The 60831-nt window shown below is 40.6% G+C and overlaps 1 pseudogene; it reads left to right on the forward strand.

The window, feature by feature from the left end:
* Window positions 1-9501: 9501 nt before the first annotated feature.
* Window positions 9502-31164, forward strand: LOC116868260 (annotated as a pseudogene).
* Window positions 31165-60831: the final 29667 nt, after the last annotated feature.

Below are 60831 nucleotides of genomic sequence, written 5' to 3' on the forward strand. Positions count from 1 at the left end.
AGGGTCAATAGAAACAAGCACGAGACTTCCCAGACTCCTTTGTAAGAATGTCCTTGGACTTCTAGCCATCATGTTCTCTTTGGTCTGGACTCAGACTTATTCCTTAAGCTTGAGGAAAGATTTGGCACTTCTGCTTCTGACCCCCAGCATTTCCAGTCACAGCTTACTCTCGGAATCTGGCTTTCCCTTTCCTGGGTACCCCGGGAAACCATTCGCTTGGTGACTCTCCGTTCCAGGGACATGCTGGCTGATGTGATATCACGCCTGCCTGACCTGCCTGCCTCTGCACAGGAGGAATTAGGGCAAGTCCCACCGTTATCTCTGGAGGTGAGCTCAGCTATCTGGGGAGGAGGTGACTGTCCACGGGTTGTCATGAATCCATGAGTAGATGGATGATTCTTTATACAATCAGTCTTTCTCAAACGTTAGCATGCATCTGCGTCTCCTGGAGAGCCTATTAAAATCTAGATTCCTGGTTCCATTCCTGAACTTCTGCTTAAGTAGTTCAAGGATAGGACCTGAGCATTTCTTATCAACATTTCTTATAAACTTCCAGATGATGCTGATGCTGTTGGTCTGTGGCCCACACCTGGAGCAGCACTGACCTAGCTCAATGGTGCTACTGTGGGAGGTAGGGAACAAAGAAAGATCAGAGTCACCTAGACAGAACTTTAAAAATGTACATACTAGCTTTGTCCTCCTATATATTTTGCGTATAGGTCTATTCCTAAAATCGGGCTCAGGTTTGGGAAAGAGACTGGGACTTTGGACAAAAACAATTGACTTGTTCTTCAATTGTATAATGTATACTACATACAACATATATGTTATATGTATGTTTCTCTGTCTTATATTGTCGTAACTGGAGCTTGGCTTGGCAGGTGGGAAATTGTTGGGAAAGGGAATATCTGTGCTCACTACATTCAGCTGGCCCTGGGGTCAGAGATGATGCAGAGCATGTGATTAGGTCAGTGGTTTGTAGGACCCAGACCAGCGTGAGCAGAAGGCAACACTTCAAGGAGCACCCAAAACCTCAGTAATTAATAGAATCAATGTTTTCATGGACTATTTTTAAAATTAGTGTAAATGCCAACAAGTCAATGGTGAATAACATATCAAAATTTTAAATAAAGACACTGTCAGTATTACAAATGTTTCCCTTCCATCTCAGGCTCTGAGTACTGAGCCTTTTTTTAAATTTTAAAATTTTGATACTTTGCATATTATGGATTACTTTGCATTTCCTTTTTAAAAAGATTTTATTTATTTGTTTATTTATTTGAGAGCAAGAGAGAGAGTGCAAGCAGGGGGAAGAGCAGAGGGAGGACAGGAAGACTCTGTGGAGGTTGGAGCAGATGGGGGCTCCGTCTCACGACCCCGTGATCATGACCTGAGCCAAAATCAAGAGTCGGATGCTTAAGCAACTGAGCCACCACCCACGCACTCCTCCTTTTTTTTTTTTTTAAAGATTTTATTCATTTATTTGAAACAGAGAGAGAGAGAGATCACAAGTATGCAGAGAGGCAGGCATAGAGAGAGAGAGGAGAAAGCAGGCTCCCCGCTGAGCAGAGAGCCCGATGCGGGCCTCGATCCCAGGACCCTGAGATTATGACCCGAGCCGAAGACAGAGGCTTTAACCCACTGAGCCACCCAGGCACCCCTCCTTTTGGTTTTTAAGATTAAGTTAATTTAATACATTAAATAATTAAATATAATTATTTATAAATAAATTATTTCTAAATAAAAAATAAGTAATTAATTTGGTTTAATAGATTAATCTTAAATTAATCGATTCCTGTTTTCTTGGAGCTCCTTAAGTTTGGCATTCTCCCTTGCCTCAGCCCATTCTCAGCCTTCTCTTCTCTGTCTGAATTTCAGAATCCTCTAGGGTTTTTAAAAATGAGAGACTTAGGTCTCTTTCCCAGATATTCTCATTTAATTGGTCAGGGAGCAAAGCCTAAGCTTGGTTGGTGCAACAATGGTCAAGAATCACTGAGCTAGACCAATGGACGTTGGTCTCTAGGGATGAAGGATTGGTGGTCCTTGGTGGTCCAGGTGGTGGGAGGATGAGATAAACTGGAGGAAAAGAATGTGCAATGATTCAGAAAGGTGATGGCATCAGCATTTTGGCGACAGGACACTGGCTCAGGACTTGGGTTCCTGAGTGAAACTGTACAATTCTGCAGGTTTCTAGGTTTAGAGTTGCTGAACCTGGTAGAGTCTATCAAGTTAAGATTCAGACACAAAACCAAGGCAAAGGCTTAGTCACTGGAACTGAGATATAAGGTCTGAGTTCTGGGAGCAGGAAACAAAGTCAAAACAGGATTTGGTGCTGAGTTAACATAAGTACTGCAGTAAGGATTCCCTGGGTTCCTGTGCACAGGTATGAGGCCCAGCCTGGAGCCTCGAGTAGGAGAAGGCATTTGGCAAACTCCAGAAAATGTCAAATTCATTTTTGCTGTAATTTAAATACTAGCTACAGAAAATTGTTGGCTGTTGATCAACAAAAGGAAATACTTTACGTAATGGGTTTATGAAGTTGTGTTTGTGCTAATTGGAAAAGACATGAAATCTTTGTGCCCTTTATGGTAAAGCAGGTTGGGATGGTAATGGGTCTTTTGGGCATAAACTGCCCTTCCTTTTTGTTTCTCTATCATATAAACTTTTATATCACCTAATGTCCAAATTTGGGGAGAAAATAGGACCTTAGATTTAAAAACAAAGCACAGTAGAACTCAACCTGAAAATATCTAAAAATGAAAAGTATAAACACAAACACATAGCTCCTTCTCCATAGTCTGTACCATTTGTAATCTGGTCAGGTGAAGTATGTCTAAGAAGAATTAACACCCTTTATAAGGTTCCCCAAAATGTCACTTGGAAGCATGACCTAAACGAAAGGCTTAAGAATAAGAATTGTGATCAAAACATCTAACATCTGAGCCTGTGTTTAATTTTGATTTATTGCAAGTTTTATGAAACACTAAGCTTATTTTTAAACATTTGCATAATTCAAAAATGTACTTCAATTAAGTTATTATAAAATTCCAACTGTAGTGGGTCATGTTTTATTCTTTCTTTCTGGCTGCTAGGGGATCTCAATTCCAAATACATATCCTTACATGAATAGTTGTATAGGAACATCCCAATAAAATTTTCTTTTGCCTACTAAATCTATCAACTTACTGTTTGACCTTCCGTTCCTCTTGTTCTTCTCTCCTTACGATGGCATACACGCAAATGCAGACACAAAACAATGCATCCCAGATGTGTATATATCATTTAAAAAAATCAGTTTTATTGAGGTACAATTTATATAAGCTGGAGATCACTTTAAGTATACAGTTTTATGAATTTAAACAAATACCACTACAATTAAGATACAGGAAACTTCCATCATCTTAAAATGTTCCCTGTTTTCTCCCAGCCAAATCTGTATCCCCTGAACAATTCTGTGCTTAGGTCAATGTCCTTTAGCTTTCTATGTCAAGATTATATTTATCGTTCGAAGAATTTCATGTAAGTGGGATTATACACTATGTACTCTTTTGTGTCTAGCTTCTTTAATCAGCATAATTTTTTTATAAATATCCATTTGTTGCATGAATCAGTAGTTTGTTCCCTTTTATTGATGCATCCTGTTTCATTGTAAGGATAAATGGAGATATATTTTGTTTATACATTCACCTATTTGTGGATAATTTGATTGTCTTTGGGCTTTGGTTATTATGAATAAAACTTTTACTAATATCTATGCAAATACAACTTTTGTGGACATATTTTGTCATTTCTCTTGGATAAGCATAAACAAATTCCCCAAGAGTGAAATTGTTGAGACATAAATTTAGTATATGTTTCTATTTTTTAAGAAACTGCTAAAATGTTTTCCAAAAATGATTGCACCATTTTCATACAAAGCTACATAATACTTTGTTTTCATACAAATCGACGTAATGGCTGGATGCAAAAACTTCAAAGCAGAGGGTAACCATACACGTTAAGGGTGAACTCTGTTTTAGGCACTCGTGTGCAGCAGACGGAACATATAGAACTCCGGGAGAAGGCAGTTTGTGTGGAACACAAATGGGTGTATACGTGAGTGAGTTAATTTTCTCAAATTATTTTTCTTTAAAGATTTTATTTATTTATTTGACAGACAGCGATCACAAGTAGGCAGAGAAGCAGGCAGACAGAGAGGAGGAAACAGGCTCCCCGCTGAGCAGAGAGCCCAATGTGGGGCTTAATCCCAGGACCCTGGGATCATGACCTGAGCCGAAGGCAGAGGTTTTAACCCACTGAGTCACCAGGTGCCCCAATTTCCTCAAATTATTGACTTAAAATGTAATTCATAGAATAGAGGTGATTGAGGAAATGACATAATACATCAAACATTCAGTCCAGTCCTTGGCACAGAGTAAAAGATTAGTGTATTTATTACTCTGTAAGCACAACGTTTTTGTGGAATATAAAACTAGTATTATTAAACTTGACAAAAACACCACATAGCGCCTTTAAAATATCTAAGTGATAAAGGGTATCTTGCCGCTTCCAATGGAGATGTTTAGGGGTTTGACTAAGTTATGTCTCTGTGGAGATCCTAGTGCTATATCATTTTTATTCTTTAAAACTGAGTTAATGTAAAATATAACATTGAATGTTTTTATGCCTCAGTAATTGTATTAACTTACCAACAAAAATGCAAACATTTGTTCATTCATCATAATTATGTTCATCATAGCAAGTTAGGGAATTTGGGGAGTTGAAATTCTTACTGATGCCTTTGAAATTAGGATTGTGATATAGAAAACTTTGGAAAAGTAATTTGTTTTCATTGTTGGGAATTGTTGGCTTAAAGAGTATTCTAAGACAGAAAGAAGAGTACAGATTATTGAAGTTGTATATAATAATTATTATTTAATGATTGGGTCACTTAATTATCAGGTTGTTAGTTGCAGTGGGATATTTGGTGTCACTGACAAGATCATCCTGGCACTGAGGTGCAGAAGGGGTCACATCTCCATGAGAAAAAGTTTTGTGACAGTCCCATGGTGACTCCAAGCCATGGTGGAGTTAGAATAGATATGAATAGAATAGAATAGGATAGGATAGAATAGGAACGGAGGTTTGTTTGAAGGAGTTAAGAGAGATCTGCCAAAATCAGAAGTATAGCATCTTTGAGAATGAAAGGTCACACTACTATTAGAAATGATTAAAAAACAAAACAAAAAAAATAAAAAAGAGGCACTAATGTGGAATGAATTTTTAGTTTGTGAAATCATCATCGTAGTCTCTCCTAAGGCAAGATGTTTCTGAAATATTTTATTATATTTTTTTCTTGAACTTTCCTGTCTGTTCTCCATTCACGCTTGTTAAGTGCGTATTTAGTATGTGCCGCCTGTTGGGCAGGCTCTGTGCCAGACACTATAGATAGGAATGTAAATAGGAAAGGCACAGAGTAGCTCCCAGCCTGGCAGGGTGACTTCCATAAACTGCTAATTATATTGCACTCTGTTAGCTGCTATAATTGAGGTGTATACACATTTTTAAGACGTACAGTGTTAGGAGAGACTAATTCCATGTGAAAAGGTGTGGAGCAATTTCAAAGGCCAAGAAGATGAACAGAGGACTCAGGGCCAGGAGAAGGGGAGAAAAAAAAAAAAAAAAAAAGCCCCTGGCCCAAAGCCTGGGGAATACAGAAGGTCGGGAATCTAAAATATTCTCAGTTGGAGACCAGCAGGTACCGGGTCTCTCTCTGAGGATGTCCCACAGTGAATGCTACTCTGTAACACGCAGGGCCTGACTGCCTCGCCCTTGAATGTGGAGCCCTATAGCAAAGGCATCTGCTAAGCCCAGGGTTCTCTCCTCAGTCCGACTCGTCTTCGGTCTGAGCTCACTTGTTCTCTGTGTGACTTTGGCAAATCCTTGAATTTTTCTGCATCTCAATATTTTCCTTTGCCAAGTAGGGATAACAATAGTAGCGCTCTCATAGGGTCCTGTGTTCTTTGTAAGGATTACATGAAATAATATGAGTTAAAATTATTAGAACTATGCCCATACAAAGAGTGTACTGAATAAACATTAACAGATCCATCCTTAAAGTATAAGAAAAATATTGTCTTCTAATTCCACTTGTTTTTGAGGCATGGGCTTCCGAAGTTGTACCTTGCTAACACTTATTGGTTTCAAGAAGAAGCAGGGCCAGCTATGAAGCTGAATGCTTAATCTATACTGCAGAGTAATGCCAGAGAAAACACAGGACTCAAGTCTATTTAATGATGAAAGGAATGGATAGTGTAGGTTTTTTGTGCTGAACAAATAATTTTGAAATAAGTCATGGAAGCTAGAGTGTCCATTCTCATGACTCCTTCTGACAGAAGCCTTATGGTTCTTCTGCCTGTTCTCAAGGGATTTTTATTATTTTTTATTTATTTTATTTATTTATATTTTAAATATTTTATTTATTTATTTGATAGAAAGAGAGCATACTTACACAAGCAGGGGGATTAGCAGGCAGAGGGAGAGGGAGAAGCAGGCTCCCCACTGAGCAGGGAGCCAGATGCGGGGCTCGATCTCAGGACCCTGGGATCATGACCTGAGCGGAAGGCAGAGGTTTTAACCCACTGAGCCACCCAGGCACCCTCAAGGGATTTTCTTTAAAGCAATTGGAGTTTACCAAACTCCAGCAAATGAATTTCTAAAAGGAAAAGGAAATTGCTAAGCATTTTTATTTTCAAACTGCAGTTGAGACCAATATTTGGTTGTGAAATCAATTTAAAGTTTCATGAAAAAAATTTTTTAGGTTGCAGATAATATGGGTATTATTTCATAAACTTCTTATTCATATAGGTAATAACATCATGGCTGACACTAACAGAGAACACTATATATATGATAGTGAGAATTTGATGTCTACTCAGTTAATTTGCATACATCCTATCAGATCTTATTATCAACTCCATTTTGCAGATGAGGTAACCAAGGGGCTAACCAACTTTATAAGGACAGAGTTGATATATTTCAGAGCCTGGAGTGCGGACCTGGAAGTCCGTCTCTTAGAAGCTATGAGGTACACGAGTATAATAGAAAATGTACATCTTACTGTGGTTTTGAAGCCATTAAGACAAAGACATGTGTAGCTGCCCCCTCCCAGGATCCCTAGGGAAGTGTCTTGCCTTTGCAGAACTTCTACCGGCTTGAAAGTCACTCTAATGCTCCTGTGTCTTCTGAGTTTTAGCTGGATGGCTTAATCAACTTAAGAATGAAAGAGGAACGAAAGTGTATGCAAACAAATAAGACAGCCAAGTCTTCAAGGGCGTGCTTTCAGAGAGAGAAAATGGTGAACTAGTAGAATGAGCAAGTCCTAAAAAATTCAGTTAGTATCATTTGTGAAACAGTATTTCAGAAAATGAATGTTTACTGTGCACCAACCTATTCCAAGCACCGTGGGGGGCAAAGATAAGTAAAACAAGGTCCCTTGTTCTCAAGCAGCGTACAGTCCAATGGGAGAGACAAACAAACATAAGATATGAGCTACAATACTACCTTGTAAGTTCAACGAGAGAATGTGAAGAAATGCAGTGAGCTCTTCAGTTGTACGTGAGAGTGGCCACCAACCTGACCTAGGGGATTCAAAAGGCTCCAGGAGGAACTAATCTCTGTCCTGATTCTTGAGAGTAGAAAGAGGAGGGGGTTTCAGGCTGCGGGGTGAAGGTGTGTAATAAAGCAGAGGCATGAAGGCTGCAGCATGTCTATAGAACGAGGTGTGGTTTCATCTGCCTCACCATCATGAGAATGTCTTTGGGAATAAACATTTTATATTTTTCTATAACATCCTAATCATTGACGAAATGCCAGACCTTGCCAAGATAGCAGCATTCTCCCGGCTCTGTTGGGTATGTGTAACGGAGTACTAGTGCAGCTTCTACAATATTATACCTGTCCCTGATAAATCCTGGTTGAATTGGCTTACCGAAGGGCTGAGCGTACTTCAGAGATCAAAACACTTTCTGCTGATTGATTGTCCTCCTTTCAAGGGAGATGCTGCCTGCAGCAACTTTAAAGTCTTCTTGTTTATGTCGGTTAGATGATGGCAAGTGTTCACCACCTCTCCGGGGCACAACAAGCCATGAGAATATTTTTTCCTCATTCTAGACACATGTTTTTTACAACATGTTTCAACAAGGAACATGAGCTTTTGGCAACCCAGAGCTCAGTGTACAGTGTAGTCATCCAGCGCCATTTTTAAAAAGAATCAGTCTGTGCTTGGAAGAACAAGGAGGCAGGGTGGTTTGTGCTGTGGAAATGAAAGCCTTGAGTGTCCTTAAAGGATTTGAGTATCCCATAAATCAGCTGGATGACCTTCAGCAATTTGCTTCAGCTCTCTGAGCCTCAATTTCCTGGTCAATAAAATAAGGGTTTTGGGGGGACACCTGGGCGGCTCAGTCAGTTAAGCCTCTGACTCCCAGTTTTGGCTCAGATCATGATCTCGAGGTGGTGGGATCAAGCCCTGAGTTGGGCTCCACGCTCAGTGGGGAGTCTGCTTCGGATTCTCTCTCCCTCTCCCTCCTGCTCTCTCTCTCAAATAAATAAAAAAATAATAAATGAAATTAAGAAAAATTAAAGGTGTGGAAATAACTGACATGTTCTAGTTTTAAAAGTCTGATTTTGAGAGTATACTAGGCTAAGTATTCTAGGCTACGTGAGAACCGAGAGATGTTTCAAGTTCAGGAGGCTCAGAGTCCTGCTATTGCATCTCCCTTACCCCCGTCACCTCAAAGGCGCCAAAATGGACGAAGTTCAGCTTCCTCCCTGAAGTTGAACAAAGCTGCCTTCTGAACCCAGCCGGGGAAGTGGAACCCTCTGGTTGTGCCTCTGGGATTTCAGCCCATCTCTAACACTGCATTGCCTGCTTCTGGCAGCAGACACGCTGCTCTGTTTGGCTCTCCTGTGTTGGTTTCCCTCCAGGGTGGAAAAGGCCCAAAGCTCTTCTGCATCATAGACTTAATGCCATTGGCTTATAGCGTCTGCGGAAGCGGAGAGCTGCATAAGGGAGCAGAGCAGAAAAACCCACATGATGTCACAGAATCGGGCTCTCGGGGACCTTTAAACCCACTATACATACGCAGATAAGTCCCCTGGAGAAGAGAGAGGGTGAGATGGCCTTCTTGGAGATAATAATGTTATCTACCTTCCTGTTTTTTGTTCTTAAGGAATGCATATTAATGCCAGAGAAAGTCGACCAGAGCTCTGCTGGTCTAATGATGCATATTTTATGATTCTGTTGTACGTTCCTCTCCTTTATCGGTGACTCCCGTAACTGTGGTGAGGGAAATGCCAAACCCCTCTCCTGGCTGTTGCCATAGCGATTCCTGAGAGAGAAAAGCCAAGCATGAAGTATTCAGGTGAAATTTTTATCCAACTCATGTTTAGATTAAACGTGGGTTTTATTTATTAAAATATTTGAAATCCAGCGATCAGGGAGGCTGAAGCACTACTTTCCCGATGACCTTTGCTACTTCCTCTCCGGCTGCTGCTTTCTGCACGGAGCTATCTTCGGCCGGAGCCAGCGCCGGCGGCGTTCTCCTGGGCTCAGGTGACAACCGCGGAGCCCCAGTGAAGGCGGCTGAGCGATGGACAACCGTTTAACCTATTCTTTGATGGGAACATTCTAGTTTAAAAAAGGCTTTATTTTATTTTATGATTTTATTTTTTTTATTTGTGTACAGTCGACACACAATGCCACTTGCGTTTCAGGCATACAACACAGTAATTCGGCAATTCTGCAGGTTATGCTGGGCTCAGCACAAGCAAATCTGTCCCCTGTCACCGTGCAGCTATGACAGTACCATCGACTCTATTCCCCGTGCGGGACCTTCCATCCCTGGAACTTGCTCACCCCAGAACCAGAAGCCTGTACCTCCCACTCCGCTTCACCCATTTCACCCATCTCCCCACACCCCTGCTCTCTGGCAACCACCAGTCTTTTCTTTATATTTCTAGGTCTGATTCTGCTTAAAAAGAGATCATAAATGTTTCTTTCCCCACTCATCTGAACACTGGCCCCAGTATTTTTTTTTTAAAGATTTTATTTATTTATTTGACAGACAGAGATCACAAGTAGGCAGAGAAACAGGCAGAGAGAGAGGAGGAAGCAGGCTCCCTGCTGAGCAGAGAGCCCGATGCAATGAGGGGCTCGATCCCAGGACCTTGGGATCATGACCTGAGCCGAAGGCAGAGGCTTTAACCCACTGAGCCATCCAGCCCCCCCTCCCCCAGTATTTTTTAAAGTCACAATAACTGTACTCTGGACACTTGATTTTGTGTCTAGTTCCATTTAGTAGAAAGCCCTCAACCCATGTTGCTGGTGGGCTAGGGTTGTATTTCCATCCGCCCATTGTGAGATACAATAAGCTAGCCTGTTGGCGGTAGGTCAGAAACTTGGCACTGTGTCGTCAAGTTCATACACATGGCAACGATCTGAGCATGAACAGTTGGCGGGTAGGTGGACCGGAAGGCCAACCAGGACAGCCGTGGGGCCGATCATCCCTTGGGAATAACAAAGCTGGAGAATCCTTCTCAGCCCGTGCTCAGCATTGCATAGACCGGGCACCGGGAACCTTCTTCAAAGGTTTGTTGTTGTTTGTTCTGTTTTTGAGTGGGAGACTTTTTCCTTTTCTGTACTGGGCCAGAGAAGAAATATTTTTGGCTTTGCAGTCCACACCATGCCTGCTGTAACTGCTCAGCTCTGCCATTTTAACAGAGGCGGGTATAGATGTTGGAGAAATGAACACTGAGCCTGTGTTCCAACTAACTTCGGTGACAAACAATGACATTTGAGTCGCTTGTGATTTTCAACAGTACTATTCTTCTTTAGATTTTTTTTTTTTAATCCAGCCATTTAAAAATGCAAGAACTCTTCTTAGCTCATGGGCCACTGAAGTAACAGGCAGGGGAGCCTGTCTGGCCAGCAGGCTGCTTGCTGTTGGCTGAACTCCGGCATTGCATGTTAAGAAGACAGAATCTCAGGAGAGACAGTCTCACTTTGAATTCTAGTCTCTTACTTTTGACCTGTTTTACCTTGGACAATTAATTTCTCCATGATCTGGTTTACTTATGTGTACAGCAAAGTTGGTGATGGTACCTACTCACGGAGCTCTTTAAGGTTTCCATAAAGGAAAAAAACAAACCAGAAGAAACCAACCCGCCAACACCTTGCCGCCAACACCTTGATTTCATCCTTGCGGCCACCAGAACCATGAGACAATAAAGATTGGTTAAGCCAAATAAATAAATAAATAAATAACAACAAAAATCAGTAAGAGGACAGATAAAGTATGTTCAGAAATGCAGAAGAAATGCTCACAAACAAGAATCATTATCACCTCGCAGGAGGGCTCAGGACACTGTGGGAGCAGCTCTGTCATCATTGGGACTGGACCGAAGTAGCCAGATCTGATGTCACCTAAGAACCAGGTGATGTAGAAAGAGAATGTGACCGTCCTGCTTTCTTCAGCAGTTGCCAAAGTAGTAGAGGACTCCTTTCATCCACCTGCCCTGGGCACCTGCCCCTGGTCACCACCTCCTGTCCCCCTCCAGCCCACTGACGATGACTGTTTCCCGCTGGAAAAGGCTGTTTGTGCACAGCGAGCTGGCACCTTCTGTCACCCATAATTTTATCATTTTTACTTCCCTCCTGCTGCACTTTCTAAATGTTGACACGGTGATTTCAGGACTGGTCTCATCATTTTCACATCTTATGATGCCTGTTTTGTTATACTTCATAAACCCAGAGAGGCAAATTTTTGCTGAACATTACACAGCTGTCAGGCAGCCTGCAACTGCCCTCCCACAGTTGTATATGAAAATACAAAGTTTTTCTTATGATGCTTGTTGTTTTCTCTCCTCATTTAACTGGTTCCTGCTCCTTTAGGGCAGCTTAGAGCTGAGGAATATTTATTTTAGAGGGGGAGCATAAAGTATATAGAATAGTACAGGCATGTTTATGCAGATGAATTTTGGAAATATCTAGAGGCTATCCTCCTGACGATTTGCTTTCTTTTTCAATAATCGGTTTCAAAGATTTCAAATCCTTCTCCCAAGAGAGTCCCAATCAGAATCTTAATTAATTTTGTTGTAAACACACAAGCTACAAGAAGGAATGCTGGGCTAAAACACTCTCTCGCTTGGGGAAAGCCAGGCGTCATTTTGGAGAATTTCATAATGGAGGCCACTGACAACACTTTTTATTGCTTCTTAAAAATGAAAAATTTTAGGTGTGTGATTCTCTATTGACTTATGTTGTAATTAGTGCGGTGTTTAAAAACTTAATTATTCATTCATAAAACCTTGGCTCTGGAGTCAGTTCTAATTCCTGTCTTATCACTTACTAGGCTTTGTGGCTTTGAATAAGTTATTTAAGCTCTCTCTGCTCAATTTCCTTCTCTGTAAAAAAAAAAAAAAATAGGGGTCTATGAATTACCCACCTTCTCAAAGAAACACAGAATTGTAAGGAATAAAAGCCATAATTCATATAAAGTCTTTAGAATGGTGCCTAGCCCAGAAAAAGAATTCAAAAGATGCTATAGTTTGTTTTTTATTCATTTACTATTCATCAGGGAGTTCGTCTGTCCCTCCTGTGCTCAGACCTGCGCCCCTTCCATTTATCAGCTGTGTTGCCTTGGACACATTGCTTCCCCTCTCTGAGCCTCAGGCTTCTCATCTATAACACAAAGATCCTAACAGTGCTTGAGAAAATGAGTTAATATATTTAAAGCCTCTAAATCAAGTCCTGACACAAAGTAACTGCCTACTCAGTGTTAACTATTATTATATTTGTTATTATATTATTATATTTGTAATTTGCCAAGGTCCTGTGGTAAATTCTGGGTGTTTTGAGATGAGAGACCCTGTCACTAAGAGGCAACATGGCAGACTCCACAGACTGGTAAAGAAGGGAATGAATCCACCAGTGGTGTGACCATGGTGACGACAGAGGTGTGCTCAGGCGGCGGTGTTTAGTTTAAGGGAGCAGCTCACAGGCAGGCAGGTAAGCTCACAGTGGAGGGAGGCTGAGTGCTCTGGAGGGGACAGATGAAGCCGAAAGGACCTGGCTTTGGGCTTTCTCCTTGCTCTTCCTAGTGAAGTTCCTCAGCATCTGACACCCTCCATTTTCTTCTTCATGGACCGGGGCTGATCTTACCTACCTGTCTGCTTCCTGGGAAATATTATTTCACTCCCCAAGGGGCACATGGGAGGCATGTGGAAACTACTGTAATTATTAGCTGGGAGTAGAGGAGGCCACGACCATTGCCAAACTGTACGCAGGTTTGAAAAGAAATTATCTCTTGATTTAAATAAGGCCTTACTTCCTGGCTTCTGCAGAAAAAACTTCAATACTCCAGTGTTCTAAATGTACAGAGATTCAAACAACACAAATGACTGTTGTAGAGATAAAATATTTAGCTCACAGGAAAAATATTTCCAGGAGAATTGTTTAAAATGAAAATGAGTTTAATTGCTTAATGAATTGTTTAAATGAAAATGAATTTAAAAATGAATACCTTGGCTAATCATTAATACGGGCCTTAACTGGTGATTATTAAGAGAATGGTTCCCAAAGTGTTTTCCGAAAACTCAAGTCCTTCTAATACCAAATGAGAAGGATTCTGTGATTCAAACATGTAGACAAATTCTAGGTTAAACAGACTTCTTCTCTACAGAGCATTTCATACCGTTTAAGATAATAAGTGTATTGGATGTCTCTATGAAGAGATAGAGTATATAGCATTTCCCCAATGTATTTGACCATGGAATTCCCTCTTCTCCCTGATCCCTGCCCCGTGTGTATGTGTGTGTGTGTGTGTGTGTGTGTGTGTGTGTGTGTGTGTATTTCATGCCCAAGTCCAGCAAAACTAATTTTGGAAAACTATGTTTATCTTTTTATACACCCATATAACACTCATATATGTCTGCTACCTCCTACTGACATTCCTGCTGGTGTTCTGATGGTCAAAATATAATATCGTGCCAGACATAATGGTGTTCTTCACATCTCCTGAAACTTACAGGAGTCCTAGAGATTTCCCTTTGAACTGCTTACAGTGAGTTACTAAAAGCATCTTAAAATGTTTTTAAAGGAAACTTTCTCGAAGCATCAGATTAACATTTTGAAATGGGGTGGGGGAGAAGCAAATAATAGGAAAAGAGGAAGAGTGATAGTTGAAATCCATTACAAATGTGTACTCTGAAAATAGTCTTTCATCTCAATTTGAAAGAATTCTGTTTTGTGCATTAATAAAGGTTTCCTCTCCATCTGATTCAAGCTCATTGTACCAATTACTTTCAGGTACTGCTTGTACAGGCTCACAACCAGAGAATGCATGTTGCATAAATAGGGATACACTGCCTGAAAACAAATGTATCCTTTTGAAGATGAATGAAGGAAACAGCCATGGCCAAGAAATAGAATATTCTACCGGTGGCTATGAGTTGCAAAGCACTCAAACACACAATCAAGGACCCCTGTGACTTCTTCAAATCTGGGTCTATCGGAGTAAAAAGAAACACACTTTTGGCTAAAACTATTGTTTCCATAGTCATCCACACGTCTGAACTTAAATATTCATGCAAACCCCAAATGCACATGAAGATTTCTAGAGCATATGAACAGTTTCACGGCAAGACCCACTCAGTGCTGGCTGGCATGCTGGATTGGTCTGCTGTCCTGTTCTCTGAGTCATGGAGCCCAGTGGATCCATCTGTGCTAGGGCCTTCTAACTACACAGATGGCGGTCCTGTTTCTGTGTGTGGTGATAACCACTCAGTTCTTAATGAGGAATAAAAATAGATTCGATAAATTCAGTAAAGACTGTAATTAAGCAATTGAAGGTCTTTAAAACTAACCAGTAACTGGTTCTACTTTTATAATTTGTTCCCTCAAACTAAATTTGACTTGTCAGGCTGACCCCAACTCCAGGTACCTAGATAACTGAGGGGAGGCCGTAAAACCATTCCAGAGCCTAGAGCTCAGACTCCACACTCCTAGAGGCAAGCTAAATGAGGAACTAGAGACTGCCCTTTTGTTTCTCAACAATTTTCAATTTGTCTTCCAATCAGGAATGCTAATTTAGAAACACCTTGTTTTGCTCTTTCTTTATATTATTGAGAATCTGTTATTTTTAAATGCTTTAAGACATTAATTACAAGAAGTTCTCCATTTTTGTTTTATTTTTTTTTTAAGCAGGTACTTGGTTGTTGATATTTAACTTAATTGATTAAGAATATTTGGTTGAGGAAAAAATAGAAGTTTAATGTTCATACTTCTTTGTTCAGCAGAACCACACTCCTCTTCTGGTTGTTCCCAGGAACTTTATCCTCACAGGTAAAATAACTTGAACCTGACCTGCAGCCTCAGGTCTGCCCCAGACCCTTTGGTGTAGAACTATTTTTAGTATCCCCACTTTTAAGAAACTCACCTGGCGTGGCCCAGCTCATGTGGAGCAAGGCTAGGATTTGAACTTGGGCACTCTGTCCTTGGAGCCCGTGCTCTTAACCATATGTTCTGGGCCTCTGTACCACCTCCCATTTGAACAGACCCATTCCTTGGGTCTCCTTGACCCAAGCAGGATGGAAAACAAGAAGCATACCTGAGAGTGCCCCCTCACCCCCGAAATGCCACACTGTCTGTTGAATTCTAGAACGGGGGCTCCCAAAGTGTGGTCAACTATAGCAGCATCCATAACTGTGCTTTCTCCCTCCATGACTCTTTGAAGTAATTGGCATTCACTGGGACGCATAAATGCCACTGTATTTGTAAGATATTAATCTCATTAGAGCGTGGTCATATTTCTTAGATAAAATCAACATGGCTAATGACAAGCAAATTTTGACAAACCAACTTCTTTTTTTTAATGCTAAGGGGGAAGGCAGTACAAACAAAGATAGTTTGTTTGCCTGGAATAACACTCTTAATGATGAAGACAGGAAAGTGTTTGGACAATAGTACAATCAGGTGAATGAAGAACTACTTTAAAGTGATACCTGCAAGGGATTGTGGGTAGCTCCGGCTCACGTGCTATGATATAAAACAGACATTAATTCTGTGTCCAGAGTAAATTCTGCATTGCTTCCTCCACTTCTGCAGGACCTCTGGATCCTTATCAAGTTTTTCTTCTCAGGGCCCCCTCCACCCCGCAACTGAGAAAAGGCCCTCCAGTAAAGAAATGAACCCCTCTGATTGACCCTTGCAGTCTCCACCAGCTGGTTTAAACCATGTTGGTTTCATGGAGATGTCAAAGTGCAGCCTGGGCCCCACCCACACTCCTGTCTGCATCAGCCTCCCGCTCCTCTGATGATCACGGCCCTCTGACGTGTACCCAGTGTCCCACGAGGTCTCCTAACACTCTGCACACCTTTTACAGTAATTCACATTTCATGTCTTTGATGGCAAAATTGGGGTTTCTGTATTATCTCCACTGCTTCAGCTTAAGAGTTTGCAGAACTTTCTCTGTAAGACCCATATTGTAAGTGCAGAGCTTCAAAAGCGTTTGTGGACAAAGCTGAATAAAGTCTCCTGCCACAAAATTAACTGTTTTAAAGCCCACCTCATATTCAATACTCTTCTCATTCCTAGGGAAGGAAGCAATATCTCATCTAGGTAAGTATGACTTGTGGGGGGAGCATTTCTTAGAAATTGTGGCAGATGTTGCTATTTCCTTCCAAATATTAATTTCTCCCTGAGCAATGTACACAGCTCTGGGCTATAATTTTCAGTTCCTCTTGAAGCTCTGAGATGCAAGTGTAAGTTATCCTTCAGGATTTCCAGGAAACCTTTAAGAATTTGGGAAGGGAGGGCTCCTGGTTGGCTCCGTGGGTTAAGCCTGTGCCTTTGGCTCAGGTCATGATCTCAGGGTCCTGGGATCAAGGTGTGCATCGGGCTCTCTGCTCAGTGGGGAGCCTGCTTCCCCCTCTCTCTGCCTGCCTCTCTGCCTGCTTGTGATCTCTCTCTGTCAAATAAATAAACAAAATCTTAAAAAAAGATAAAAAAAAAAGATTAAAAAAAAAAGATGCTACACCTTATCTTATTGATAGAGAAAGACTGAGTTTCCAATGTTCATACACAAACCAGTTCTAGAATTCCTATGTCTTTTATGTGAAAAAGAAATACTTTTTTATTTTGTTTAAGGCATTATTTTTTATTTGTTTGTTTTGGTTTAATGTTATTTGTAGACAAATGCAATTCTAACCAGTAGATAAGTTAATTTAATGAGTGTCCAATTAAATTTTAAGTGGCATAGAAGAGGCAAGACATAGGAATTCAGGAATGCCTTATGATCTTTATAAAAGAACAAGAAAAGGGGCGCCTGGGTGGCTCAGTGGGTTAAAGCCTCTGCCTTCAGCTCAGGTCATGACCTCAGGTCATGATCCCAGGGTCCTGGGATCTAGCCCAGCATTGGGCACTCTGCTCAGCAGGGAGCCTGCTTCCCACTCTCTCTGCCTGCCTCTCTGCCTACTTGTGATCTCTGTCTGTCAAAGAAATAAATAAAATCTTTAAAAAAAAAAGAACAAGAAAAGCTTCTAGTCTTTATTAGGGTGGGTTGTTAACCACTGGCAAAATAGGAAATGCCATTCAAAACTATCATGAGCAATTAATTGGAAGAGATGAGAAGCAGCTTTGTAATATATCAGTGTTGCTAGACTGAACTACATTTCTTAGAATTCCCTTTTCTGTATGTTTCTAGATGGGGTGGGCCATAAGGGACAGCCTTGTCGGCAACACGGAGGGCCACTTTGTAACTTACATGACTGAATCATTCACGTGAGGGAGCTGTCAGGCCTGCACGCACTCCAGCTTCCTCTGGATCCTTCTTCAGTATCTCTGAATCCTGGGCCACGTGTGTGTATTTAACTCCATGAAGAAAGGCCCTGTTTTCTGCAGATACCTACACCATCAAGGTCAAATGCAATAGGAAATGACACAGGTTTCAGTCTTTCCTTGTGGATTCTAGATCATATTCATGGGTTCCAACTTTTTCTTGCTTTCCCCTACTTTATTCCCATCTTCCCTCCCTGGGAATGGCTGCCTAATGACTGGACTTTAAGCTCTAACATAAGATGCAAAGACAAAAACCCTGCAGAGACCACTTAACCAGCTGCCACTATTGCAGAAGCTCTAATACATAGACCTTGAGGTGCATGGGTGGCTTAGTTGTGTAAGCATCCAAACCTTGATTTTGGCTCAGGTCATGATCTCAGGGTTGTGAGATCAAGCCCCGAATCAGGCTCTACACTGTGCGTGGAGCCTACTTAAGATTCTCTCTCTCTCCCTTCCCTCTGCACCTCCCTATTTTCTCTCTCTTTCGATAAGTAAGTAAGTAAGTAAATGCAGAAGGGGCCAATTTATACTGAAAAGTCAAAAATAGAATATAAGCAGACAGAACTAGAAAAGGAGTCTTGTATGTCATTCTTGATTTGTTAATTAATTCAACAAATATTTATTGGGTGATACATAAATGTCAGACACTGTGCAATGTTCTAAATTAAAATGATGGCTTCTTGTCTCCCTGGTACCAGTTCTAGGTACTGGCGATGTAGCAATGAACAAAGCAAATATCCCTGTCATCATAGAGCTTATATTCCAGTTGGTTGAGGCAACCAATAGACATATAAATAAAGCAAATATGTTTATATCAGATCATAATGAGTGAAATAGAGAAGAGACACATAGAGACAGTAACTCCCTTCACTACATGGTAATGGCAAGGATTTAGAGAAAATGTAGGCCAAGTGCCTGACCCAGAATAGTCCTTCTGTAAACTGGGGTTTTTATTGTTTTTGTTAGGACTGTGCCAGAGGGATTAAAAAAGGAAGAGAGAAGATGTGATAAAAACCCATGAAGACGAATCAGAACTCGGTAACTGATTACGCTTGTTACTTAAGAGAGGGTGCATTAATGGGATAGGAATTCTAACCTCCAGAATGCAAAGAACTTAAAGAAAATAAAGAAATGGTTCTCCATGTTAGTAAGAGAGTAAAAGAAAAACTTCATTAAGTAGGAGAATCAAACAAGATAAAACAGTCTGGAATGTGGCAGAGAACTGTGGAAATGAACGTGAGGAAGAACATGAACCGTCCATAAGACAAAACCCAGGGTACACTGCTGAACTTGAATCCCTGAAGCGCACCAATGGGAAATTTAAACAGGTGAAAATTGACAGCCTGAGTCACTTTTGTTTGGAGGACCCAACTCTAGGCCTGTATAACTCCATGATCTTCTGATTCTGGGATGATGCTTCTGCAGGTATGGGAACTGGACCATGAAGATCAGGAAGATAGCCTGGGTCGTGGTGGGACTCAGCTGAATCATGGGTCACTGTGGCTAATGGTACATCTCAGTGGCTCTGGGAATGGGCTCCAAGCTTGGCAAATGCCATGCACGCTTCCCTGAAGCCATTGCTCACTCCTTAGATGCCATCCCCATCTGCTCTTAATGATTAAGTACACAAGGTAGGAGAAAGTGAAAAGATCTCATTACCTTCTTTAAGACACTTTTGTTTCTCCAATGAAGAACACTGAGTAGTAGGTACCATGTTGTTGAGAGTGTTAAAGGAGAAGTTTGGCAACTAATAAAGCCAAGTGAGATATGATGGGCTTCGTTTCAGCACGTGTAGTGCAAATAAAAATTGCACTTTTAATGATTGTACCCAGCAGTACATTACTAATCATCTCCCCTGTGGGTGAAAGGTGACTCACACTGCAGAATTTGGGAGGGACTAAAGACAGGGTGGGAGAGCAGGGACAGGGGGACAGGACTTGAAGGTGTGTGTGTGGAGGGTGTTGTGTTAAATGGTCACCATGATCTCACCTGACCACAGTGTAGCTGGTTGAGATATCCTCAATTATACCCCCATTTGGGCATCTGGGTGGCTCAGTTGCTTAAGCGACTGCCTTCAGCTCAGGTCATAATCCTGGAGTGCCAGGATCAAGTCCCACATCAGGCTTCCCCCTCAGTGGGGAGTCTCCTTCTCCTTCTGACCTTCCCTGCTCTCATGCTTGCTCTGTCATTTTCTCTCTCTCTCAAATAAACAAATAAAATCTTAAAAAATATATATACCTACATTTTTACTGAATTACACGGAAAACAACTCTTCAGTTTTCTAATGGAGAAAATAGTGATGTTTTGGCAACATTTCTTTGAAGACAACGTATGAAAAGGTTAGGATAAAAACAATCTTTTGGTTTAGAGCACCAAAGAAGCACATTATTAACACAAATATTCAAAATAGAAGGCACTGAGATGGAGACAGAAGCTGTTTTTGTTGACCCTGGTATGTGCCTGAAATGTTAAAAGTTCTGATGTCCTATCTGCAAAGAGAAGTTATTAAAGACTAAACATATCTGAAATCTGGAAATGATTTGGGATTAAGGTTTTCAACAGCAGATCATAGGCAAAGCTTATAAGGAAATGAATGCATAGAAAGGTCAGGTCCCTTTCCTAAATTAAAGGCAGAGAATAAACACAATGTTCTCTAGGATAGCCTTGCTTGACCCATGACCCAGGATCTCTTCCCCCAAAGCATTTGTAATGCTCCTTGAGAAAATAAACATGGTTGCCCTCAGTGCAGAGTCTGCTTAAGATTCTCCCTCTCCCTCTGGCCCTCCCCCCACGCCCTACTTTCTCTCTCTCTCTCAAATAAATAAATAAATAAATAAACAAACAATCAAATAAATAATAAATCTTTAAAACAACAACAATAAGAATCCAATGTGGTAGGTGCTATTATTATTTGGGTTCTACAAATGCAAAGATATAGGCACCACGAGACCATACAACTGGCTCAAGGTCAGAAAGCTTGTAAAGGGATGAGCAGAAGTCTATTTTCTGAAGCTGGGTGTATAAAAGCATATTGTGTAGTTATGAAGAAATGGGTTATTCCAGAAAAACAGTATCTGTAGAACTATACATGAAAATGCTCACTGATGAAAGAAGCACTTAAAATCTTCTTTTCTTATGAATTCTTTTTGAACTAAGAAGACATTTGAACTACAAAAGTTAAAGGGAGGGTTTGGAAACTCCCACAGCAGAAAATATTGGAATACTAGAAGAGATGTGAATTTTTATTATTGATTAGACATAAAATGGAGTTGTTTATGGATATGTTTAGACATGAAATATCTACACAAAAGAACTAAAACTTCATGTATAATACCTCACTTTAACTTCTAAATTTTAGTAACCACCACAGACAGACAGGCTACCTCATACCATTTAGCAACTTCTGTACTAAATTTTAAAATCAGATGAGAAAACATGTGCAACTCTTCATCAAGACTCTGTGTGCATGACCATTATGAGGATAGCGTTGACAACAGTCCTAGTGTAACAAAGACCAATAGTCCAATTTCGTTTTATTAATGAGAACCTTGAATGTTGGGACTGACTTGCTGAAGTCACAGAGAGAGTGGAAGGTGAAACCCGTACTTTCGGGGCACCTGGGTGGCTCAGTGGGTTAAAGCCTCTGCCTTCGGCTCATGTCATGATTCCATGGTCCTGGGATTGAGCCCCACTTTGGGCTCTCTGCTCAGCGGGGAGCCTGCTTCTCCCTCTCTCTCTGCCTGCCTCTCTGCCTACTTGTGATCTCTGTCTGTCAAATAAATAATAAAATCTTAAAAAAAAAAAAATACAAATCCCATACTTTCTTGAAACCAGCAATTCTGAGTCCCAAGTCCAGTGCTACTTACACTATGCTTTGTTACTAAATGATTTTGGATAATTTTTTAATAAGTTTCTTTATTTTTATTTGAGAGAGAGAGGGACCGCGCGCGCATGCATGAGTGTATGGGGGAGGGGCTGAAGGAGAGGGAGAAAATCCTCAAGCAGACTCCCTACTGATCATGAAGCTTGACATGGGCCTCAATCCCAGGACCCTGAGCTCACGACCTGAGCTGAAATCAAGAGTCAGACACTTAACTGACTCAGCCACCTGGGCGCCCCATGGTTTGGGATATTTTAAAGACAACTGCAATATGTTTGTCCAATATGAGTCAAGTGTCCTGGTTTGTCCAGGATCAAAGGAGTTCTCTGTTCAGTGCTTAAATCTAGAAAGTCCCCAGAAAACTGACACTAGTGGGTTTCCATCTGTAAATCTAATTGTTTATAGGATTTAAAAGAAAGCAAAACAACAGTTGTTGGTTTTAATGACCATATGTTTACATTGGGGGGAAAAACACGTGAAAAGATTAGCATGCCATTGGGTGGGTTGTCACCAAGACTGAATTAAAAAATAAATGAAAATATTTATTACTCACATTAAAAGCTGAAGAAAATAAACATGGCAAAGTGTGAATGCTCCAATTTCAACTCAGTACAAACATGTAATATAAAGTGCAGGAGCACGGAAAAGCTTCAAGTGGAGGGAAGTTAGTGATCAGTGATGTTTGAAATATTGTTTATGGACAGATGGGATATTTTTCTCTGAGTAATTTATGAGAATCTGATGAAGGTTGGAGCAAAGATCCTGTTTTTCACAATTAAACTGAACTTGCCAATGGAATTTTTACAAGTAGAGTTGACTCTTGAACAACTTGGGAGTTAAGGGCACCAACCTCTGTGCACTTGCCCTGGAAAAATCCAAAACTTTTGACTCCCCCCAAACTTAATTACTAACAGTATACTGTTGACCAGAAGCCTTGCTAATAACATAAACAGGCAGTTAATACATATTTTGTATGTCATAGGTATTATATACTGTATTCTTACCTTAAAGTAAGCCAGAGAAAAGAAAATGTTAGTAAGAAAGCCATAAGGAAAATCCATATATAGAACTACCATAAAAAAAAAAAAATCTGTGTGTAAGTGTAACCATGCAGTTCAAATCCATGTTGTTTTAAGGATCAACTGCATAAGGGTATGGAAGGGGAGAATTCAACTAACTACTTCTTCAAAATATTTAAAATAGCTAACATTTTCTGAAAACCTACTCTGTTCCAGGCACTGGTGTTCCACCGTTAATCCTCACCACGACTCTGAGAAGGTGACACTGCTATTACCCGTTACAGATACGGAGAAGCGAAGCATTCAACATGCCCAAGTCTATGGCAAAGCTATGATACAAATCCAACCAAAATGACTCTGGAGTCCATGTTTCTAACGTCTCTGCTGCATCTAGTTAAGGTATGACAGGCAGTGGTACTTCTGTTTACTTATAGCTCTCACTTTGAAATCGTTTCCAAATGCGTGGGAGGTAAAGCATCCGGGAAGAGCCATAAGGAGGAAGAGCTATTGCAGAATTAGGGGTGTGGCTGGGTAGAATTACCGACAGACGCATTATCAACAGGAGTCTTGGAGGCCTGGTTCTCCCCTTCTCCTCCTGTTCTCATCAAGCAGACATCCCTTCAGTGGCCATCTCTGAGCGTCCTTGGCTCTTATGTTGTTTGAATACCTAAGGAAGACCAGCAGAAAAGGAAATCCATGGAGGAATTTCATCACAAGTCCTGTCCTTACCCCAATTTCCCTGAGGAAATCTGTGGTTCATTCTGTACCTTATTTCTTTTTCTTTTTTTAATTAACGTATAATGTATTATCAGCCCCAGGGGTACAGATCTGTGAATCTGTAAATCTGTGAATTTACACACTTCATAGCACATACCTTCCCCAATACCCATAACCCCACCACCTTCTCCCTACCCGCCTCCCCCTGGCAACCCCATTTGTTTTGTGTCTTACTTTTTTTTTTATTTTAATTTTTATTTAAATTTAAAAGATTTTATTTATTTAAAAGATTTTATTTATTTATTTAAATAAATTTATCTATTTTAAAAGATTTTATTTATTTATTTGACACACAGAGAGAGATCACAAGTAGGCAGAGCAGCACACGGAGAGAGAGAGAGAGCGAGGGGGAAGCAGGCTCCCTGCTGAGCAGAGAGCCCGATGCAGGGCTTGACCCCCGGACCCTGAGATCATGACCTGAGCTGAAGGCAGAGGCTTAACCCACTGAGCCACCCAGGCGTCCCCTTCTTTCTTTTTTTTTTTTTTTTCAATTTTATTTATTTATTTGACAGAGAGAGATCACAAGCAGGCAGAGGGGCAGGCAGAGAGAGAGGAGGAAGCAGGCTCCCCGCTGAGCAGAGAGCCTGATGCGGGGCTTGATCCCAGGACCCTGAGATCATGACCTGAGCCGAAGGCAGCAGCTTAACCCACTGAGCCACCCAGGCGCCCCCCCCTTATTTCTTTTTTAAATAGAATTTTGTTGAGGCAGATTTTCCATAATTGGAATCTGGGAGGGGATTATAGTTAATTTTTTTATTGCAATAGCAGTATTCTTGGAGAAAGTTTCTTGTAGAAATGTTTCACATTCAAGGTGGGGGTGAGAGGATGTTCTCTGCCTCTGTAATTATATCAGCAGCCACAGATGTCAGGTTTTTGTATATAGAACAATATTTAAATGTGAAACCTTAATAAACAGAACAGTAAACACTTTGGGTCTCTTCTGCTCAGAGTACTTTACATGAGCTTTTCTACAGGCTAGGTTATTCCAGACTTTCCCCTATGACAATGAAGCATCCCCTTTATTCTGAAGGAAAGACAAGTACTGATGTATAAGCATGAGGAATAAAGTTGCTACATGTCCCAAGTCCTTTTCTGCATGTTTCAAAAGGCTCATGTAGGATTGGCTCTTTGTGGGTAGAGAAGAAAAAGCAGAGGCTTTGGGGTTAGACTTCAATTCAAATCCTGGATGTTCCTCTTCTTAGCTGTGTCATGGGTCAAGTTTGTCATCCTCACTTTCCATATCAGGAAAACAGAGGTGCTAAAACCAACCTCTCTAACTCATAGAAATGTGAGAATTAAACTACATCATGGAACTAAAATCTTAATAGACAATAGACAAATAGTAGACATATATTTATTACATAGACTCCTGTGGAGTTTCCTAAAAGCCTTAGGCTTCCTTATGGGCAAAATTGAGCAAAAGTTGATTATTAGTAGTAGGGACAAGTTTGTCAGAATTTCCCCTGCATCTGGACTTAAATCTGTCAGCTTACACAGGCATCGATTTCCATGTGTTGTTCCATCCTTTGCTAGATGCTGCTTTGCTGAAAGAAAACATTGTGCTATAGATTTCATTCAAATAGGCTATGGTGCTTATGCTACTCTTGTGTGATTGCAAGTCTAGCCAGAACCCTTGAATTTTAATCACTTCTTATGGCAGACATTCCCACATGTGTGCCACACAAACCCGGAGCTGGCATAATTAACATCCTAGTAATTAAGAATTAAGGCTGACACATTTAAAAATTTCTTACAGTTTAAATATGAGCTCATAGGTTAAAATGAATAGATGCTGGCACTTGACAATTTATGTTCTTCTACATTTTTCACAAGTGTATCTGAACAAGATAATAGGGATCTAAGAACAATAGGGAAGGAAAAGCCCTTTATTTCCTAGTGTACTTTATTTATTTTTTTAAAAGATTTTATTATTTATTTGACAGAAAGAGAGAGAGAGATCACAAGTAGGCAGAGAGGCAGGCAGAGAGAGGGTGGGGAGCAGAGAGCCCGCTGCGGGGCTCGATCCTAGGACCCCAAGATCATGACTGAGCCAAAGGCAGAGGCTTAACCCACTGAGCCACCCAGGCACCCTCCTAGTGTACTTCAAAATTAATATTGTTATCCTGAAGTATTCAGATGGATATGCTGGACCTCACATGCACTTGTTTTCCCATTTATGTGAACCACCTGGAAAAACTCCCAAAGTACCAACATTATATATCATTCAGAGCTCCTCCTTCTAAGGGAGGTAGAGAATTCTGAAGGCAATTACAAGAAACTGAGTAATGGTGGCCCTTTAGGACCCATCTCTCCAATGTTCCCATTTCTTCACTTTTATTCTTGTCCTTTTACATCTTCATTAGAGACATTTATTATAATTGGACATTTCTAATTGAAATAAAGTTCTCAGAAGTTATTGCTGCAAGCACAAGAAAGAAAATGTTAATTTTCAGATTGATTAACAGTATTTTTAAATTAAAGAATGATTTTCCAAATTTCCTAACCATGAAAACTCAGATAAAGTCACCAAAATGGGGGAAAATTATAAATACAGTATGTGTTTTAAATCTTACATGTGCTTATACTCACAATGATAGATTGTTTATTGATACCCTGATAAATGCAAATTGATAAAGAAAAGGTAGTTTGATGTTTTATTAACTAGATATTATGATATGCTAGTGAATGTTTACCCAGTCTAGAGACAGGGTAAGAATTTACTGAACAAGGTTATGATGCCAGTGATTGAACCAAGCAGGGACTGGACTCAGAATTACATTTCTAGCTTTCACATCTTATAAATCCCTTTATACTCAACTCTTGCTAGTCTGGTCTATTTTCAGTTGCTGGAACTTCTGATATTCTCCCTGATTTTATTTTATTTTTTCATATGCTGTTCACTCTGCTTAGAACATTCTTTCCTATCCACTGAAACAGCCACATTCCCTGGCTAGGACTTTCATGCGTCTATTGTTCATTCATCCATTTATACATTTGATGTCAAGTGCAATCCAGCACTAGTTCAGGTGAAGGGTAAGGGTGGGAGAAGGATTTCATCATAAGCAAGACACTCATGGCTTCTCTGCTGGAGGGATTTGGAGCTCTGGCAGAAGGAGGTTCTCCATCCCATTCCCTTCCTGTGTTTCTTCTCAGCTTTGTCACAGATGGGGACTGTTAGCCTAATAACTTTGACATTAAAAAGAAAGTCAATTGTCACAGACACAGGTTTGTTTACTTTATAGGTTAACTTACCCAAGAGATCTCTAATGACCAACACCTCCAAGAGTCCACCATAATCTTACCATCAAGGAGCCAGAAACAAGGCCATTCCTGCTTTGACCTTCAGGGTAGCACTAGCTCTGTGGAGCAGGAATCCGAGGAATCCTAGTGGCCAAGGAGCGAAAAGCCCAAATGGTAAAAGAATAGAGGCAAATCCCGATATTCATTTGTTCTCTAAGTTAGAAGTCTCTCCTAAGAGTTACCAGGGCATTCTGCTCTATTATCTATTACAATCATTTGTCCTTTTGCTCATTTTCCCCACTAACCTCTAAGATCCCTCCTAAGCTTTGCATCCTCAGAGTCTATCCCAGAGCTCAGCGCATAGCAGACACTCAGTAAATGTCTGTTTAATGAATGAATGAGCCATAACAACCAGCAGCTATGGTAGTGAAAGCGGCCCGTGGGGAACTACTCACCCAGGTCATCGTGTGCCTAGTGTTGACATGAGTTCTCTGCTGTACAGTCCTATGCTGTGACTCTGGAAATACACGATCATGTTACTGTCTGACAAATGGTAATGTGGTAGTGTGTCTATCTTCAGGTGCTAAAAGTATTCCAATTCCACTTCTAGTGCTTGGTCATTCATTTGAGGTTGAGAGAAAAGAGACGGGAAAACATGTCTGTCCGAAGCACCCCGCAGCCCACAGTGCAGTCTGTTCATTGCTGGTACAGAGAAAATCAAATGGAACTTAGACACAGCAGACTTGGGTTTAAGACCCTGTCACTTCATGGGTAGAAAACCACAAGAACATATATTCTCTGCTCTGAGTCTCAGTGTCATTTGTGATCCCAGGGTAAAAATACTAGCTCTCTGATTTGCCCTCTAGAGGTCTACACCACTGGGGTGCCTGGGTGGCTCAGTTGGTTAAGTGGCTGCCTTCAGCTCAGGTCATGATCCTGGAGTCCCAGGATCAAGTCCCAAATCAGGCTCCCTGCTCAACAGGGAGTCTGCGTCTCCCTCTGACCCTACCCTCTTTCATGCTCTCTCTCTCACTCTCTCTCTCAAATAAATAAATAAAATCTAAAAACAAAACAAAACAAAAAAACAGAGGTTTACCCACTTTATGGATCTCTACAATCAGATTTTGGTTTTACTGATATTCTGCATTGGTTTTTCTGTTTTCTATTTCATTGATTTCTAGTCCTATCTTTTTTCCCCCCTTTTAAAGATTTTGTTTATTTATTTGAAAGAGAGAGAGCATGAGCAGGGATGAGGAAGCGGGAGAAGCACACCCCTATTGGGCTCAATCCCAGGACCCTGAGATTATGACCTGAGTTGAAGTCAAGACACTTTACCAACTGAGCCACCCAGGCACCCCTACTCTTATCTTTATAGTCTCCTTCCTTATATGTGATTTGGGTTTGATTTGCTCTTCTTTTTCTATTTTTTTAATGTAGAAATAAATCATTGACTTTAGACGATCCTTTTTCTCAGTAACAAAAAGAAGATGGTACCTGTGAAGTCAACAAAGACATTGTTGGAGTGTATTAATCAGCATGCACATAAAACCATTAGTAGATAATTGATTGAATGTTTTAAAACATTTTTCTAACAAGTTTGCTGGGATATTATTTTGGCTAGGTTAAAAACAACTAGCCCAAATTTGTCCATCAATAATAACTCCTTGTTTTAAAATGGGAGTCTAGGTACTAAAGAAACTATGAAGGACTAGGAAAAATATTGAGCTCCAGAGGTATGCAGATTATGGCTCAAGGATCTGTTTAGTGGATCTGCCATCTCTTTTGTGGCTGTGGTCTCACTGGAGCAGAGGCACACCCATTCCTTTAAGGATGGTCTATACTTTCCCCATGACAGCCGCAGAGCTGAGTGGTTGTGACAGACTTACTGCTCCACAATGTCTAAAATAATCACTCTCTGTCCCTTTACAGAAAAAGTTTACTGACTATAGCATTACTGCCCCAGCTGCTTTATCTGTGAAACCGGAATGATAGCTCCCACTTCCCAGAGCTGTTGCCAGGACACTTACTTTGGGATATTTGTGTGAACACCTTTGGTAAGTTGCTTAGCATACAGCCATTGTGCAAGTAATTCTTGTTCAGTTGGAATCTAAAATTCTCACCTACACCCAATGGTTGATTTAAAACCATTTTCTTTTTAACCTTGTATTTATAAGGTGAAACACTTGTGTGTCAAAAAGTAATATTCTGCCTTTTCCTTTTTTAAAAACACTGCTATTTGCTTGTCATCATGACTCTGCTAAACGATATAATCTTTACCCATCTTTGTGATAAATAATTAAAATAACCAGAGATTTGTAATAATGTGGTTGATGCAGTGCTGAACTCCACAGACTTTATGCAAATAGAAATGAGAGAGAATATTTCTGAGTTTTTAAATGGTAAAAATCATAATTCTCTTTATTCAGCAGTAAACAAAAAAGCCTATAGTAGAAGTCTAGATCATTGGTTGTTTTTTCTTGAATGATATTGTTAAAGATACATTATTATTATTATTATTATTATTTTTGCTTCAGTGTTTTCTTAGAAATACATTGCATGGAAACTAAAATGATAATTTGGAAAGACACAGGGGTATTCTTCATAAGGGACTGCTCGGCAACTGCATGCTGTGTGTACTGTAATTCTTACCTAGTCACGCTGATTACAGCAAGTAGGTAAAATAAGGAGAGGCAAGTCACCAGCAGCTATTTCCCCCTTGCAGAACTGCTTTTATTAAATTGCTCTCTACTGAGATCACCAGCCTATACTGAGGTAAAATATAAGAACATTAGTAAGCACATCCTGTTTGATCTTAGGACAATAATCATATTCATCCTGATAAATTGCTGTTCTGTGTTATACACCCTGTGGTTGAGGAATTGATCAGGCTTCCCCTTGCCGGTGAACTTGGTGGAATGCTGGGGGCCAAATCTGTCACTCAGCTGTAGCAACCGTGTGGATTTTTATGATGTACATTTTACCATCATTCCTAGTTACATTTTATGTCCTTTGTTTCTTCCCTTTCCTCTGCTTTTATTTATGCTAAGTATTTTATGTAATTTTGCAAGCCACATTCAATCCTTTCTGGAATAAGATTGGATATAAATAGATAGGCAATAGGGAAGTGGATAGGTAATTTCCAGTAAAATGCTAATATGTCTTTTGGTTCTCTCCTTGAAATACCTTATAAATAACACAACAAAATAACTCCCAGCCTACCACTTGATAAATCTTATGATTTAAAGAGAAATATGTAGACGATGCGGGAGTCATAGGCTGGGACCAGGCTCACTGCGCAGTAGGCGACACCTGGGTTCCCATCCAGGATTGGGCAGCGGCGGCCACATCGGCAGCCCGAGCACCCCCAGAGTCCCCGAGCTGGAGGGAAAGGTGAAGAACGAAATTGTTGCCGTTTTCTTTCTCACCAGGCAAGTTAGAAAACGGTAACTTTGGGGGGGAAAAAAAGGCAGTTGAGAGATTTGCCGAGAAATTGACTCTTATACTTCCAGAAAAACAGAAAAATCAGTGGTACCCAGAAAAACCATCAAAAGGACAGGCCTACAGAAGCATTCGTGTCGATGTTCCAGAGCAGATCCTGAGGTCCTGGAAGCCTGTGTGAACAGGGGCACCTGGTCCATGGACCTGGGTTTGCCAAAGGAGCTCACTCGGTGCCCGGCGCCTTGGGAGGTGTGCTGCCAGGTGGGGACGGAGAGAAAAACAATGCGTTCGCTGGTGCCGGCTTTGAGAATAACGATGAGAGGGGCCCCTGGGTGGCTCAGTTGGTTAAGCATCCGCCTTTGGCTCATGTCATGATCCCACAGTCCAGGGATCAAGTCCCGCATCAGGCTCCTTGTTCAGCGGGGAGCCTGCTTCTTCCTCTCCCTCTGCTGCTCCCACTCTCTGTCTCTGTATCTCTCTCTCTCTGTCAAATAAATAAATAAAATCCCAAAAAGAAAAAAAGAAAGAAAAAAGAAAAGATAATGAGGATGAGAATAAGGAGGACATCTCTGTGAAAGCTACCAGGGCCCTTGACAGCATTGCTTCTGATTTTTATTCAGGATCCTCTTCTTCAGAGGAAGAAACAAGTAAGGAAGTAGAAGGGAAACCCAACTGGGGGACGGCAGCCCCAAGCCCAGTGTACCAGATTTCCAAAGTGACAATCCCACTTCCTCCAAGGGGGCACCTTTTGCCCAGAAAGAAGCCACAAATGTGTTCAGGGAATGGCTGTCAGCATCACTACCCTCCTCCTAGTCTATCTGGTTATCCAAACCAGGGAAGGCAGAATAAACCCTGTCACCCAAATCCAGTTACCTCCTCCCAGAATGCACTGTGACAGGAATCACTGGGTTGACCCTCACATCTTAGCACTCCGCTAGTTCCTTTTGCTTCTCCGTTGGTGTCAGTGTTGAGAGAAGGTAGAACAAGCCTGACCACATATTAAAAGCTAAATGTTCATATTTCATAGTGGTAAAGTTAGATGGACCAAACCATCGCACTTATTTTTATAGAGAATTTATTGATAATCATCGTTCTTAAAAATATATATAGGCACTTTAAATATAGTGATATAGTTTGGGAAATATGAAGTACTTGAGTTTTTAACATTGGCCTTGAGTATTTATAGATTTTGCCTCAACTCTGTGGGTTATGAGAATGCTATAGCAGCAGGTGATCTATTCTAGTATATTTGAGCGTTTCCTTTATGGAAGGTGTGTAAGTTATTTATACACAAGGAAATCTCTTTTATGTCATTGTTTAGAAGAATTGAGTGAATTATATTGCAAATAAAAAGTAGTGTGAGGCAAAATAAATAAATAAAAAGTAAATAAAGAAATATAGAAATAAATATAGAAATATAAATATAGAAATATTTGGTTCTATTAGTCATTTGGCTCCCTATACCACACAAAAAGATTAAAATAATTTTGGCTGCAACCAACCCACTGTCTTTTCTAAGGTAAGCCTGTGATTTAAATGTCAAATTTTCATTTAAATAGCAAAAAGAAGGAATGCTTATGGTTTGTATTCAAACTACCCAGGCACACTAATTTAATATGCTTGATAAGGATTATTGGAATTGGTTGCATTTTAAAAAGCTATGCAAGTGGAACTATAAAAAATATTTTTAATTCATGACAATCGTATATCATTAATTAAACCAAGTAGGTATTTGTGGAGCAATGTCTATGTGTCAAATACTGTTTGCAGGACTGTGGATACAGCACTGAACAAGATAAAACTCTTCCCTCGTGATACTTTTTAAGAACAGCTAGATCATAGTAGAGGGTTCTAGGAGTTGAGAAACATGGAACAAATTTGTAGTAACTTATCTTATTTTTTTTTTAAAGATTTTATTTATTTGACACAGAGAGAGAGAGATCATAAGTAGGCAGAGAGGCAGGCAGAGAGAGAGGGGGAAGCAGGCTCCCTGCTGAGCAGAGAGCCCAATGCGGGGCTTGATCCAAGGACCCTGGGATCATGACCTGAGCTGAAGGCAGAAGCCTCAACCCACTGAGCCACCCAAGTGCCCCTTACTGCTGAAAATGTATGATATCTTTTAAGAGATTTGTTACCTGCCTAGAAATCATAAAATCCTCATCTGAATTTGAAGCTCCAGGGACAGGTAGATCAAAAAGAAGATGAATTTGACTCACTGTGGGCATGGATCCCTGAGATGCCATTGGCCTGGAGATGGCACTATTATTAAGTTTTTCTTTAATTGGGGAGCTCCCACTTCTGTGGTGGGTGACGAGAGAGAGAATGGAAAATTATCTCTGGTCAAACAGGTATGTCCTGGAATGGGCCAAGACTGAGGAAACACCTATAAAGCAGAGTGAAAACAGAACTTGGAGCTAAAATCTAGTCAGGAGTTAGAGATTGCCATAGGTTACCATAGAGCTGTAGCATCAGAAATTGCCTAGTTGTTAAAAACAAAAACAAACAAGCAAACAAAAAACAACCTCGTATTTAGTCATACTCCATCTACTGTTTCTTTCTTTCTTTTTTTTTTTTAAGATTTTATTTATTTATTTGACAGACAGAGATCACAAGTAGGCAGAGAGGCAGACAGAGAGAGAGGGGGAAGCAGGCTCCCTGCTGAGCAGAAAGCCTGATGTGGGGCTCCATCCCAGGACCCTGAGATCATGACCCTAGCCGAAAGCAGAGGCTTTAACCCACTGAGCCACCCAGGAGCCCCTCCCCTCCATGTGCTGTTTCATATCTTCTTCCCTTTATTCGACCTGCTGTCAGCAGTTTTCTTTCCCTTATCCTTCTAAACTCAGTGAGTCTTCGCCTTCTCTAGAAACTTCCCCTGTAACCCAGTTTGAAGTAAATGATCTTTTTTGGTTCTCATACTACCCTGGACCTACCTCCATTATTTCTTTCCTCATATTACATATGAAATTCTCCTTTGAAGTGTCTGCCACACTCATTAGACTAAGAGGTTCTTTGATGGTGTGGACCATGCCTTACTTCATTCTCCTCTGTGCCAGCTACTTTAGGTGCTGAGAAGAGATGTATTGAGTTAAACTGAACTGAATCAGGCAAGCGATAAAGACCCAGGGAGCATAAGGCACTCTATGTACCATAGATCACATTCTCAAACACCCACCAGGCCTGACAGATAGTATTAATAAACAACAGCATGTTCCACGTAAGGAAAACAGCTACTCTAACCCAGATGGTTGTTACCAATGGGACTGCAGCCCCATATTGCCAGATGTGAGGTTTTGGAGAAGTCAAAAGGGTCGATATTTTAAGTAAATATTTCTGTCTTAGACCTTAGTGGCAACACATTCAGTTTTAAAGATTCTCTTCGGGCCAAGAAAACCTGGCTGTCTCCAGCAGGGGTTATCCGGTTATGTTTCTGCTGTGGTATTTTGGTAAGGGATTTTTTTCTCTACAAACTACAAACAACAACTCTAGGTATCTGAGACAGAACAACAATACAGCAAACAGAAGAAAAGAAAAAGAAAGAAACATAGTGGAAGGATATAGGACTAGGGATAGTCAAAGAATTGGAGCCATAGCTAAACAACCAGGTTTGAAGCAGGACAGAGCCTGGGTAGAGACAGCAAATCTTGGAGACCAGAAGCCATGGACAGAGGAGTAGCGGGACTCCCGCAGACTGCCATCTGTGTCAAGCAACGATGACTTCCATTACTGGTGTGGTTGCGAGATGAAGCAAATAACAATACTGGACACACAGTGAAATTTGAACTTCAGATAAACAACCAATAATTTTTTAGGATAAGTATGTCCCATGCAAACGTTTATTTTAGCAAATCTAATGACTAGGAGTGAGAGTCTGAGTTCCTTAATTTGGGTCACATGTCTATCCTTAGTCCCTTGAATGAGCCATCTAGGAACACTGCAAGTCATGGAAGAGAGAGAGACTTCTAAAAGAAAATTGGGGTCTTCAACCACAGGAAAAGGTAAAGAATGTTAGGATGTCAAATGGACCATTCTCTCTATCTCTTAGTCATCAGTTAATGTGTGTTCATTATTGTTTTTTTACATACACACTTAATAGGGTGATACCAAAAATATATATATTTTTAATGTTTATCAGTCTGGTTCTCTTCTGTGCTGTGTGTCACTATTCAGTGGCTGGACCGTGGGCAGGAGGTCTGCGGTGCCAGGGGAGGGTCCGACAAAGTGCCGGGGAGGCATGAGGAGCCCTCATTAGTAGCTGTTTATTGCTCAGTATACAAGTATTAGATGGCCCAAGGATAAACCTTAAGAAAGTGATTGTCTTTGTTTAGGAAATACATTAATGGGGTGTTTTGACAGAGTTTGGGCGCTGCCATGAAATAATGGAGACAAGAAAGCTAAAATAGTCTGTGAGAAGTTAACAAGAAGTTGAATCCGTGCCAAGGAAGAAACAGGCGAGTGGATGAAGCAGCAGCAACGTGAGGACACACACAGCCGCTGGCTGGGCTCCTCAGAGAAGGACACCCATGGAGGGATGCCCAGCAGCATGGCCGTTAAAGGACTTTCAGATGATAATGTTTAATATTAAAATTTAAATTGGTTGTTGTACTAAAGTGGTATAGAAATGCCTTATGAGAGTAATGTGGGAAGAAATAATAGAAAAGGAGATATGTTCTGCCTGTGGGTCAGTGCAGACAGGAGAGAAGAGAACAGTCATGGAAAGTGGGGTGTGACTAAGAGAACCCAGGGATGCGGAAATGCAGAACGTGGGCACCAGAGGCAGTGTGAGCTCTTAAGAATCCCTCTGAATTTCGCGCTTATGGTGGGAGGGGGACTCTAGCATTTGTAAAAATTTAATTAAATATCAGAGTACAGGGTGGCTCCAGCTGACATTTGAGTCCTTTATATGGGTCAGGTGAATAATTTATATTATGCAGTTGTAGCTTTTATATTAATCACGAATTCTTTCTTTCGAAGGATCATTAACGTCTCGGGTGTCAGGAGTGGCTGACTCTGTGTCTCGGTCCTGTTCCTGGTTCCCAGTGTCTCTTCCTGTGTCATTCTTTTCATCCCAAACCTTGTGTGGCTCAAATCTCAAGTCTCCCTCTTTCTAGTAAGTTGCAGAGGCTCTTTGTTGCCCTCTGTCTGTGTTTACCTGGAGTCCAGTGATTACGGTACAAGGGCTAAGTCAGTGGAAAGATAATCTATGCTCCCACCATTGCGGCGACTGTTCCCACTCTATTCTCTATTTTTAACTTTCTCTTTTCTAGCTGCACACTCCACATGGCGTGGATGGTATTGTGACTAGTAAGCAGTTCCACCCATTTTAAAGCATATGACTGAGATCATGGGGGCTCTTGGGTCACACCATCCGGATTAAAAATCTTTTTTTTTTTTTAAGATTTTATTGATTTAGTTGATAGAGAGGGAGACACAGTGAGAGAGGGAACACAAGCAGGGGGAGTGGGAGAGAGAGAAGCAGGCTTCCCGCTGAGCAGGGAGCCCAATGGGGGATTCATCCCAGGACCCTGGGATCTTGACCTGAGCCGAAAGCAGACGCTTAGTGACTGAGCCCCCCAGGCGCCCCTGGATTAAAAATCTTGACTCCACTACTTGTTATCAAGCTATGAGACCTCTCTGTGCCTTAATGGCCCCCTTCTGTAACAAATTTAATGGGTTCATTATTTTAATAGGGTTCTTACTCTAACTGGGTCTCAGAATCATAGAACTGGATGAATATGGTTGTTCATTTATGACCAAATTTCATTATTACCCCATTCAAGGTGATTTTTTTAACCATCTCTCTGGGGTGACTCTTATGAAACCATCCCCAGAAGTACAAAACTAGGACACTGGTAATAGCTGATTCTATCTCCCACCCCTTTCTTTCTCTCTTGTCTAGGGCAACCATTAGCCCAGATGTGGTGCCTCATCCCAGCACATTTCCATTATATCTCTTCACCAAAGAGTTTTAGTCATTTTTAAATTTATAAAATGAAAATGTCAGACTGTACATAAACTTCTGCAACTTGTTTTTTCACCTAACATTATATTTCTGTGATTCACCCGTATCTTTGTGTCTAGGTGTCATTTGTTTTTTTTGACTGGTGCAGAGTACTTTATCATAAGAGCATACCAAAATAACACAATTTATTTTCCGTTTCTTCTTTCAATTTCGTTATTTCCAAGTTTTTGCTACTATGCCACAGGGCAGCGATAAACCTCTTTGTACCGGTTTCCGGGTGGAGGTATACAGGATGTTCTCTAAGGCACGTGCATAGAAGAATTGCTGCATGGTAGCCTATGCCATATGTTCCACTTTACAAGATAAATCCAAACTGATTTCCCAAATATGGAGGCATTTGCAGTTGATTTTGGTACAGTATAAGGAAGTATTCAGTTTTTCATCTGTTTCCTTATGTACAGCCTTTGTCTAAATCCATTTGTTTAAGAGCCTTTCCCCCACATGATCGGGTGCGCTACCTCATCTATATATCAAAGCTCCACATGTGTGTGGGTGTTTCTTGCAATCTGTATTTCATTGATCGATTTTTCTGTTCCTCCGCCAAGATATAATTGCTATAGCTTTAAAGCAAACCTGGATATTTGATAGTGTCTGAGATATCTTGGACCCTTTGGCCTTCCATATTAATTTTAGAATCTGTTCTTCCTCTCATGAACATGTATATCTCTTTCTCTATCTCTTTAATGTCTTTCAGTGGTGTCTATAGATTTCCCAAGATGTCTCTCACATTTTGTCTGGTTTAATTTTGTATCTTTGATTTTTTTGCTGTTGCTATTTTTTTTTCAAAGATCTTATTTACTTATTTGACAGAGAGAGACACAGTGAGAGAGGGAACACAAGCAGGGGAGCCTCAGAGGGAGAGGGAGAAGCAGGGTTCCAGCCGAGCAGGGAGCCCGATGCAGGGCTCGATCCCAGGACCCTGGGATCATGACCTGAGCCAAAGGCAGACGCCTAACGACTGAGCCACCCAGGGTGTTATTGCTATTTTATTATTATTATTAATATTGCTATTGTTATTGCTATTTTAAAAAGAAGCTTCTTTCTCATTAAATTTTCTAAGCTGTTCCTTGTGTAGAAGAATGAATATCCTCCTTGGTAACTTCCTTTATTATTTCTAATAAATTGTCTGTAGATTCTTTCCGGCTTTCTATGTTCATGATAATGTTGCTTTCCAATAATATTTTTTATTCTCAATTCTTATAGTTTTAGTTTCTATATCTTGTCTTAATTTGATAGTAGAAGTGGTGATCACGGACATCTTCATCTGTTTTCTATTTTTCCCAGTTTAGTGTGGTGTTCACTGCACCATCTGTTGTTGTTCTTCAGCTACCCTTTATTATTGTAATTTACTGAGGGTTTCATTAACTTTTTTTCTGGGTCTATGAAACAGGTCGTATGGCTTTTCTCTTTTAATGTGTTAACATGGTAAATTACATTGGCAGATTTTATAACACTGAACCAGCTGTACATGCTTGGGATGTACCCAAAGTATTCATTGACTATTACCACTTTTATGTATTAGTGAATTAAAACTGTGAGTACTTGGTTTAGGATAGTTTGCACTGATGATCGGGAGAGACATGCGCTTGCTTTCCTTCCTTTGTCTGGCTTTGCTCTCTGCATTGCTGTCTTCACAGAATGAACTTGGGAATACTTCCTCTTTCTATTCTCTAAAGTGTTTGAAGCAGATTGGGTTGATCAGCACCTTAAAAAAATTGTAGTTCCCTGTGAAACTACATGCACCTAGTGTATAGGGAGAATGCTGCTCCATGTTTAATATTTAGTTTTCGGTTGTTGGCTGGGGGGAGAGGCAGAGCGGCTGATCTGTAATGCTTGACAATTTCCTTGGTGTAAACTCTCCCACCATGACTGATTTTTTTTTTTAAGATTTTATTTATTTATTTGATAGAGATCAGTAGGCAGAGAAGCAGGCAGAGAGAGATGGAGAAGCAGGCTCCTTGCTTGCGGAGCAGAGAGCCTGATGTGGGGCTTGATCCCAGGACCTTGAGATCATGACCTGAGCGGAAGACAGAGGCTTTAACCCACGAGCCACCCAGGTGCCCCCAACCATGACTGATTTTAAGCTATGATGTCAGTGTGACATCACTGAACAAGGCTAGACATGGCTCTCCCAAGGCTCCAGCATGATCCATAATTTCTGCTTTTGCCCTGCAGTCCCTCTAAGTGCAAAGGCAGTCTTGATGCCTAAGAAATTGGGAGTCAGGGGCTCTAAAGGTAATCAAACCCTAGATGACGATCTGACGTCAAACCTGTCCTCACTCTCCTCTCCCAGCCTGCCATGTGCGCTGGGGAAAATGACCAGTGCATCTTTGCCTCCCTCCTCAGACCTCTTTCATGCAAGGGCAGTGGTGGGAGTGGAATAACTTGTCCAGGATAAAATGGGAGGACCGGGAATGGAATTAGTGGATCACATGACACCCACAAATGTCTTCATCTACAAGGAAACTTTGAGGTAAATTATTTTAAAATGCTAGGGTTTTCTCTGCACAAGAAATGGAGTGGGTATTGTGGAGAAAGGCTCTTGCTGGATCTCCAGCTGGATCTTCTGTGATGTAGCAGTGGCTCTCCTTTGGCTGATCACTCCTTCCTCGGTGTTTTTCCATTAGTTAACTATGTATTAGTGTATTAATTATTATCAATGTATTAATAAGCAACAAATATTTCTTTATTAAATATTAAGGAAATAGTAAATGTTTTATTTATTTAATGTATTTATATTAAATATTAATGACTTATAAAACCATATTTCTAATAAATAGTTTATAATAACATAATAATAATTTACAAAATATGGCTAAATATTCATTGACCATCTGTTCTAGCCACTAGAAGAAACACTGATTTAAGTACTAGGGGAACAGCATGAGTAAAAGAGACACAAATATCTGTATTTTCCAAATCAATTCTCTCTCCAACCTGTTTCACAGAAGATGAAGAAAAAAATCACCTACTCTGACTTGCCTCAAGAGGGAAGTGTAGTCACTTCGGGCAAGCTGTGGAAACTTGCCTTAGCCCCAGCATCAAAGCAGCTCCTGCGTCCTGTCTGCCTTCCAGATTTTCAGAGACAAAGAGGTCAGACCTCAGTCTGCTGTGTCCCTAATAACAAAGTTTCTCTGAGTAGTCTTGCTGAACCCCCCTCTCTAACCCTCTTAATCATTAGACTTGTTTTGAGGGGGCTGGAGTCAACTGTCACCCCTTCTCGAAGGAAGAGGGCTTGGGAGGCAAAGGAAAGATTTTGCAAAAGAAATTCCTCCCAGAATCCTATTCCTCGCCTGTGCTCTTTTGGTGATGCAGGGTCACTGAGGACAGTGGTCAAGAAAGAATTCTTGAGATGTTGACTACAGTATGGGGACAGGACCCCTGGGCAGAAAGAGCTGCACCTGTTATTGTGAGGTGCTACTGATTATATATTTTTAAAAATCAGTAGGGCGGGGAGGGAGCGGAGGGGTAGAGATAATGAAAATCTCTAAAGCGATTTCTGTAGTTAAAGATGACTTACAGGAGCCTGGAGGTCTGCCTGTTGTCAAGCTAAGGTTGCTTTTAGTCTCTAACAAAGCATTAAGGCAGCTCTGAGTTCCTTGAGGACACTCTGCATGTCTCAGGTATGTCTCAGGTATTTACCGTGGGCTGCAAGTTGTAAGGAAATTTAATTTTATCTATATTTCTCTTGCCTTTGTTCTTCTCGTCAATGGCATTCTTTTTCATCACTCCTTGGTGGATGAGATCTTTTTCTTAGTGTTATAAAATCACACTTCTGGGTGTGGTCAGTCCTTCGAGCTCCCTGTGTCTTGAATGCTGTGTTTTCAGCTTGTGCTCTCCATCAGAATACCTGGGTTTATGTTGGAATCCGAGACCTGTGACAATAGCCATGAGACATCGGACCAGTTACTTAACCTCTCTGTGCCTCAGTGTCCTCATTTGTAGAATGAGGTTTAGAGAAGTTCCTGCCTCATGTCTTTATCAAGAGAGTTAAAGTGTGAAAAGCTCTTAGCATAAGGCATGGGCCACTGTCAGCCACTGTTATTTTGTAGCCTTTCTCTGTGCCTCAGTTGAAACTTCTAAGTCAGCACCCTGTTGCTTTATTCTGTTTCCTTTCCACCTCTTTTACTTTTCTGTCCTTAGACTGCGAGGGATGCAAGTCCATCCAAGGCACTCATTCATACCTAGGCTTCTGCTGGTGATGACATTCTCCCACATACGAGTTTCTTGCTCTTGCTCTTTCCTCTTTACTATGTATAGTTTACATAATTATGAAAAATGAGACACTTCATCAAATTTTCCTAAGCTTGTTTTTGAAAAAGCCACTTCTAAGCTATTACCAAGCAAGGACAAGAGTATAGTAATCGTTTTTCTTTTTTAGTGGCAGCTAGAAATTAGAGCTTTCTGTGGGAGGAATTTAGTAGTAACTTTAATGCTGGTTTCTTTATTTTGTCTTTCAAGCAGATAATTCTTTAGTAAGAGTGAGTGACTTTTTTAAAGAAGTGAAGGGAATAATTTTTATGAAGTTAATGATGGTTGGAAATAATAACCCATTCTCAATTTGTGACATATTTGAGGAAACACACCTCTATTTAATTGCTTTTCTGATTTTTTCAAGGGTTATAATAGTTGAATTCTAAGTTCACAATAAGATTATTAGAATCATAATTCAAATAATGTGAAACTGGGTCACTTGATATAAGATTTCTTGATTTCTTGATGTAAGACTTCTGGAACTGCAAAGTAACCAAATTCAATATTTTACCTACTTAGTGGAATTCGGGTGCCAGAAAAGTACTTTACAGTTTTTCTCACTGAAGGTCATGGAATTTTTGAATATTCTCCATTGAAATCAAGCCAGGTTATAATTCACACAACTGTAGGTCAGTTTTGTAAGCAGAAAAATTCCTATCTATAAAAAAGTAAGAAAGCTCCTCTAAGGAATTAAACCTCATATATTTCAGCAAAAAAAGATTAAAAGTTATTTTTGTAGAATGGCTCTGGAACATCATGTAGTTAAAAGAGCCCGATCATTTTTTTCTGGATTGGTTTTATCAGCCAAATACCTGGTTTTACATTTTTTTCTTTTCCTGTTTGTTTGAATTTAGTTGATTGTTTGAATTAATCAAATCTACCCCCCCCTTTTTTTTTGGTATTATGAGAACCAAGAATTCCTGAATGTATTTCATGGGATGATGCTGATCCTGTGAGATATTCATTCATTCATTCATTCAGTGCTTATTTACTGAGTACTTGCTATATGTCAGAGATAGTTGTTGGGGAAAAAAGAGACAAATAAAACAGAAAAGATGTCTGCTCACACAGTTTACATGTGTGAGAAATAAGGTAATAATATCATGTAATATCATGTAGTAAGTAGTATTCTGAAAAAAATAAGATAAGGTAAAGGGCTAAAGAATAGAGGAGATTATTATTTTAGAGATGATATGTTACATAAAATGGGAAAAACCTTCTGATAGTATGATATCTGAATGGAGATTGGAATAGGGTTGGTGAGAAAAGCATAGGGATATCTAGGGAAGAATGGTCCAGACAAAAGAATAGCAGTGGGGAGATCCCTAGAAGGCAAAAGAGTGCTTGACATATTTGAGACATAGCAAAGCAGTCAATGTGGCTCAGGAGGCATATGTGACACAGATGTTGATATTAAGTGAGAGGCCAGATCATGTAGGACTTTATAGACCTTGGTCAGAGCTGTGATTTCCATGCAGAGTTGATGTGAAGCCATTGGACATTGTTGAGCAAAGGGAGGGTGGCATATTTGATTTGTGCTTTATAAAAGACAACTTTGATTGCTAAGTGGAAAAGTGTATGGCAAGTTGGGAGGGGAGGTAGGATATTATAGCATTTTTTTTCCTTAGGATTCTATGGTCAAATAAGTTTTTGGAAACACTATATTAAACAAAGGTGAGTATTAAGGGTTTTTTTGTTTGTTTGTTTCTTTGTTTTTTGGTAGAGCCTTAATATGTTCATGTACTTTGTGTATCTCAGTGTGATGGAATATGGAACTTCCATCTCTGACCACAAAAACATTGTGTTTATGGACCCTCTTTGGAGATCAGTATTCACAGACCTCACGCAGGGTGTTGTTGATGCTGACACCACCTAAATAAATCATCTGTCTTTTGAGAAACAAACACTTTCAAACAGAGCCAAGAGGGAAGCTTTCTAGCAGAGCGCCTCATAATTTCTTCTGCAACCTTAATTCCTGACCCTAGTGAGACTGTTTCCTGTTTTTTAGCAAGGCATTGTAAGAGTAGATTTCTTTCAGAATTCTGTGTTGAGAATCAGGGCACTGAGTATATTTCTAAATCTTTACAGTCCTAGTCTATGCCTTTTGGCGTCCAGCTTTTGATTAAATACCCGCATTTCTCCACCAGAGGAAATAGTGCATGGAAGATTCTTGTACATCAGTGAAAAGACAAGTCTGCCTTCTTATGGAATGACTAGTTTTTAATGGGCAGGAGAACCCTGGATTTGTCAAGAGAAATGTTATGCCCTTTTGGGTAGGATGTTAACCCTGAAACAAAGTTATTCATGCTAGGAAGCATGCTCATTATTTTTAAAGTAGTTCTTTAACTAATGGAAGCAGCAAGTCATGGAAATCTTAGATTTTTCTTACCTCCGTGACATGATCTGTGTGTCTCTTAATTATCTATGGAAACAAATTCAACACATAACTGTGTCATGATTCATCAAATTTGAATGTCTCTGAAAAGATACTGAAAAATTTCTACCAATTTTCCCTATAACTTTGCTAAATTAACATGTTTTAAAGGTTAACTGTCAAATCTCTGGGTGGGAGGAGCTTTCAAAAGGTCGAGTTTCCGAACTAAATAATGGGTCTTTATCCTATCTAAAACCATTCGCTTAAGGTGGTTTTGGGTTTGCTTTGTAGAAGGTTTGGTCACCTGGGGAAGGAAAGGGGAGAATAGATGTACAACATATTAGAGGGAAATAAGCTGATGTTGATGCTGACACCACCTAAATAAATCATCTGTCTTTTGAGAAACAAACACTTTCAAACAGAGCCAAGAGGGAAGCTTTCTAGCAGAGCGCCTCATAATTTCTTCTGCAACCTTAATTCCTGACCCTAGTGAGACTGTTTCCTGTTTTTTAGCAAGGCTAAAAAAACATCCTTGGGCCCAGTGAGGCGCCTTTCCTGAAGACAGGAAATAGAGTAGGGAGCACATGAAGTGGGCACCAGGCTATAGGGCAAAGGCTTTGGAATCAGGCACTCTGGCTAGAATCCCAACTTTTTCACTTCCTAGACATGTGGCTACCAGTTGTTGTTTGCATTTTGGGCCTCCATTTTCTCTTTTAATAAGAAGATGGTGATAGCTCCTTAATGGAGCTGTTGTGAAGATAAAACAAGACAACATAGACAACATATAATGCAACGCACTTGTCGCTATCCCTGGGCAGAGCTTTTGTGTTCACCAGTGTGTTAACTTTGAAGCAGAACTTGGCTGCTTACATTTACTAGAAAGAAACCACTCCAAATGGTGAACAATGTGTATTTTACTAAATATATTGGGGGGAAGTTAGAGGCGAGCATTCACACAGCACAGGATATAGCATTTCCCACCCGAACTTGAAATTAGCTATCTCTTGTCGAGTGGGCAGAGACTGCAAAGTGTGTCACTATATCCATTTATATACACCACCCTTCTTTTCCTTTTAGCAACAGAAATCTCCAAATTTTAGCTAAGAACATGGCTGCCCAGCTAGAGATGACATATTCTAGCTTCTTTGCATCCAGGTGTGACCAAGGAACCAAGTCAGGTCCATGGGGTACGAACAATGATGTGTGCAACTGCCCCATCATCTTTGCAGAGTTAAAGCTGCTCATCTTGTACTCTTTTCCATTTCCTGTGGTCTAAAGAATCCTGATGAATAACATTAGAAGTTTAGGGTTCCCAATTATCCATCCTTGAACTATTAAATGCTAGCAAAATAAGTGATCTCATTTAAGCCGCTACATGGAGATGGCTTTTGTTAGCATGGTCTGCACTCTCACCACACACAGACCAGTTCTCAGTTTCAGATCTCTTTCCTCCTTATTCCCCAGGGCCTGCTTTTCCAGGCTAGTCTCCCCTTCCTGCACCCAATGCCTCTGTTCACTCCCTCTTGCTCCCTTTCTCGTATAGTTCAGTTTAACTTCTATCCATTCCTTCCAAACATCATTCTTTTCAGTCCACAGGAGGCCCTCCTGTGGTATATCTTCTTTAGAAGGTAGAAAAGAATTTTACATTACAAATAATTTTTTCCCATACTACACACAGAGAACACTCGACATACCATGTAACTACTGCATAACAGGTGCTCGATGCTGGGTTCCTCCATTTCCCATCTAGCCCTGTGCCTTCTCCAGGAGTTGATATCAGTTCTGGGACAAACTGGAAAGATTTAAAGTACTATGATACTGTTTACTCTGCTGTGGATAAAAAAGATCCAGATCAGTGATAACCTGATCCAAGTTCAGACACCCTAAGCAGGTGTTGGGTGAAAGAGAACCTTCTTGGTGAACCCCCAAACCTGATTGTTGATCTGAAGGTTAAAAATATGTAGATTCCAGAGTCCCACTACTGGAAAGTCTGATTTTATAGGTTTGTTGTAGGGTCAGGAAATCAGTATTGTTAGTATATATCTCAGGTAATTTTGATGTAGCCGTTTAGCTGGTACATGAACTGACTAAAATCTCAGTCTAGGACTTGGCAAAAATTAAGGAGAAGCAAATGACAGGTAATGTTCATTTCCACTACTTCCTCCCCCAACTCTCAGCTCCCCTGACAACACTAGACAAGATTAAACTGATATTTCAGCCATGTAATAAAGACCCTTAAATGTTTCCAACTACTTCAAACTCTCTTGTTTGGGTCAGATTCCACTCTCACGTTCCGCCATGAATGGCCAAGGACTATAATGGCCTTTGAACACATCTAACTCAGCATCACAGTTTGGCTTGGTACACATATAGAAATTGCCAATGAAAGACAAAGGGAGAATAACAGGAAATGGGAACACATCTGTTTGGAGGCCCAGCTACCTGATATGTTAGCTTTGGCAATCCTTGTACACTTTGTCCTGCCAATGAAGTTGCTGTCAGGGAGATTGAAACAGTGACCTCATATGGCTGGAATCAGCACCAGTAATGCCTCTATACATATTAGGCCTTCAAAACAGTTCTGGGGATTGATCTGGGACCCAACTTGGCAGCCCGAAGCCACACAGATCATTACCTATAATGGGAATGATGCATGTTTATTATTGAGCTGATTTATTTTGGAAATGTTCATGGCCCAGGGCTTTAAAACTTGCCTACAGAAAACAAATTCAACATTTAAATGAATAGCAGCTACTTCCAAACAGAAAACTAGGTGGTAGAATTTCAGTCCAAACATTATGCTGCAAATGCTGAAGGTCAGAAGAAGGTTTCAGAGGGAAAAGTACTGGGGACGCAGAGGCGAGGCAACAGCCTTTGGAAGCTTTCTCTTCCATCCTCTGCAAGAAGAGGGGTGCCCTATGAGTCCCGTACCACAGCTGACCATCTCCCTCACACACAGGATCCGGAGGGAGGAGCTGGTGGCTGCAAAGCCAGTGTTTGGAGAACCTTTACTACAGACCAGATACATGGGATTTAATCCTCTCTGTACATTTTAGTTTTAAGGAACATATGGAGGCATCATTTATAATGTAAAAAGCCTGGGTTTAATTACATTTAATGTAATGAAAGAGCTTGTACAAACTTCTGGCATGACTGTTGGGCGTAGTTGTGAATATTGAGCTGGCATGGGACCAAGAGCTATTAATAAAAAGGCTCATCCTCTAGATTAGCACATTGGATTATGTGATTTGTCAAGTTGTCAGACATAAAGAAGAAATTATTTGCTCTTGTTTTGACAGAAATATGCTCAAACATTTAGGATTATCTTCCAGGCCTCAAATGTTTAGAGAATCTCAACACCTCTTGACCCAATGGGTCAAGAGATCCGTGTTGCTTGAAATTACCCTATTATTCCTTTTTTTGATAATTGTTTAAATTCTATATATCTGATGACCATTTCTCGGGACAATTCTATAATACGAACTTTCTCATCTTTATCTCATTGTCATTCTTTCTCTGCTCTCCCCTCATGTATCTCACCCCTAGCAAGTTTCTAACAATAATGTTTATCGAATCTCTTTTTTGCATCAGGTTTTGTACTCGGTGGTCACACATATACATTTACTCAATACTTCAAATGCCTCTAAGTAAGTCATATTATTCTCTTCATTTTAAGAGATATTTAAGTGATATTATTCTCTCTTCATTTTACAGATGAAGAAATTATTACTCAGAAAGGGTATGTATATAACTTGATCAAAATACTGAAACAAGACAGTGTCCAAGCTAGGATTTGAATCTATGTCTTCTAAGTCTGAACCAGTGATATTTCCACTGTGTTACTCTGCTTTGCTATCATTGTAAGTAAGCACTTGGAATTGAAGCATGTGAACTTCTGAAAAGAAGGAATTCCAGAACATATATTATACTATCTGAATTCAATTTGGTACAATGTCATTTGACTAAAGGACTGGGATATACAGCCCATAGAGTATAATACTAAAATCAAGTCTTTTTATTTTATATCAATTAAGGAGTTCTGGGGATAGGAACTCTAGGAGGTCTGAAGCTGATAGAGCATGCTCAATTCCTCAGGGGACAATGACACGAAATAAAGGACATTTTCTTATCTTTATACACTGGCACCCATGTTAACATGGTCTTGGGAATCCATGTTATGATGGAGTCTCTTAGGTAAAATAGTATTACTTTCAGTTATAAACTTAATTTAATGGAAAGAGAAATAAATCTGTTGTTAGAAACCTACTATTGAGTTCTTGCTCTGACTCTCAAAAATTACACAGATTTGGCTAATCTCAATCACTCTAGGCTACTGCCCACCTCTGTATAAAATGGGCATAATAATACAAGCCAGGCCAATACCCCTATCTATGTTCAGTGCTAGATTATACACTCTTAGGATTAAGGACAATTTCCGTGTGTCATGAAGATTACTTAGCACAATAGAGGGGTCTGTTCTTTATTGAATTAATGAAGTTAAAATGTGCTTATGGATATGAAATTAACCTGGAAACTGTAAGAGGAACTGAACTAATTATTTTTCTTAAAAAAATAAACATTTTATTTTAGAACAGTTTTAGTTCTAAAAATTATGAAGGTAATACATGCAGTTCCCAGTTTCTCCTATTATTAACATTTTACATCAGTATGGTACATTTGTTACAATTAACGAACCAATATCAATACATTATAATTAACTTTATAAAGTCCATACTTGTTTCATCTTTTCTTAGTTTTTAGGTAATGCCCTTTTTCTTGTTCCTTGCTAGGATCTCATCATAGTTCCACATAACATTTAACCATCATGAATCTTCAAGTTCCTTCTGACAGTGACAATTTCTCAGACTTTGCTTGTTTTTGATGACCTTGACAGTTTTAGGAAGTACTGAGCATTTTGTAAACTGTTTCTCCATTGGAATTTGGGAATGTATTGTGATTAGATTGGGGTTACGTGTTTGGAGAAGGAGGACCACAGAGGTGAAGTACCACCTTCATCACATCATATCAAAGGTACACAACATCAATGTGAATTATCCTTGCTGACGTTAACCTTGATCACCTGGCTCATGCAGTAAAGTTACTTTTTTAAAAAATCCCCTTTCCATACTACATTCTTTGGAAGGAAGTCACTATGAGCAGTCCATACTTAGTAGAGGGGGTGTTATGTTCCATCTCCTTGAAGGTGGAGTATCCTACATAATTTATCTGGAATTCTTCTTCATGGGATATTTGCCAATTCTCCCCACCTGTTTAGTTATTGAATCATTTATTCATGTCCATATGGACTGTGGGTATGGGTATTTATTTTGTACTTTGGGCTATGATCCAGTACTATTTTATTATGTTGTTCAAATGTAATTATTTTATTTTACTATTTGTAGTATTACCAGGCAGAATCCATAGTGGACTAGTATTCTGCTAAATTCTATCTGACAGTCAGAAAGGTGACTGGGAGGTTCAGGACTTGTGTCTATTCTGCTCACCTCTGGACTCTCAGAGCCTGGTTCTTGGCTCATGTTATGTACCTTGTAAATACCTTCTGAATTGATATCTGAAATATAGTATTGAGTTAAAAGTATTGCTGATTATAAAGATCATGGGTAAACAGATTTGTTGCAGCAGGATTTATATCCAGGATCACAGAAGTTTGGTAGCCATGGAAACAACTTGTAAATTTATCGCTGGACTCCTGAATATCTTTTCCCATCTACATCACACGATACCATAATCACAGCCAGAGCAGAAAATGCCACTCTTCAGTAAACTCCCACTATGGGTATCACAGAGAAACATGACAAGTGACATTGAGAAGGCTCATGTATTCTATGAAATTCTCTGTCCGCACAAAATGGCCACTCTGGCTTTCCCCAGCCAGGCCCTGAGGTGGAGTACGATCATATGGCTGAAGTAGTAAGCACTGTGGGACAAGCAAGCAAAACCCTGCAGCTTATCTGCTTTCAAAGCTCCCTTTGCTTATCAGCCACAAGCACTCAGTTTGAGATTGGAGTGGAAGCCTTTGACTGTGTACCCTGCCATGTTCAGTCAGAGAATGAATCCTGAAATTCCAACTGGTGCCAACCACAGCAACACACGCGTAAGTTCAGCGGGGTCCATCCCTCTGGTGGTGCTCCACAATGGATATTTGTCTATACCCAGCGACAAGTCCAGGCGCTGGCTTTAATTTATAGTGTTTGGCAGTTTCTACTGCTGGGATCTTAGCCAAAGACAAGTTCCTTCCCTCTGCCTGTCTTTATCAAACTCACTTCTCAGTTAATATTTTGAATTATTCTTTATGAGTCCCAAAACATGCCTTTTGAAATCTCACCACAATTCTCCCAACATCTGTTACGTATTACTTGTAAATCAACATTTTGCCAAATTCTAGTTCCTTCTGGATCAGTAAAATATGGAATTGAATTCTAGTTCTGTCATGAACTAGGCCACTCATAAAAACTCTCTGAGTCCACTTCCTTATCTGTATGACAAGCAAAATAATGCCTGCTTGAGCAAGATTGTATTGTGAGGGTTAGAAATGATTATATGAAAGTGTTAGCCCATTACAGAAGTTAGTAAATGGCAAACATTTGTTTATTTGAAGGTGCAGAGGGAACTCTTTTCATGGTAAAAATGCACTAACACATTAGTGGAAAAAAAAAAGCAAGTGGGAAAATATATTAGAAAATGATTCTTCAGGAATTATTTACATCCCTGGTGGTTTGGCCATTTTATATTTTATCACTTGAATGCCGTTTCTCTGATCATGTCTGAGAATAATCCAGTTAATGAATTTTTCGGGACAGAAGAAAATTGAAGGAGTTAAGACCAGGAACTAGACTCACCCCTAGGTATGGGTCATAATGAGAATAATGGATTTGGGTCATCTCATGCCCCTGAGATGAAGAGAATCAGGTAACTGAAGTAGCAGGGACAGAGAAAGAGCCAGAAGACCAAAGGTGGAAATCAAGAAATTGTAAGAGAATATAAAATACAAGGCATGGAGTAAGGCAGAGTTAAGAACCAAATGTAGTGGATGTAGGGACTGGCCAGGTAACTAAGAGCAGAGCTGGGGTCTTGGTATATGAAGAACTGATCAGGGATTTGTTCCAATTCTAGCCAGTTTCTAAAATAAGTTATAATTCCTAGGGGTGCATTTTATCGTTATTTCCTTTTCCACACTATGGCATCTGCAAATCCACTCTGTTGGTTTGTTTCTAGCCTGTTCTTGAATGAAGTTTTACCTAGATTCCATAGCTTCTGTGCAGATTTTAGATAGTAACCCGAAAAGTCTTAATTTTTAAGACAATAAACTCTTGATCGAACCTAATGTTAGAACCCTAAGCCCTCCTCCAATTTAAAACTTGTATACTCCAACCCACTCCTTGGGCTCAACCCAGGCTAGCAACCTGCGATGGAGGAGAGGGCACGGTTAGCTGCTTCTACTCCCTTCCCCAAAACTGCCTGACTGCTTTTTCTCCCCATTTATAAATCTGCATCAGAGGCTAGACGGGAAGCAGAAGGGCTGTGACATGGGGTTGGGGGGAAGAAGGGACAGAGTGTTTGATGGGTACATTTTCACCTATCTTTTTGCCCTCTGGGATGTCAGACTTCTAACCATTCTTTTTTTTTTTTTTTAAGATTTATTTATTTATTTTAGACAGTGTGCAAGCATGCAGGAGCCGGGGGTGGGTAGGGGAAGAGGGAAAGGGGTAGCAGAATCCCCACTGACCCCAGAGAAGGGGCTGGATCTCACGATCCTGAGATCATACCTGAGCTGAAACCAAGAGTTGGATGCTTAGTCGACTGAGCACCCCAGGCACCGCGACACCTCACCATGCTTTACTGATTGGTGTTTTTGTGGGTACCTGGAGGTGGCCTCCTCCCCTCTCTAAAGGTCCCCCCAGCAGTCCCCTTGATGTGGGCAATTGCTTCAGAGGTTTGCAGCTCTGTGCCTTAGCTGGCATCAGCACACTCCTCAGGAGCTCCCAGGAGTTCAAATCCACAGCAGCCCCACTGCTGGGAGAGTGTAGACAGCTCCAGAAAGCCCACTTCACTGTAGGCTGGGTGTCCCTGGCCAGCGTCTTACCTTCAGGCTTTGATTTTTCTGACAACTATGACAAGATTTTGAACTGGTTCCTTTGAAGTCAGCTTGGCAGGGCTTGAACAGGGCAGTGGCGGCGAAGTCTGGCAACAACCTCGCAGCTGTCCTCTGAAGAATCATCCCGGTTGGGCTTCACACCAGCTGCCTCACACTCGTCTTGCCCGCGTAGCCTGGAGACAAGTGATGGCCCGAGCATCACAAAACTGGAGTCAGAGTTTCTGGGCCGGTTCTGCACAGATGATCTGGAGCCGGCTGCTAATTTAGCCTTTGGAACTTGACCAACATCACAAATCCCAAAAAGAGTCCTATCTAACACGGCGTGACTCATCTGGAAGGCTCTCTAATGCACCTGCCTGTTCTGCTGCCCTGTCAGCGGCTGTTCTTGCCTTGCCCGAGGGGAATCTTCGAGGCGTCCCTTGTTTTCCCGGGCAGCGGCAGCTTCATGCTTAAACGTACACGGTGGGTCATTCACCGTGTCCAGCTACTCAACTCTGCCCCTTGGTTCATACAGTTGAAATCTGCCTGTGCCACGCTTTCAACATTTTAGAAGACATAATACTTAACTCCCCGGACAGCGGGAAGATAAAACGAAAGCCTGTTTGTGCAGTGCTGACCCCAGTGCCTGGTCTGCGGGAGGCACTCGGTAAAGGGCGGTTTAAAAAGTTGTGTTTGGGGCCCTCAGAGGGGCATGTGACTCTTAACCTCAGGGTGAGGAGTTCAAGCCCCACGATGGGCACAGAGTTTACTTAATTTTTAAACAAAAGATAAAAAAGTTGTCTTTGCGAGACGGATCAGCCTGTTTGAAGGATGATTCTTTTTGTGAAGCTCTGGGGAGATGTAAAGCGGGGGTCATTCTGTGTACTTGAGGTGTGGGTTCAAGAGCACCCATCTGTAGCAGGGCAGAAGCAAGGTCCCATTGTTACACGCATGGCCCAGATAGACTGTTTTGGTGAAAAAACAAAATAAACCAGAGATATTTTGACAGATCACCCTGCTTCATAGATATTTAGTTTCTGAAGGATCAAATTTTGTCTCTTCATGTACGATGAAGTGAAATGATGGTAATGAAGTATATATCTGCCCTTTAGGATTTAGTAGGAAATTTTGCTGGTAAAACACAGTCTGTGTGAGATGCAGCTGAGTTAAGAGAGAGAAAAAAAAAAGTCTCCAGTGTTCCCCTCTGGAGCACAGTTGTTCTATCAACCATGTATTTTTTCCTTCAGATTCAGTCTTTAGCTCATCTTCAAGAATATTCTATGAGATTCTGGTAAATACTCTGCCCAATTTCACAGACAATATTTCTGAAACGGCCCCATCTAAAAGCCCATCACCTAACGTGACTAGTCATAAATGAGGCTATGTGGCGAGCAGGCCTCTGCATCCTCTTCTCTAGTCCCAGCAGGTCTGTCTAAAGTAACCCAGCATGGACTTTCAAGTTCTTTTACGGATCCAGTTCCCAGGGGCGCCTGGGTGGCTCAGTGGGTTAAGCCTCTGCCCAAGTCATGATCTCAGGGTCCTGGGATCGAGCCCCACATCGGGCTCTCTGCTCAGTGGGGAGCCTGCTTCCCCCTCTCTCTGCCTGCCTCTCTGCCTACTTATGTCTCTCTCTCTGTCAAATAAATGAAATCCTTGGGGAAAAAAAAAAAAGAATCCAGTTCCCAGCATTTAGTGTTTTTATTCTGTTTCTTGAAGTAGTAGTTTAAATATACGGAAACAATATAACTAAGAATACATTTATTTTAATGCAATATAATTTAAGAATATATTACATTTAAGAAAAGCCTAAAAGAACATTCATTTGACCTGAAGATGTATTTAGGCAGCCACCCATGACCTGATTTAGGAGAAATTATATGGGTAAAAAATTAAAACAGGCTGATGGAGTCAAGTCAATTCTTTGAGAGCAGAAATGCTGACTGAGTTTAAGTTAAGGTATATTATTGTAATCAAGACATATGCATTAACATAGTAATATTGGTCCAGAATATTTTTTAAACAGACATATTCTGAGTTCCTGCTTTCCTGTGGATGAAAGGGCTTTTCTTAATGGGCAACATCAGTGTTCTAAAAAGAAAAACCAAATGATGGGGACAACTGTGGGACTGAATTCACATTTTACATGTGTATGTGATTCAGGCTTTCAAGTAACTATTGCAACACTGGCTTATTCTAGAATATGGTTGAATACTAATCCCCGTAGGTTATTCAAAACCAACTAGTGAAGACATTTCTGTGTTTTTTCTGTATTTTCTTTTTACATCAGCTCTCTTCTATGAGAGGCTGAAAGAGAGTCCTAGAAGGGATAAAGCCTGGAAGAAACTACTTCTGGGCTTTCTCTCTTGACCCTCCACATAATATTCAGTATCTAAACTTCTGTAGGACAGAAGCAAGTGCTTAGAATTACCTTTGGAATCTGAAAATAGGAAAGAAGTCGGCAGATATGAAGGCTGAGAGAAGTAGAAGTTGAGAGATGGATTCTCAGCTCCCTTGTCTGTGTGATGGACACACAGAAGGGGGAGATGGAAGGTGAATGGCTGGATGGATCTACTCTTCCTCACACGCTCGAGTCCATCTCAACAGGTCAGGTAACACTTCGGATGCATCCTCTTGTAAACAGCTGAGTACATCTATTCCTAATTAATCAGAAAACAAGAGGAGCCAAACTATGCTTGGGGATAAAAAAAAGATTTGTGTTTAAAGTCAGATTTGTCTGCTTAGTGATTGTGTGAGCTGAGAAATCCCTCCGTATCTCTGAACTTCAGTTTCATCCAGTATAAAATGGGTGCATTAGTACATACTAAATAGGGTTCTTGCTAAAATTCAGTAAGATAATATGTAATACCACTTTGCAGGCAAAGAGTGAACATTTGGACACATTACATGTTATCTTCCTCACTTCACAGGAGGTCTCTTCAATATAAAAGGTAATGGTGTAAGTTTCAAAGATCGGGATGTCTGGATGGGATATCCACCAACCATATTAGAAGCATCTCAACCATCAGTAGACCAGGCTCTGATAGCTCCTATGCAAATCTGACCACTTCTAAAGAAGTTCATCTAGACCCAAATGCTATTCAAAAGTCAAATCAATTCATTCTTTCAAAAAGTATGTGCTGGGTGGCTGCTCTGTGTTAGATTTTGTGCATATAATTTTTGCCTGAGCAAAGGTAAACTGACATGCAAGATTTATTCTCTCACTAATGTTTAAATGACATTAATTAGGGCAAGTAATTCCAGAATTGGAGCCATCATTGCAATTCCAAATTAAGTATATGATACGGCCAGATACACAACAGTAGGGAAGGGTGGGTCTATGCCACACTGGAGAGCTCAAATCCCTCTGAAAGACAGTCACACTCAAGTGCATTAGAAATAAACTGAACAGATTCCCTAATAAAAGATGGTGGCAGGCTGAGTTTGGCCTGGTGGTTCTGAGTTTATGGTTCTCTGTCATATGGTCAGGTAGAGAGATATTTATAACAGAAAAAACCAGGAATGGCTAAGCTTTACATCCTCCTTTATGTGATATGGAAGGGTAATCCTAAACAATTGAGAAATTGCTGGCTTCCAGGTCACACACGGTGAGCTAATTGATTAATTTATTTCAGACTGAAGTTCTTATTCTGCCACTCAATACCTTACAAATCTGGTCCAAACCCATCTTTTGATTTTCTTCTCCAACTTCTTCTCCTCTGTGCTACTCTGGCCAAATGAGACTACTCATGGTCCCCACATGCGTTTTGCACATTCCTGCTTACATGTCCTTGCTTCACCTGGACTGCTTTTTCTGCATTTTATCAAATTCAAATATTACCCACCATTTAGGACAAAATCAGGTATACTCTCTTCTTTATCTAAACAAACATTTTATACATCATGGTCCTCCTTCATGATATATGTTCTTTCCCTGTTGCAGACAACAGAATCCACTCCAAAACTGGCTGAAAGAGAAAGAGATTTACTAAGGGCTGCAGAAAATCTCAGAGTCACTGGAACAGTAGGAGGAGCAGTATGTAGGCTAAAGTTCACTTCTCAGGACACCAAGTACCTGCTTGCTATGAGGACAATTGCTACAACCCATCCCATACCCTTAATGCCTCTCCTGCCATTTAAACCATCAGAGCAAATATTTAGAACCTCCTTTATGTCTTCCATAGCTTAGTTCTGAGCTGAAGTTTTACACAAGCATATTTATTAGCTGAACATCTATCACACATTTGCACCTTAGAGGCTAGTAAGGGGGGAAATTGGGTTTGTATTATATGGAGATTCACAGTGTGGGGGAGCTTTCGAAATGTGGAGCAGGTAGTCAAAGAGATTTGGGTAAGCTCAGAATGATACACGTCCATTGAATCTGGATTTTCCTTTACTCTAGATTTTGGTTTGTTTGTATTCATTCATTCAGCAAGTATTTTTATGAACTACAATATACCAAGCACTATTATGGCTCTGGGAATCATCATCTTCAAGACTCTTCCAGGGAAAGCCATAGAACTGTACAACACAAAAAATGAATCTTAACATGAACTATGGACTTTGGGAAAAATAACGTATCAATATTTGTTCATCAGTTGTAATAAATGTACCACATGAATGCAAAATGTTTAGAATAGGTGAAACTGGACACCTGGGTCATTAAGCATCTGCCCTTAGCTTGGGTCATGATCCCAGGATCCTGGGATCACGCCCCATATCGGGCTCCCTGCTCAGTGGGGAGCCTGGAGTGGGAACCCTGCTGCTCCCTCTTCCTCTTCCTGCTGCTCCCCTTGCTTGTGCTCATTTGCTCTCTGTCAAATTAAAAAAAAAAAAATCTTAAAAGAAAAAGTATAGATGGGTGCCTGGGTGGCTCAGTGGGTTAAGCCTCTGCTTTCGGCTCAGGTCATGATCCCAGGGTCCTGGGATGGAGTCCCACATCAGGCTCTCTGCTCAGGAGGGGACCTGTTTCCCACCCACACCCCCCCCCACTCTCTGCCTACTTGTGATCTCTCTCTGTCAAATAAATAAATAAAATCTTTTTTTTTTTTAATTCAGAAAAAAAGCTTACATTCTAGTGTTTGGGAAAATAATAAAGTGACAATTAAAATACAGGGAAAATAGTACTATAGGACAGAGAAGAGGATTTAAGTCACATTGTAAGGAGATTTGTAGTATGAGTAATGGAAAAGTGAGGAAGGGTTTCTGGAAGAAATGACATTTGGTAGTAAGCTACAAATGGGAGGGAGCACAGAGAAGGAAATTAAAGAGATTGATGTGTGCAAAGGGAGGTTGTGCAAAACTGCAGGACAGGAGGGAAACTGAAATTAGTTGAGTATGGCAGTAGTCAAGAGAGTGAGGAGAGTGTTATGCAAGATCAGACTGGAGATTCTCAGTGGGGACCAGGCCAGAAGAGCCTTATGTTCAAAGCCTCAGAGGTTTGGACATTGTCTTTATAACTCCACGACAGTGTCTGTTTTGGACAACGTTTATCCCCAGCACCCAGCACAGCACTGAGCATATCGTGCTCTATTCATTGATGATTTGTAAATGTCATTACTTCTTCCCTATCTGTTGACATTCCACATAGGGAAGGGCTTTCTCTTTCCTTCCATTTATTTATTGGCTTGTTGTTTTGTTGTTGTTGTTTTTTGGTTTGTTTTTAGCAGTATGGGCTCATGGATTCTTACTTTTTTTCACTGGTTATAATCTGTTACTAAAATGAATTATTTTAATGCTCTAGTTTTCCCAGATTTGACTGATAGGACCTCTTTAAGCTGGCATCTGGGTCCTTTGACACATGTCTCCATTATTCTTTGAGAACTTTCTTATTTTTTGGCAGGACAAAGTGTTCTGGATTAAAGAAAATAAAGAAACATGAAACTGAATGCAAAATGAATTTTGGCCTAGTTCCTGGATAAGAAAAGGAAGTTTTTCTATAAGTTGTTACTAGAACAATTGGCCAAATTGGGTTAGGCCTGTAGATTAGATAATAATAGTATGGTATCAAAGTGAATTTCTTGATTTTACCTGAAAGCATATTCTTGTTTTAAGGAAATCCATATTGCTGTGTTTAGGGGTAAATGGGTATCATATCTGTGACATTTCAAATGATATTTGGAAAAACTAACAGTAGAGAATTTTATATATATGCATATTTTTGTATATATGCATCTTTCTCGTGAGAGAGATTGATAAAATAAATGTGGTCAAATGTTACCATTTGGGAAATCTTGGATATATAGAATTTTCTATACACTTTTGCTATTTGTCTGTAATTCTGCATTATGTCAAAACACAAAATTTAAGAAAATCAGCAAGCAAACAAAAATAAAATATCTTGCCTTTCTAGGGAGAATAAATTGGAAAGAAAAATGGAGAAAAGAATCCAAGAAAGGAAGCTATTATAGTTGTCTGAGGACAAACGACCATGACACCGACCACACAATGGGAACAGTGGGTATGTGGGTTGTAAACAGACTCAACACAGATTAGAGGTAGAACTAACAGGACTTGACTCTGGATTCTACAGGGGCTGAGAAAAGGGACACTTTAAGGAGGATGACTGGGTTTGGGGCTTCAGTAATTTGGTGAATAGCAGTGTCATTCACGGGTAGGGCAACCTGAAGAGGGAAATTTTGCAGAGAAGGGGAAATTAAGAACTTTTATTTGGACATAAAAAAATGGGCATTACTCATCCAAGAGTGATACGTGACATACATGAGCAACTCAGGGGAGAATTTTGTGCCAGAATAAAACTTATGGGGGTGGCCAGAATAAAGATGGTATTTAAAACCATTGAACTAGATAAAATTACCTCGGAAGTGAATGTGGAGGGAGAAGACAGCCTTGAAGCCCTACCATATTTCAGAGTGGATATTTCAGAATGTTGCCCTGTCGTTTGTGGGGTTCAGTGCAAAGCAAAAATGCAGACCCCTTTGTTCAAAAAGTATTAAAAATTTCAAGATGGTGACAACAGAGCTTTAAACCAAGTCTGAGACCCTTCTAATGGGGGCAGGTACCCTGTGTGACTCCCCAGCCCTATACACAAAGAAGGAAGTTCCAGTAAAGGACATTGAAAGAAATAATGAAATAAAATAAAATAAAATAAGATAAGATAAAATAAAATAAAAATAAAAAGGAACATTCAGAGAGGCAAGTCTCTGAGAGTGCTCATCTCACAGAAACCAGGTTAGGAGATTTTTCAAGAAGAAAAGATGTTGGCCACTCTTTAAAAAGAAAAGGATTTTATTTACTTATTTGTGAGAGAGAGCTGAGCAGCAGGGGGAGAGGTGCAGAGGGAGAGGGAGAAGCAGGATCCCCACTGAGCAGAGAGCCTGACCTGGGGCTCGATCCCAGGACCCTGAGATCATGATGCTAAAGGTGGACACTTAAGCAACTGAGCCACCACCCAGGCATTCCAAGGATGCTGGTTATTTTGAAAATGTTTAGGTTGGTTCAGATGAAGTAGGAGAAACTCTGTGATTTGGCAACATACTTTACTTGGGAAAAATCATTTAAGAATATTGGACAGAGAGGGACACCTTGGTCGCTCCACTGGTTAAGCATCCTACTCTTGATTTCAGCTCAGGTCATATCTCAGGGTTGTGGGATTGAGCCCTGAGTTGGGCTCTGAGCTCAGCACAAAGTCTGCTCGGGATGCTCTCTCCCCCTCTTCCTCTGCACCCATCCCCACTAGCTCTCTCTCTTAAATAAAGACATAGGTAGGTAGGTAGGTAGGTCAGTCGATCGATCTTCAAAGGAAAAAAAAAAGAATATTGGACAGAGAGACCAACAGAATAAAGCAAAGGTAAAGAAGCAGAAAGAATGAGTAGAATCAATCTGTTTGAAGAAGTTTTGCTCTGAATAAAAGTAGAGAGATTAAGTGATAGAGGGGAAGCTGGGGTTTTATTTTGAAAGTGAAAAATGGAACATTTTGTAGACTGATGGCCATGATCCAGTAAAAAAGTAGAGAGTGGTGATCCCAGAGAAAGATAGCCTCAATTTAACTGGCTGACTTCTCTAGCAGTTTCTTGGACTGGTTGAATACAGGCACAGGTGATTTTGGGGGAGGGCGGATATTCTCCATAGCCCTGTTGCATTTCTACACAGATTGTGAGTAGAAACATGGACTATAATTTGTTCTGGACTATCTTTCCAAGGATGTCTGTGAAGTAAAAGGGCTCAGAAAATAGAAATAACAGACTCTCTCCCTCCAGAGTAAAAGGCTGGCATGCTTACTCTCCAGTATAACAAAGATAATGTCTTGAATATCATGGGCCTGTTTCCTGTCCATTACACCTGATTCAGGTTCCCTAAGATTAGGGCTCCTCTCCTGTAGTACAGCCCATTGAATGTGCAGGTGTCCTCCAACCCTCTTGGTGTCACCCTGTGGCAACTAGGGCTCAGGAAACCAGAGGGAAAATGCTGAGAATCTGGTTACCACTATTCTTGAGGAAAAAAACTTCTTTGCCTCTGATCCAGGAGCTGTGTCTTTGGCCAGCTCCATGAATTCATGGCAGGTTAACTTGTTAACTTGCAAGTAGTGAACATACTTAGTTGCTTTACAGTTTTTGCCAATGAGCTCCAAAGGAAGCAAGAAGCCAGATAGTTGAAGGTGTTTCCAAGAGAAGGATTAAAACCCTGGGATCATAGACCCTAACCTGAAAAAACAGGCAAGCAAGAAAAAACAGTGAATAGTAAATCTGTTTGTGAGGGAGCGTGTTGGGGATAGGGATGGGGAGGGTATGTGTGGCAGAGCTTCTTAGTTGGGAGAATTGTTGGCTGAGTCATCTTTGGGTAGAGAGATTATAAACCCAAGTCAGAGTGTGTGGAATGCTTGAAACCAGTATTTCAGAGGCGGCACAGTTGCTGGAAGCAAGAAGGTTGGGGAAAGTGGCTAAGGTTGGGTGAAAAAAGTTTGGGGAACATTTCTAAGAATGTCTCAGAGCAAGGAAGACGTTCAGGTTTTGATCCTAAACACTTAGCATGCCAGGTCCCTCGATGATTTCTTCTTGCCACAGTTCTTAAAGAAAGTGGTGGAAGCGGTCAGGGGGAATGTCCCATGGTTCTCTTTGACAGCACTCCCTCACTGATTCTTGGCCCTCATCCTCCCTGCTCTGAGCCCAACAGGATCACTTGGGCTCCTTGGCCTTCAGTCTTCTTGTGCAGGGAACCAATGAAAAGCACTCACTAAAGTTTGGAAGACAGGAGAAGGCAAAGAAATGAGTGTAGTTGTTTTCCTCCTCCATCTCCTCCTTGGAGTTGCTGGGGCTCTGCCTATGACTACATATTTCCAAAATTATAGTTTCTGTCAATCAGCCCTTCTTTCATGACCTCAGCTCTGAACAGAGTTCCAACACCTCTCCCTCATTTGTCCGTTCCCAGGACAGTGAGCCATAAATGCTTCCAAATATCACTAGCTCCTATGCAACCCCAAATCACATGTTCTTTTCTTAACCCTGTCACACCTCGGCAAACAGCTCCTTCATTAGAAATCCTCCTCCAATTTCCCTGATATGAGGAAGTTGAGAGGAAAAGTGGAGGGTTTGGGGGGTAGGAAAGGAAAAGAAGAAACAAGATGGATTGAGAGGGAGACAAACCATAAAAGACTCTTAATCTCACAAAATAAACTGAGGGGAGCCGTGGGGAGGGAGGTAGGGAGAGGGTGGTTGGGTTATGGACATTGGGGAAGGTATGTGCTATGGTGAGTGCTGTGAAGTGTGTAAACCTGATGATTCACAGACCTGTACCCCTGGGGCTTATAATACATTATATGTTAATAAAAGAAAGAAAGAAAGAAAGAAAGAAAGAAAGAAAGAAAGAAGGAAAGAAGGAAAGAAGGAAAGAAGGAAAGAAGGAAAGAA

The sequence above is a fragment of the Lontra canadensis genome, unplaced genomic scaffold, assembly GCF_010015895.1.
Source record: "Lontra canadensis isolate GAN:19392208 unplaced genomic scaffold, GSC_riverotter_1.0 scaffold15, whole genome shotgun sequence".
NCBI classification, from domain to species: domain Eukaryota; kingdom Metazoa; phylum Chordata; class Mammalia; order Carnivora; family Mustelidae; genus Lontra; species Lontra canadensis.